Source organism: Euprymna scolopes, chromosome 11, assembly GCF_053919585.1.
Source record: "Euprymna scolopes isolate OS-2025 chromosome 11, ASM5391958v1, whole genome shotgun sequence".
Taxonomy (NCBI): domain Eukaryota; kingdom Metazoa; phylum Mollusca; class Cephalopoda; order Sepiida; family Sepiolidae; genus Euprymna; species Euprymna scolopes.
The window spans coordinates 116,838,882-116,910,970 of record NC_136492.1 but is presented as its reverse complement, the minus strand read 5'-3'; positions in this window follow the sequence as shown (position 1 = coordinate 116,910,970).

Here is a 72,089-nt window from a genome sequence, read left to right as displayed (position 1 = left end):
CGTAGTTACGATCCTAATATTTTCTGTTATCCTATTTTTTACACACCGATATATATATATGATAATGTATCTATCACCCATGTATATATATACATATATATATATATATATATATATGTATGTATATATATACATATATATATATATATATATATATTATTAGTGTTTATGTGTTCCCCCTATATATTCTTAACTACGTTTATGTTATCAGTATTGCCATTATTTCTACAAAAATTATTATTATTACTAGTATTATCATCGTTATTGTTAGACTTTATACAATTATTATTACTATCACTTGCATCGTTTTAAGAATAATAATCATTATTATTATTAATAATATTATGATTATCATCATCATTATCATCATTATTATGTTTATATGTTTTAATCGTTTAATTGTTTAATTAAATTTTAGAGTGTTTAAATTTAGTTTTTAACTATTAGCGTTATAATAATTCTTAATTTTGGTTTCTATTTGTTCTTATTATGTTCATTTTATTATTGTTATTTTTTATAATTCTATTTGTTTTTGTAATTATTATTATTATTATTATTATTATTATTATTATTATTATTATTAATTAATTAATTAATATTGCTAGCATTATTACTAATGCCAATAACCATTTAATTTTTAATTTTTGTTGACTAAACCCCCTAAGATAATGCATGTTATTTATATGCTGAGAGTTTGCACTGAAAATGATAATTTAATTGATTCAAGTGGATCAATTTACACATATTTATTGCAAAAAGATAAAATATATGAAACTATTTCCTAAATCATTTTAAGAGAGCGCTATCTCTTTTCCCATAGAAATAATAATTGATCATATACGAGTGTTTCACGGCGTGGCTAAACAAATACGCGGTATTTATTTTTTTTTTATAAAGTCAGTATGGATATTACTAATTACATTTATCTGAAAATCTTCAATATTTAAAGCACTCTAATTTAATTTGGTGGATTACAGAATAATAACATGTAAACGGCATGATATATGATTCGTGCCATGTCATGCAGCCTGCAAAAATAATGAAAGATGTCTGCTTGAGAAAAGGAGGAATATAATAATATACACACATGACTCTTTGAAAGATTCCAGCAATTACAGAGTTTAGATAATACTGGTAAACGATGGAGATCACTAGTAGATGAGAGAATACAGACAGGCTACGGATACAGTATAGATTTTTTTAAAGCTTCCCCCGTTCCATGTCTGTAACCGGCCTGTCAAGTCGGCTCTCAGTATTCTGTTATTTTCGTTTAAGGGTTAAGCCCAGCAAGGGAACTAATTATGTTTTAATCGTGCTTGCGTTCATAGTATTTAAATTTAGTTGGGTTGGTCAAGGAACATAATGACGGGTCTTTTATTAAATTCGAAAGACTCGTCTCATGGTTAAAATAGGATTATTGGTAACTAGGATCCAGTCCAATCTATTTTTTTTTTAGCGAGCCGGATGCGCCTCAAGAGCATATTTTACCGATCTATTATCTATAGCAAGGTATTTCAACTCGTTTCCTACATTTAATTACCTTTTATCTTAGAGTGTTCTCCAGAATTTAAGCTGTACAATCAAGTAGGAAAACAACTATCGTATCCGAACAAATCAGATGTGTAATGTCTCTCCAGTATTCAGAGTCCATTTTTAGATGTCCTCGACAACTAACACAAACCTAAAACAAAATTAACCCAGAAAACATGTACACGACACAATAAAACCAAATAAATCCGCCGCAAGAAGAGAAAGATAATATCCGCCAAATCATCGCCACATTCACCAAAACTTAATCGTTTCAATCTATTCGTTATTGGCCGCATCCGTTTTGCGTGCTCAAGTTTTCTATTCCGACCAGTGTCTAAGGATCGAATCCGCCTTCCTAATAATTAATGGTCACAAATTCTTGTGTTTGCATTTTTTTCGGAAGATCTCGTCAGTGTTTTTATGCTTTTGTAATATTACGTGCAAATGCTCGCTTATTTTTATTTTTTATTTTTGTAGATTTCAATTTATCTCCAATGGAGCTATCTGATGCTATTCAGTGATACAATGGCAACGACGTGACTTCGGTCAAGCTAGGTCTGCTGAGACCGGCTGAATAAGATCATGTACAATGAGTGGACGGGGTAAAGCATTTATGAAAAACCTTCCAAATTTGATAGAAGTAATAATTTTAGTATCAGTAAATAGTGCGAAACGTGAGGGTTCAACTTTGCAGCGTAAAACAGCAAACATTCAAAATTTAATAATAAAAATGAGTTATTAAGCTGATGAGTATAAGTGAAATGTATAAATAAAGAAAACAGATCGAAATAGATGAAAATAGAGAAGTAATAAATTCAAAATGCATCGGTCGAACTGTAAATACTAAATATATTTGTCTTTCGCCATTTACTCAGGGTCACTACGAGAGAAAATAATACATTAAAGCTTCAAAATTTCTTAGATTAATAATTGATGCCCTGCTTTCAAATAAACTACAATAAATTACGGTGCGTTTACCTGCGTTACATTTCTATTTAATTTTTATTAATGACATGATTACACAATAAGAAAAATCATGTATTCTGAAACTGTAATATCTAACCCATATTCCCTATTACTTTTCTGTTTATTCCCTCCAGCTAGAATATGTACCAGTTATATTTCTTCTTACAAACCGTGTAAGGCCGATATAACTCTCTTTCTCTATCTGTATTTCCCTCGCACTGTTGTATTATTAAATGCTTAAATTCTTTCATAAAATATATATTGTATTTATTTACTGAACAGCTTTGTTTTATTAATTTGCGATGAGAAATTTCGGCAGTGAGAATTTTTATAGCATTTTTAAAAATCTTTAGTAGTTTTCGTTTATGAAAAAATCATCATTAGATCGCATGAATTCGATAATTCTGTTGTTGGCATTAATTTCCACCATATGTTCTAGTTACACTCATTTAAAGAAGAATATAAGATACTTACGAGATGGATCATCTGAACGTTGCAAACGTCCTAAGCGAAGGTGAGTATTACTGCAAGAATTTGAAACATCCAAGTAACCACTGAACCGACATCACATCTCTGCAGATAGAATTAAACGATGAAAGAAACGTGCTATTATAGTACGGGTTAATGATTAACGTAAACCTTCAATATTTTTCTCAATTCGTTTTAATAATTTTGCCATTAAACCGGCATTCTCTAGGTTTTCTCGACTCATATAAACCGAAATAAGGACTTGCTTCTGGCATCGACCAGAAAGCTTTTCAAACGATATATATATATATATATATATATATATATATATATATATATATATATATATATATATATATGAGAAAACAGTTTATAAAACATGTTGAAACACTTTAAAAATAGTTAAAAACATATTTAATCTGAAAAGGAAGCACTTGATAAGTGGATAGTCCTTAGTCCACGGAGTGTTGAAGAATACTTTTCTTCTATCGCAGAGTAGAAATTAGCAAAATGCGGGATCGGATTTTGCATACAAAAGTATTTGATGAAACAACAAGTAAGTCACAGATCTTACTTGATACAGAAAAGTGAAACAGAGGGAATAATGTGAAGAAAGGTGATGAAAGAATGGATAGTCTGGTGAAAGATAAATAATCCAATGACGGTAAAATCCAAAAATACAATTTCAAGAAAGTTAATTGAATTTCCATTCGCACAAGTGAAATCCAAAGAAATCTCGTAACTGGAAGATAGTCCAACATAATCCAAAGGCCGAAATCCATGGAATAATTCACAAATATGTACAAATGAAAATGGGAAAATTTTCAATAATATTAATAAAAGAAAAATAAGATATGTTTTTAGCACTGTTGCCGAGACATAAATATAAATAAGAAAGATCAGAGAAGAAGACGGGAAAAAATAAATGGTGACGGAATTAAATATAAAATAGAAAAACAAATGTCAAAATTACCAAGACAGGAAATGTTAAAAGGCGCGAAAAATTTTATAGGGCAAAATAATATAGGTCAACTGAAATGTACAGGTTATTACTTAAGAAAATGTCAGCAAGACGGGTTAAAAAACACTAAATTGAAAATAAATAAATTAATTAATAAATAAATAGAAAATAAATTATAAATAAACAATAACTAAAAATTAAAATACAAAATATAAAATAAAAATAAAAAAAATTATATAAGGGGAGAGGAGGGCAGGTATCTTCAAATTAAGGAAAAAGCAAGAAAGTAAGTAAGTAAATTCATATAATAAAATATAAGTAAACATACATACAAGATATGAAGGTGTGTGTCGATTTCTATATTAGATAGGTAGGAATTTTTAAAGACTACTACAGAAATTGCAGATAAAAAACCGGCCAAGCAAAGAAGAAATAAAGAAATAAAATAAAGGATAATTAAATTATAACGTGTTAATGGAAATATGTAGAAAAAAACGATAAAATTAAAGAAAAAATCATATATCTATCTAAAAGGTAATAACTATGTAATTTAAAAAGTGCCATAATTAAATTTGGACTTATGTTTACAGAAAAAGTTCAGTTCATTTTTAGAATTTATTATATTGTTACTTTGAGGGCAAGTAATTATAGTTATAGCTTCGGTTCTGCAGAGGCGACATGACTTAGAGCCTGGAGTATGAGACTTAACTTTTTATCGTGGCCCATTTGATTGAGAAGGGGGTATTATTAAAGTTAAGAATTTTAATTAAAGTGGTTAGAGAAGTTCCTTGAACATTATTAGAATTATGGATGTTAAAAGAACAAATGTGGTTTGGTATTGTTCTCTTAATTAATGTTGAAGTAGCGCCTATATATGTATGTAATTTATTAAAAGCTCGAGGTATGGTATTAATAAAAATTTGCTGATTTGTATTAGTTGAATGGTTTGAATTTTGTTCATATAGTTCAAAAAATGGTGGCGCAATGATTGTATGAGGACTATTTTGGAGGGGTTAATGAGTGTTGTTAGTGTTAGGATGGCTGTTAGGAGATATATTATTATTCTCATTAATATTATTATTATTATTATTATTATTAATATTATTATTATCATTATCATTATTGCTAGTTGTATGATTGTAGATGGAGGGGCTCCTCGGGTAGCGCATTGGATTAGTAACAATATCAGATGGAGGATGGGAAGAAGGATAACTTGAAGACGAAATATAAGTGTATGTTAGTGGAGGATTGCGTGAACGCTCAATAATTGTGCAAGAATATATAACATCTTTATGTACGCAATCATTATAGAGTGGGCAGGATTGTTTGTTATTACAATTACAGTTAGTTTTGGGTTTAATTAGGAAAGGGATTTTTTGGGCTGATTTAATGTTTTTGCTATTAGATGTTAAAATGCTTTGTGCTAAATAAGGAATTGTAGAATACTAAATCCTGATTGAATTTTTATTGAAAATAGAACTATAGCTGGGTGTGTATTTGAAAGAGTGGTGTACAATGTTGAAGAATTCTTAGGTATATTAGTTTTGACATTTAGGCTAAATGGAGGATTAAACCATATATTTTTCTTTCTCCTAATGCGACTGGGTGGGTTAGAGGTAGCTTGTGTAGTTCGAAAATAATTAGGGTTAGAGGTATTGCGATTAGTATTTTTGTTTGGATTATATATGTAGACTGGTTGATTGTTATTGATAGCGGCAGATCACGTTATTTGAACTGGTTTCTTACGAGTCATATTGTGTGTGATTACATATTTAAGGCGGCCTGCAGTAGGAGCATAATTGTTGTATTTAATCTTTTCATTGTGTCCTGAGTTTCATAAGGCATTATTGAAGAAAGTAACATTTTGATGAAAAAGTTCTTATCAGAAGAAAGAGCAGAAATTCTTCTAGATACGGGTGGTACTGTAGATTTTATAATTGAGTTAGGGTGGTTAGAAGATTTATGGACGTATAAAAGCGCAAGATCAGGTTTATGATAAGGGTTATGAGTTTCGGTGTTATATATATATATATATATATATATATATATATATATATAAATGTAATCATTTTTTGTGTTATATATATATATATATATATATATATATATATGTATATATATATATAAAAATTTAATCATTTTTGAACTACACAAGCTGTTACTTTTATTTATTATATTTTGGTCTGAATCTAATAGGGAAGTAACGAGAATATCGTTATTTGAACAGTACACCATTACACCGGTCTGAAATTTGAATCGTGTTATGTATAAAGAAACCGAACAAATGAGATAGCTACATACATTATTAAGGGGCAAGTCATGCCGAAGATATTTTTTTGATTTGGCACAAAACGCATAACTCCAAAAGAATATACAGCCATGAAATCTCTGCAAATTTATACTAGTTAAAGAGACAGACAAGGGCTGTCTGAAAATATAAATGCATGGATAAGATTAAAGGAGGAAAGTATCAGTTGATAATTAAATATTAAAGGGAAGTAATCGAAACTTCTATGCGAATTAATCAAGAGAAAATTATAGAAGGGAACCGCTCCGAAAAGGCATTTCGCTAAGACATTATAACTACGTCAGCACACATAGTAAAACAAAACGACAATTAGAAACTAGAGAGTTTGATCATTTTAAAATATACATAAGTTAGGACACAAATATATTAAGAGAGAAAGAAACAAGTAAAGGGAAAATACAAAACGCGATAAAAATAATAAAAGAAATCTCGGAGTTGGATTTTAAACAAAGGGGCCACACAAAAAAGAAAAAGTAAGACGAATGATACTTCAACTCTCTGTTCCATCACGGAACAAGATAAAAAAAACATGTCAGAAAAAAATCAACCAAATTCCCCAAGGCCTTGAACGTATAATTTGCGATAGTGTTTCTCTGTTTAGGAAAACATTTTGTGTAAAAAATTTTAGGCTGATCAATAAGAAATGTTCTGTTTGTGGGTGTTAATGATACGGAATCGGAATGAGACTGGATTTAATATATAGAATGAAAAGATATCATATCATTGGAATGCTAAATTTATTTTTCATTTGCTCTCTTTCTCTGTGTTTTATTCTTTGTCGCACAAATACAGCCTACTTAATCCCGCACACCATCTCGCATTTTTTTAATTTATCTGTAAATAATATGCGATTGAGAAAAATACAGTAGGCAAAACGCTTGACAGCATTTGTATATTTATTGTATCGTTTTAAATTCATCGATAGATCGGTTATCTTATTTGAATGAAAAACTCAGCATCAAAGGATTAACTAATTTCTGAGCATATATTGCCAATGAAGTATAATTAATACTAACTTTAACAACTGCCCTCAATGGAAACATACCTTGTGCAATCCTATCATGACGAACGCAACACGATATTTCCATTCGCACGAGCATTATAGGGAGAACAACATGAAAAAGAAGCTTCTACTCCGAGACTCGATTCAAAAGTAATACCTCCTACTTTAATTTAAAGTGTAAACAAGTTACGAAAACGCGAGTGGTACTATTAATCCGATCCATCTATTCTTGCGATATAAACGACTGCCTTTCCACCGTTGCGCTTACGTTACCGGGGTAGGGGAGATGATGCCCACGCGATACCTTCCTTTGAAGTCCGTATATGTGGAAATCTGTAAGTGACACATCGCGATTATACAATGGGTTCGACAGCACTGACAAGCCGAACATAGTCACATATTTCATTTGCAACCTTGTGATGTCGTGATGCAAACGGATTTTTTTCACTTTTCACTGACCTCACACTGCCAACCTAGGCATTTTGCTTTGTTAAATTTTAACATAAGGATCAGAGTTCACAATCAACCATGGTTGCAATAAATCCAAGAGTATGATGACCTTTATATCACAAAAGCCTGCGCACATCACTGGCCTTTTCTTTGTTGGGAAGGATGGTTGGTGGCATTCTTTTGACTGCAGTTTGAACTCCAACTCCTAATGGTGACACACCGTCTAGTTGTCAATGATTACGAGGCTGTAGAATCCGTAACTTTTGTCTTCATATTGATTCAACTTTCTTAGAGAAATCCTGTTGCTAATACTTCTGGTGCAGTCTGAACGTTTGTATAAGTTAACTTCGACACAATTTGCTGTATAGTAGAGGAAGTAACCTCGGTTCCAGTGCATTGATCCCAGATTCCACACTGTAGGCATTTCATTCACTGTTATCCTCCCATCAGTGTTTTTTTTTTTTTTAACATGGGCACCCGGAGCGCGCAGTGAAACTCTCATCTATGTTACCACTCGGAAATCGAGGAACCCATTTTCTATCGTGCCCGATATCAATGGCATCTGTTTAGTGAATTATCACAAGGCGGTCGTGAATGTTGATCAGTTCAATATTTTTCGTATGTAGAAACTCAATGAAGCATCTTTGCTGCTCACATAAGTCTGCCGCAGCGCTTTTTAGTCTCACTCCTTCAATATCGTCTACAGAAAAATGAAATAATGCATAGGTTCAATCATCATAACAATGCAAATTTCTATCTTTTGACAGTGTTCTGCTATATTATAAAACAGGGAAACATAATGCACCAAGTTATTGTCTTATAAGAAACTACTACAAAACAGAGTGTAATAGCTGTGAGAATAAATCTATTAAAAATACGAGAGGATTATTTGTGCACAACGACAGAACATATACAGAAATATCGAACCGAGGAGGAGTCTAAATATAAGATGATGGTTTTGTACCAAGTAAACATATAATACACTATTACTTATCAAACTAAGGAGGTAATAGCTGTAGGATTATTTGATGACGAACGAACATTCCCCTTTCAAATGCGATCCTAATTACTTGACGGTTCTTCTGACGAACGATAATATGAGACACAATCGTACCATGAAAAATGTTATGTCTTAAACGTGTGTTATAATAATTATAGAAACCCCACTAAATCCCGAAGGAGACGGCAATGCTTGAGCGATAAGGATAAGGAAAACAGAACCTATAAATCAACCCTTCTTTGCTTATAGCCATTTCTGAAGACAATAATGTTATGAACTATCGAATGCTACATAGTTCCTACTAATATTATAAAGTAATGCCCGGGCTGAAAGTTGCATGTGTACCCTATCTATATTCTCACTAAACAGATAGTTCAGTATTTCTGATTAAATCAGTTCCGAAGACCACACTGTCATTTATAAAATAAAAGCGAAATCCCTATTAAAAAAAATAACATGTTTGAAGACATATAAGCAAGAGCCCTAGTAAGAATATAATTCTGTGATAATCCACTGCGTCGAAGGAATATAATACTTGGGATAATTGTATGGTTATTAAAATGTTCGGAAATTCCAGTCGAAACATGGTAGGTTTATGACTGAATGATCAACAGTAGACCAACATAACATATATTGAACTAGAACTTATAGATTTATTTTTCTATTTCTCACCCTTTCTCCCAACTCTGTCTATCTATATCTATCTATCTATTTATCTATCTATCTATCGAGCTAGCTAGCTAGCTAGCTAGCTATCAATCTGTACACACACACACACACACACACACACACATATATATATATTTATGTGTGTGTGTGTGTTACATGGGCATTTTTATAAAGTTTAGACAAATATTCGGTTTTGTAGTTTACGTCCACCACTTATTATATGCGTTTCTCGTTTTTTCTATTATCTCACAAATTTACCAAATGCTGCCATATATTTCGCAAAACTTATAACAACATGTTTTACATTTATTCACAGATTTTCTTTAATTTCTTTTCTTTAAACTTTATATTCCTGCACTTTTAACCTCGAAATAGCCTGGTCTAAACAGCTTCTTTTTCAATGTTTTTAAAATTTGTAGTATAATAAATTTGGATTAAACTGAATTCTAATTTTATCATATACATACATATATATATATATATATATATATATATATATATATATATATATATATATATATATATATATAGACGTATCCTGTCTATTAATAATATATTCTGTTTTTTTTAAACTTACAAATAACGGTTTCTCATTATATATATATATATATATATATATATATATATATATATATATATATATATATAATAGCAGCTGTGTGTGTGCATGTGTATTTGTGAATTCAACTCTCTTACGGCTCAATCAAAAATATATAGCAATATATAGATATATATAATTTTCAGAATGTGAGATATTATATATAATTATCTCCACATCCTAAACAACGCCGCAGACCACAAGAGCCACGCCAGCATACGAACAGGAAGTCTAAGGTTTGAAATCCCGGGTGCGAATATGTCTGACCGATGAGCCCAAATGAGAGCGAAACTCGAGCCTTAGACTTCCGGTTCGTTGCCTGGCGTGGCTCTTTTGGGCTGCGGCGTTCTTTGTGCTATTGAAATAATCACACACACACACACACACACACACACACACACATATATATATATATATATATATATATATATATATATATATATATATATATATTCCCATATATAATATTTTGTTTACAGAAATTGCTGTCTTAACCAAACTACCCTAGCTTTGTAACAACAGATGCCACATACACATCAATTATGTCTAGACATTAAACCATTATCTTATGTACCATCAAACGGAGTTTTTTTTTACACATTTAGTTGTTAAAATATGACCTACATTTTATCCTAAGAGCGACGCCTTAAAAATCGCACTATCTTTAGAAGATGTTGTTCGTCTTTGTTCCCTAAGTATAAGCCCTTATTTCATCCCTATTCAAGACGTGAGTAAATATACACATACTACAGATATTCTGTTTGCACCCTTCGTAACTGGAGCATTAACTCACAGATATAGCATAACCTTTCCTTTTACCAGATTCAAAAATAATAAATTTTCATATTCTCCGATTACGTCCGTTATTGACTGAGAGATTAAAATTCGATTTGTCACAAACCTGCATCTAAATACCTAAACGAACGATTTAAATGTGGCGTTATTCTCTACAAGAAGCAATCGTTTCATAAAACATAAAGCAAATACAAACATAATAACTGCTCATAAACAGAAAATTAAATACTAATAAGCTTACACTTACCTATGCACCCATTAACAACATGCAACCATCCCTCCAAACAAAAACAAACTTTGAAAAGAAAAGAAATATGTACGGTTATCATTGTTTATTTTTCGATTTTAGAGCCGCTGAGCGAAACTTACGCATAATTTGTTTTTTTTAGATTTCTTTTATTTTGTGTTATATCGGAGCGTTTTTTAAGTCATTTTTATACTTTTTTTTAATATTTAGTTTTTTTAAAACCTTTTCAATTATCTACATATTTTACTTGGATTAACAACATTTCAATCATGTTAGTAACCTTGTCCACATAATTCGACTATGCCTATTAAAGAAAACATGTATACTTGGCACATACAAGAAGTTTTCGAAATGACAATAAATATACACTACCCTTGTTTATGTTTTCATGACCTCCACCTTTACCCTTTACTTATAAATTGCCGACTGTTATGAGTTTCTGCCTATGCTAATTTAAAACATATATAATTTATATTTGGCAGATACAGGTAGATTTTCAGATATTAAGACCTGATTATGCACTTGAAATCAGCAGCCGCCAAATTTGTACATACATGCGAGGAACAAATTTCTTTCTATCCGATCGACACAGCCCCCGCCCATTTTTGATTTATTTATAATATTTAAGTGTGGGTATCATGAGAAGGTTAAATTTTAGGCAAATATTTTGAAAACAACCATTAGAAAATTAGGCCCCTATTCAATAGCTGTTGACATCATGAAGAGCTTGGTGTATCTATTTCAAAATCCGTTGTTAACATGAGGAGGTTGGGAGTGGCTGTTCCAAAAGCCGTTTTAAACATGAGGAGTTTAGCAGTGTTACGAAAGCCATATTTAATATGAGGATTTGGAGGTTCGCAACAACAACAAATGCAGCAACACCAAAACCAACCATACTTTATTTTTTTTTTTATCATGGGCGGAATGCTTCTCTCGGGTAACGCAGTTTAACGAGGCCTACAACACAAACACGGATACACACACACAAACATATATATATATATATATATATATATATATATATATATATATATATATATATATATATATATATATATATATATACATATGGTGGTTGTCAATTCTTGACAGAATAACACCATCTTTCCCTTGCTTTATTGATGATTACTCGTTCATTTTCATGTATTTTTGAAATTTCTTTCTTTTTTTTAATTATATACACATATATACACTTATACACCCCCGCCCCCACCCCCACATATATATATATATATATATATATATATATATATATATATATATATATATATATACATGTGGAGATGTGATCAAGATGCATCAATTCCTATTTTCTATGGGAACGAAGGTGACTCTTCAGACCAGCCCTTCTCTTACACAGTCTCTTGCAAAGGTCACACTTAAGCTGAGAGTGAGGGATGCCACATGGTGCTGCTCTACTGTGGACGCTCATATGACGCTTCAGACCTCCACTCGATTTACAGACCACATAGCTAACAGAACATCAGTGCCCTGCAATATTATCCCCATCAAAGAAAGATTGTCTCCATGTGAACCTTTGTGGCTAGCTAGGCCAGCTCCGGATGAAGTCATTTTACCGCATAAATCACAGATGTGGTTCTGCATGAAATCCTCCGACAGACCAAATATATGTGACAGATTTTTCTTCCGGATATCACGCTTAATTTTTGCATGCTCATATTTTTCTTCTCAAAACTATCACAGGAATGATAGAGCGCCACTTTTTACGATCATTGGAAGTACTTTCCCAACTAAACACGTCAATACCAAGAGCTTTAAGATTATATTTGATGTTATCCTTAAAGCGTTTCCTCGGTTTATTTTGTGGGCGCTTTCTTTGTGCAATTTCACCATAGAATAGGCGCGTTGGCAATCAATCGTCGTCCATCCCTGTCAGATTTTAAGCCCACCTCCTCTGGTGTCTTATAATCCACTTCTCGATACGAGGTACGTCAGATCGCATGAGAACATCCATATCAGGTATAAAAGTGCTCCACCTGATGCCCAGAATGTGTCTCACGAATTTCTGGTGCACTCTCTCCATGAATTTTATGTGTCTACCATAAGTTGTCCCGGCCTCAGAAGCGTAAAGAAGGGATGGTAAAATACAAGATTGATGGACACTGCTCTTTGTATGAGTAGTTACACCCCTGTCAGAACATACTCGCTTCTCTAAGCCACCAAAAGCCTTAGTGGTACGCTGTATCCTATAGTTGACCTCAGCATCCAGGGTTCCATCTCTGGTGAGAGTACTACCCAAATACACAAATGTGTCAACAACGCCAAGTCTCTGGTTGTTGACAAAATATTTGGTTTACATACAAACTACCGGATGAAGGTGTGAACATGACCTTTGTCTTAAACACACACACACATATATATATATATATATATATATATATATATATATATATATATATATATATATATTTCAAAACAATTTATTCCTGATCCAGAAGGACCGAAAAGTACTTTACTTCTCGATAAATAAGTGATTACAGCTACCAGTTTATGCCAACATTGTATGTATTTAGAAGCTCGTACGTAAGTTAAGTTTTAGTATTAATGGGGAAAACAACCTTTTTTTTAAAAATTTAATTAAATATATCAAAGAAAAAAATGCTGCCTCAATGCACACACACACACACACACACACATATATATATATATATATATATATATATATATATATATATATATATATATATGCATCAATTACATTTTTACCTGTTTACTATAAGATATAAAGCAAAGTATGCGAGCGTCCGTAAAATATAGGATTTTAATATGCGTTTTTCTTGAGCATAATATTATTGTCTTCAATTTTCCATGTTATTACATTGCAATGTCTTCTCTTAAATGTGTAAAAGCCGTACTTAACATTTATTAATTGCGTATGCCCTTGACTTCTGAACTGACCTTCATCGTCATTGCATAAAATACAAATTATATTTTTCACACTTGATTTATTTTCAAATAAAATATGAAAAAAATCAATTAATTTTTAAATATATATTTCAATATCTAAATCGCTCATATTGAAAATCAGTCCACGTCTTCCATTTTTTGTTATATTTTTGTGTAATTTTTATCCTGATTTCATATTCGTCTTTCGTCCATTTCTTTGTTATATTTTTATTTGTTTTTAATTTGTTCAAACTGAAATTGAATGTTTCATTAATAATATTTTCTCTTTAGAAAGTTCACTCTCACTTCTTTCAGCTCACGTTCGCGTTTAATGTTTTAGCCGGAATGCTTTCAAAATGTCGAGTAGATGCGCGTTACTCCGAGTCCACCACAAAATCAACATTGGCGTGAAGTTAGTGAGGTCGAGCGAGCAGGTTCCTGCGGCTAAACGGAATGAGGCAATTTCTTGGAGCGTTGTTTCGCTTAGCAATGCGTTAATTTCCACTACCCACATCACATACCAAACACCTCTGTGTCAAGTATTATCCCTTGATAGTTTATACACGTCTGTTTAAACAGTGTATTTCTCCTCACTTTTCTGTCTCGACTTTTAAATTTTATTATGTGCTTCAGTGCATACCTTCGGTCTTATACCTCGAGTAGTATGCATTATCTCTCAAGGGATTGTAATACAATTTGAATGTTTTATTAAAATAACAAAAAGTATTGTTTGTGTATCCTAATTCAAAAAATCCGCCTTTTTCTCACTTTTTGCTTTATATATTCATATATCTTTTCGTGTACTTGTCTGATAATGTAATGTACACGAACATCTTTCTTATTAAATATCTATGTATTTATCTATGGCTCTATATATATTTATCTTTTATATAATAAAGAGAGATCCTTCAATGTTTGTTTCCCACACGTTTAATATAATTGGCTTATAACTAAATCTATAAACTACCGTATTTTCAATGTTCACAACTTCCGCTCGGACGAACACTGATTACCAAATGTACTTGCCCCAGTACGGCGTTTAATAGTTCTAATTCCCTTCACTCACGCGGAATTGTTGGATGGCTTTGGGGTAGAGGATCAGCCAATGAAGCATAATGTGGCTTCGTGCTGGGTTCCAATCTCATGACTGGCAATAGTTGTTACTCTGCACTGACGAATGCATTAGCATGGACCACTGGTGTAAAATGAATAAGTAAATTTTAATTATAAATGAAAAAATTAAATGAAAAAACATTGTTTAATTATGAATATATATATATATATATATATATATATATATATATATATATATATATATATATATATATATATATAAATGCAAATGTTGGTTCGTTCGGAATGAATTGTCTAAAAACCACTGGACGGATGGCTTCCACGTTTTGGTATAATATGTTTACTGTATCCATGTGTGTTTTTATATATTTCTTTTTAATTATAACATTATACTTAATTTTTCTATGATAAAAAGGTGGATTATTTTTTACCGAGAGGCATTTTTTTATTTAGGGACAATTATTTATTACCGCTTCCTGTCACGTGACCAGTGTTACAATTTAGCGGTTTTCCTGCTATATCTGGAGATTTTGGTTACAATCTAGCGGGAAGTTCTAGAAAATCTGGAGGTATTTGGCATCCACACACCCGCATTAGCGCTTGAAAATATTCAATGTAAGTAAAAAAAAAGTAGCATTTATTGCCTTTGGTAACAATTATTTATTGCTTATTTGTTTTGTTTTTCACCTTTTTTTTCGACTAACCATTCTTAAATCTAACTATAAAATCGATTTTTCCAAGTACATTTTAGATGGGGGGGATTCCAACCTCTGAAGTTTGGGTTTGTATTACTGTACACATAGATTCGAAAAGGTTGTAAAAAAACAAATATATAACAAATAAATCTTATCAAAGGCAAGATAAGTTACTTTTCTGCCAAACTGGATATTTAAATTAACCACACGTGGTCTCAAAATGAATGACGACGCTCAAAGTGTATACCCATTTTGACTCCTCCCTTTACTTAAAAATTCACCAAAAATCAGGAAATTAACGAATTTTAATGAAAATTGCAGTATTTTTCAAATAATGATCGCATAATATAATGAACTAATTATTTTTACTTAACTCTTAGTGAAAATATTTTATTTTGTTTAAACAAAAAATACCTTTACTAAAGTTATGGTTTTCAGTAGTAAATAAAAAACGCAAGAATTTATTCTTGCTTTTTTTAAAGCATCGTAATTTGTAACAATAAAAAATACTTTTTACAGTAACATTACGAAAAAAGGCCCTAAAGTCCGTATTAATGTATTCAATATAACTCGAAGAAAAATGAATTATCGGATACTATTCAGGAAATTAAAGATTCAATTAGATTCCTATTTCAGTCACCTAAATTATTTAGGGTGAAATAAGTTTAGGAATTTATAGCCAAACCTAAATATATATATTTTGGTAAATATCCAGATACGCTACTACAGAACACCGACCACTCTAATTTGTTTTTTGTTTTTTTTTGGTGGGGGGAACAAATATATAACAAATAAATGTTATCAAAGGCAAGATAAGTTACTTTTCTGCCAAACTAGATATATTTTTCGTGTTTTTATTCAATGAAACATATTTATTCAGCTCGAAAAACATACAGTGTTTACCGATGTATTCGAAAATTCAAGATGGCGTCTCACACCCTCTTTAACACCGTAAGTTTGGAAAAAGGTGTTATAAATAAAAAAAAAGCTATACAAAATACGGGTTTGTATTACTGTACACATAGATTCGAAAAAGTTGTCAGCAAACAAATATATAACAAATAAATGTTATCAAAGGCAAGATAAGTTACTTTTCTGCCTAACTGGATATATTTTTCGTGTTTTTATTCAATGTAACATATTTATTCAGCTCGAAAAACATACAGTGTTTACCGATGTATTCGAAAATTCAAGATGGCTTCTCACACCCTCTTTAACACCGTAAGTTTGGAAAAAAATGTTTAAATAAAAACTATACAAAATACTATTAAAAACCCACCGAATATATGTCAACCTATTTCACAGTAACATGTATTGAGCGAGTTTTTAACAGTATTTTATCCGGGTTTTATTTATAACACCTTTTCCCAAACTAACCGTGTTGAAGAGAGAATCAGACACGCGCCCCAACATCACATCCGCCCCCCCCCCAATGTACAAAGTAAAATCTTCGGAAAATGTTAAATGGTGTTCTAATTGGTAAATGTCGGTGCGTTACTTACGGAAAATTTGAAAATTCGATGTTCCAGGTAAAAAAAAACCCAGATAAATTAACCCCCTACTCTAACTTGGTGTGCTTTCCTTTTCTTATTTTATTTCTTTTTCAGCTAATTTTAAATTTTCCACTCAAAAAACACTATAATGTATTTTTGAAAATTAGAAAATTCTATGTCCTGGAAAAAAAAATCCCCATCCCCCCCAACGTAGTTTGCTTGGTGAAGCCGTCGTTTATGCTACAGCGTGCATGCGCGTAGCATAAACGGAAGCTGCAAAATGGTGGAAAGAAGTTCGTGGGTTCAGGGGTAAATACCATGCAAACGGTAAATTTGCCCCAAGTTGGACTATCAGATTCGTTGTCAGCGACCTCAATTACCTATACAAAAACAAATTAGAGTGGTCGGTGTTCTGTAGTAGCGTATCTGGATATTCACCTTTTTTTCTTGCGTAAAGAAAATAGCATTAATACAGTAAATTAGGTAAACTGACTTTTTCGTATAAAAATGGAATTATTTCCCTTTCGTTATTAACTTTAAAAAAAAAAAAAAAATTTAATAAATATTTTGTGTTTTATATACATAAGGTACAGTTGTTGAATGTTACTGTTTTGATTATATTCGTTTGGGAGGCACAATTAAAAAAAAAAGAAAGATTAAAATGAAGCGAAATTTAAGTTTCCGTTCCATTTTTACAACAACCGTAAAACAGTGCATACTCATCAAGTTTTATCATAATTTATGAGCATATCGAAACACCAAATCAACATTTTATTTATTTTTTTGCATAATTAATGATGGAAGTATTTTTCTGTTTATTTTCTTAACATCTGTTAAAAAAAATAATTTGTACATTCTCTTGAAAAAAAAAATCAAACTTTTCTCTACTTTCACATGTGTTCCATGTTAACAAACTGAGCCACAGCAACGCGTGGCCGGGTACAGCTAGTATATATATATATACATATATATATATATATATATATATATATATATATATATATATATATATATATATATAAATATTTCGATTTTAAGCTGCGAAAATTTTTAATATTATACAACACTTCACAATGATTTTTACACGTTTCACATTTTACTTTTTTACTTTCGAAAAGCAGTTCCATTGCAAAACGCGATGAGCGCCACACTGCGTTCTGGGAAAATCCCTTCAACGCATGAAGTTTTAACTACATCGAAAATACGAGAAAATCATGAAAGGCTTCTTAATGGAAAGCAATTTATGTATAATTAAACGTGTTCAACACTCGATATAATACGAATTTTATTGAGTTAAATTAGATTAAGAAGTTTACTTACATATGAATCATAATATTGTATAAGAATTCTTGAGAAAAATACTGTAAATATTTTATTATTATGATAGTTATGATGCTGATGATTATAATCATCAGCATCATAACATCTTTATAGAAATTCATATGTTTTGAATAACTACACATATATTTACATGTAATTTAACGGTGAAAAAACAATTTGTCAACTGAAACATTTCCGTTTATTCCTTTCGTTTTTTTAATTGCACTTTTAATTTTCATTGAAAATGATTTAGAAAAAAACATTGAAATATACATCTAAATATTATGATCGAGTTTATCATTTTCTATAAAGCACTACCAACTGAGCAAACGCGCCCCACACAAGAAAGTATTCTTGTACGATGTGCGTTTGCTCAGTTGGTAGATTGCTTGCCTCGCATGCAAGCGGCTCGTGTTTCGAATCCTGAGTTTGCATGCCCCCAAATGAGTCTTGGACTTCCGGTTTCTTGGCTTTCGTGGCTCTTGCTGGCTTCAATGTTGTGTAGCAATGGAAATAATTATATATTCTCTCACACATTCTGAAAATTCCTACTAGTGATACATCGACTTGGAGTAAGGCTGATTGCGGTGATCACATCCCTTGTACGAGACGAAGGTAGGTGCAGTTCACTGTTAGAGTTCCTTGCGGTCTGTTCGATCTATAATAATTAATAATGCTTTCTTGTGTGCGACGCGTTTCATCAGAGAGCTTGACTCAAATGCAAGAGGCTCGGGTTTCGAATAGTGAGTTCGGACGTGTCTAATTGATGAGCGCCAATATGGGCGAAACTCGAGTCTTGCACTTCGGGTTTGTTGGCTTCCGTGGCTCTTGCTGGCTGCAATATTCACTGGCAGTGGAAATAAATAAATAAATAAATAAATATGTATATCTTTCTGTGTTGAACTTATATGCTTGATCTAATAATATAATTAACTTGCAATCTCTATATGTCTATTAATTTATATTAATATGTGGACATAATATTTGTTATCTACAAACTGTTTTCATCTGCAATGCAATAAAAGCAACCCCATGCTAAATGTTGCAAAAGATTCAACTCTAATTGTTGTATATAATAATTATATTAGATTAGATGATATATTAAAACGTGTCATGTGTTATCCAGTGAATGTAAGAAGTTGTTTTTCTTTAACGGGCAGATAATAAACATGTAAATCATATTTAATTTGTTTAGCCGGGAGGATATGATATTGACGTGTAAACTGTGTAATGTTATATCAGACTTATCACACGGCATATTTTACAGTTCATATATAAGAAGAATAATATATTCTTCATACCTTTTTTTCTTGAAAAAGTTCTTCTATGTTTCTGCTGCTTCGTGACAAACCATGAAACGATCTGCACAATACAATTGAGACATAAAACAATTCTTTATATTTTTATAATATAACTTTATTACAGTTGTCTCAAATGGTTTTCACAGAATATGCAGTTCGTCCACATGTTCAATTCTTACAGCTCGCTCCCTAGCTGTATGTCCACCACTGTCTAGATCGTCTGTCGGCTTTGCTGGTCAGATCTCAAATCTCCGAATCTCTCCAAAACAAACTACATCACGTGAACTCTTACGTCACCGCATTACGTGTCTCAGACCAACCTAATATCCCCATCTTGTTATTTGTGTATCCAAATCAAAAATAATGTTTACATCTATTTTCTATTTTCGCGTCCTTTTGGGATTCCACTTTAATCATTGCTTCCTCAATTTAATTGTTTATTTTTCTAATCATAATAACCGATCCAGCGACCATCCGTTGATCAAATCAATATTACCTTAGCAATCTCGAATAGTATCATATAATAATATCAAAAGAAAACCTTCTTAACAAACCTCAGGAAGCAATTTGAAATTGTTTGCATAAATCAAAATATGTATTGTCGCGATTAAAACCAGATTTATGAAATTACATTGAAATGGAATTAATGTACTCATCAAGTAACGTTAATTTTGATTTATTGTGACTAGAAAATAAATAAATAATGTTGAGAATAAAAATGAAAGTAATAAATTTACAGTAATAATAAAGGTTTGGTAAGCAATTAAATATAAATTAAACATAACAATGATATTAAGGATAATGTAATCGGTAAATAAAATGTGAAGATATGAAGGTTTAGTTTGTAGTATTTAGTATGAATTAAAATTATCACGTTAGGATATAATATTAATATTATTAAATTCTATAATAGTAATATATATGTGGTTTATTTAGATGTAAGAAGTCATCTACGGACTCAAATAAAACATAATTATATATATATATATATACATATATATATGTGTGTGTGTATTTATGTGTGTATATGCATTTCGTATGTGTATATATATATGTATGTATATATGCATATATGTATGCGTGTATATATGTATGTGTATGTATATGTATGTGTGTGGATCTATTAGTGTGCATATATTTGTGTATGTATATATATATATATATGTATATATATATATATACATATGCATGTGACTACCTTAATAGCATAATTTTAAGTATTTCCCATATGAAGATAAATATATTATATAAATAGCCAATGAAAATAAACAAAATAAATCAACATTTAAAAACTTGGTATATAGTCATAATGCATGTAGATAACGAAATCATATAGAATGGCAAATGTCTCTAAATTAATATTTAATATGAACAATGAAGGTAAGTATGTTAATATACAATTTACTTTCATGTGGCGTGATAAAAAAAATTGAAAAACATAAATTAAAAAAATAAACAAAATAAATAAATAAAATAAAAAAATAAAAATATAAAAGTAATGTAAAATAAATTAACAAATAAATAAAATGAAAAAAAAAGAAGTGGAGGAATAATTTAATATTAAATTATTATAGGGAATAGAAATGGATGCTGATATTATTACTTAGATTAATTGCAATTTTATATGATTGTAAAGTTGAGTTTTTTAAGTAAGTTAGGAAAATAAATATGTAAATAAATAAATAAAACAAATGAATAAATTAAAGATAAATGCAGACATAAATAAATAAATGATAATAATAATAATAATAATAATAATAATAATAAAATTTATTTATAGTCGTCAACCTCCAATATATTGATCTAAAAACCAAACATATATGATGCAACAAGTTGATTAACAATTGATTAATAAGTGGTTTCAAATGTATAAGAAAGCTGTGAAAAATTAATAAATATAAGGAAAGTTTTTTTCATAAGATTTTTTCAAAGTAACTTTGCCGCATATATAAAGTTAATTTACTGATGGACAATTACGATATAAAATAATTGTCAGATTATTCTAAACTTAACAAAACGTAAATATAGTTCTTAAATTGTATGATATTAAAAACTATAATTGTAAGTATAGACGTGTTTGATTGTAATAGCTAATAAATTTGAATTATGTATGGTATTCAATTCCGATATATGGTTTAGGTAGATAACTAAATAAAATAACTTAATGATTTAGGTAGATAACTAAATAAAATGATCAATCGTTTTTTGTAGCTTAGTTCAGTTTCGTATACACATGCACACATATATAATATTTTATAATTTGCTGATATAATTTTCCTAAGTATGTATACATAACTAAGAATTAATAAATTTACTAATCATTAAATAGAACATTGTAATAGAAGATTCATAAATTAATTTAACTTGTTAGTATGAATAGTTTGGTTTAATGACTTTGATAAAAATTCAATATGGCGTAATGGAAAAAAATATAAAGGTAACTGAAGCTTCTCTTCCAATTTTCGGATTTTCACGATGTCAACTCACATTTCAATTCCTTTTGACGGAGTGATTGTTGCTATTTCCTCTGATGAGTTAAGGGCATAATAGATTGACTAATTGATATAATAATTGATTGATTTTCCGCTTCGAAGCAGATACTTTCAACAAGTGCATAAATCGACTGATTTAAAGAAATAAATAATAAGACGGTAAACATCATGGATTTTGGAATATATTTTTTTGACATTCAGTCTATATATATACATATATATATATATATATATATATATATATATATATATATATATATATACATATATATGCATATATATTTGCATTTATACATATATATATGCACATACATATATAGATAGCTACTAACACACACACGCATATATATATAAGTAAATAAGTATGTATATATATATATATATATATATATATATATATATGTATATATATATACATATGTGTCTGTGTGTGTCTCTGGGTTTATTTTTAGGCGTGCGTGTTATTCTGTCTGCTATTTCTCGAAATTTATTTTTCCAATTTTATATTTTCGTATTTATTGTATTTCTGACCGGACGACTCGTTTTCCAACGTGTTTGTTTACAATTATTCAGGCTCGGGGCATCTAGACAAGCACTGTTTTTGCAAGACGCATATTTAATATTTTATAAATGGGATCCACAGAGTTAATGACTCTTTCAATAGGCACATGTATCTGTTTACATACGACTCCGCCCTGCCAATGCTAACAAGCGCCTGCAACATTTTAGCCCGGCGAGATTTTTTTCTTTTAAATTACACTCAGGTCTCGATTGTACGGATCGCTAATTTTGACAGTGTTTTCTGCTCATTACATTTGTATTGAGTGCCATCAAGCTTCATCATGCGGTCGCTTTTCTCCTCTGGGCCAATTATGATCTCTATCCGTCTGGCTACCGCTTATTATCTTTCTCTGTTATATCAAGTGCTGCACTTTCTTTCCAGTTTTCACTTTTTTCTTTCTTTCTCTGTCTCATTCTCTCTCTGTCTAAGTGACTCCCTCAGAAACTCCCAGTGCTTATGATACAGTAATCACGTACAAGATGCACAAATGTCCGTAGGGGTTCCGGACACAGATGAGGTATGTCTGCTTGGTTATATTTGCCTGGTCTACAAACATGCCAAATTATTTCGCCAAATCGCCGAGCATAGCACATCCGTATTTGACAAGTTTGGTCATGAAACATTTACTATGGGCGTATAGCCTATAGATTCATTCGGCCAAAACTGATTACTTGGAAGGCTTTATTTTGAGTGTATGGTAGGAGTTTAAAAAATAGACCCTACTATTTATTCTACCCAAATGGATCAGACGATTATTAAATGTAATTTTATTATGAGTAAACGTACGCATTATCTGTCTTGCAGGTATAAACGGTGTGAAACTCTAAGAAACAAAAACACATATCATGAACGGCTATCTAAAGTAATCAAGTATCTCTATTAAATGCGCATTAACAATTGTGTTGACTATGTAAAAAATAATTTATGGGAGACGAAATGTCGTCGTGGTAAGAGTAAAACACCAGCCTTAGTAGTATTTAAACTTTTTCAGTAAACAAATCGCAAGTTTGCCAATCCGACTGCCCTCGATATTTTATTTGTTTAAAAATGCTATATATTCACTAATAAATACGATTTAAATTAGACTCAGTACAGACAGAAAGATTTCAGACACATACCGAGAAATATAAATAAAGAGATAAATACAACATCTCGTCTTGTTTGTTATTATTTGTACGAAATTAGTTTATTACCGTTTTAACAGATAAAACGGTAATAAAAAACAAAACACACACACATACATACACACACACACACACACACATATATATATATATATATATATATATATATATATATATATATATATATATATATATATATTAAAGATATACCGATGCATGTTAATATTCGGAATGTTTATCAGTAATCGTAAAAAATAAGATTTTCGAAGGTATTGAAATCGGAAACATGAGTGCATATTTTCATACGTGTTTAATTTCTTTATTTCGTTCATAGTTGTTATGGCTCGCAAGTAGCCAGAAAGAAAGACAAATCAACGGGAAACAGTTTAAACCTGTATTACATGAAAAACGGAAAGGTTACAAAGGAAACGTGTAGGTAATTCACCGAGCATGCGAGTGTCGCTCAGGAATTACATCCCTCTTGGGACCGTTATGCTTAAAGTTTATATGGACGATGGCTTAGTCTATTTGGAAGGTGGTTCTCCACAACAATAGTGGTTGTAACTTCATTTCATATAGGTTTTTAGAGTAATTAAACAAACCACAAATCTACAAAAAAAAACCCTGTACACAGATTTTTAAACAATCGGTAACTGTATTGGCGTTGGGAATTCAAAAAGCTTAATGCTCTCTATTCAATGATGATCAACACATTTTTCAAACATATTTTATAATAGCTCATCATTTCAATAAAATCGATTGATTGCCTACTCTAATTGGTGGGCCCATCAATGATGAACTTTACGATATATATATATATATATATATATATATATATATATATATATATTTACATTTTCACCCCAAACAAAGCACGTTGCCACTTTGGTGTAGGGGGCTACTATCAGGGACATAGGCATCAGTGGTACTGTGTAGGAAGTTGAGCAGCAAGATGTTGGCTCACGTTGCACTTGAACTTCCGCTTGTCAGTACAGTTGGAGAAGCAGGGACCCGGCAGGGAAAACCAAAGTCTAGCTGTCCTGGAGAAGAAACTACTGGAATAGAAGGCTCTCTTACATTTAGAGATCTCTACTGTGATGGGGTGGGATTTAGCTGCTTGTCGGGTTTGTCGCGGTATTTACGTCGAGGGGGCACAAGTGCTTGCAGTTCGTCAGAACATTCACCGTTAAAGTACTTGTAGAAAAGGCAGAGGGATGCAACCTTTCGTCGTTTAGACAGGGGCAAAAAGTATTGATGACAGTTAAAGACCTATCAGATTGGCGACTCCCTTTTTAACCTTGTCTAGAAGCGAGAGACTAATGGCAGATTACCAGCCCAAATATGACAACAATACACCATACATAGGCGAATGGTGGCCTTACAGAGGTATAGGATACTTTCGCGCGTTAGTATCTTTCTAGTAAGATACCTACCTTCTTCGCAGAGGTCCTGGCGATAGTCTCAATGTAATTGTTCCAACTCATGTTTCCTGAGAACGTAAGGCAGAGTAGTTCAAAGGATGTATTTTCAGATAAAGACTCATTGACAATTGCTACTGGTGGTAGAAAAGGTTTCTTGTAATTATTGAAGGAAACGAGTTTAGTCTTGGCAGCATTGAATGTGACGAACCATTTATATCCCCATTCCACTACAGATCATTTTCTAGTGTTTCTGCCATTTCTTTAGATATGTGTTCATCTGTTTTCCTCGTGCCCCTTATAGAGTGAGGTGTCGTCAGCATATATACCCATCTAACAGGCAATTTTATCAGGGAGGTAATTTACGAATATTAGGAATAACATACGTCCTAGGATAGACCCCTGATGCACACCCGCATTTATATCATATTGTTTAGATGTACGACCGTCGAGGATAACCTGCCTTTTTCTCTTATCTAAGAAGGAGTTCATTATGTCATGAATTCTTCCAATGATAGCACATGATCTGATTTTCCTGAGAAGACCTTCGTGTCATGCCCTGTCACAAGCCTCAGATATATCTAGAACTACCGCTCTACCCTCCCGCGCTTTGTCTAGGGACTGGTATATACGTTCTGAGATTACAGTTAGGATGTCTCCTGTTGAACGGGCCTGCCTAAATCCATATTGTTGATCTGTCAGAAGTTTAGCATTTGTAAGGTGATGGACTAGAGCTTGGTTAATTACGGTCTCAAATATTTTGGCGAAAAGTGGGAGGAGGCTAATGAGGCGATAATTTACTGGGTCAGTTCTTTCGCCAGACTTCTTGAATACTGGTACTACAGAAGCAGTTTTCCAGCAGGCAGGAAAGGAAGATTCATTAAGGCATTTGTTATAAAGTTTGGACAGAACTGGAGCTACTTCAGCCGAGCACTTTTTTAGTTGCACATCCGGGATGAGATCAGGTCCACTTGCTTTTGCAGAGTCAAGATTTCTTATGATAGCATGCACCTGAGAAGGTATGATGTTCAGATCGTCTAGTGTGGCGTCTGTCCGCAAAGGAAAATCATGGACGGGGTGGTTTGCCGTGTCCAGTGTGGAGTTGGAAGCTAGTCGACTGGCAAGTATGTTAGCCTTCTCAGTTGCAGAGCAAACAGCCCCTTGATTGTTGGATAGTAGGGGGATTTTTGATTGCCCATTATTGACCACACGTTGTATATTTTCACTGCAGAGACCAAAAATGAATGTTGGAATTAAAAATGAAAAATAAAGCAAACAACAATTATCGGAAATAAGTAAAACCAAAACATTTATTTCGAACGCGCTCTATTCATATAAAAAAAATGTTGATTTTATATGTACGATATTACATGTTGTGTGGTGATAATAGATTGAATGTATGTTTAAAATTAAAAAACTAAAATATCGTTGTAGAATATGTGTCTCACACAGCAACATTCATTTTAAATGCACCTCTCTAATAATAAAGACACTACTGTTGATTAGATATGTTAGGCTTCTACGGTTTTGGGGTAATAACACTTCTGAAATACCATTGTAATATTAGGCTGTCTAACATGTTAGCTTTAGATAAATCGCCGGTTCCTTCTTTCCTAAGATTATTTCGATGATCGATGATCGATTATTGATAGTTATAGAAATAATTCGAACAACTATATCTCAGAGAACTGCCACGTACATAAAATTCCTTCGTGTGAAATTTCATAACAATCGACACAGCCCATTCCGAGCCCATGGTGAACGAACTCACAGACACAAGACACCCATTTATATAGACACACATACAACGTCGTTTTAGATAATAGTAGAGTGGGAGATAGAGATAGCATGCTTGGGTGTGAGTCCATTCCATATAGACTCCTAAATTAATGAGATATATTTTTCACAAAAATGTAATTTTGGAATATCTTCATTAACCAGAGTCTTCGCAGCGTATGCCCGATTCTAATTTTTCATTTAATAATTTATCTCGGTTCTTGAAACAAATAATCTCATGTTACTCCGCTAAAGATAGGGAACAGATTGAAGTTAATATACTACATATTTTCCATTCGATTAAAGGTGTTTTGTTTGTCTCGATTAACTTTCAGCAATGTACTAAGAATGTGGTGCCCTAACCATATGCTTCATTGTTCACTGACAGGGAATGGCCATAGAATCTGTTATTAACAATTTTTGAGGTGATGTTTATGTAGAATTTGTCTATATCAGGATTGTCTACGGTGCATATTATAGCTTAATAAACAAACGACGATCTGAGGGCAATTATAGTTTTATACTCATTCATTAGACAGTTTACACTAAACAGTAACAACATATTTTAATTAGAGAACCCTAGTGAAAGAATACTTCACGTATTCAAATAAATATATACAAAAAAAAAATCTCTTAATCGAAGCATATACACCTATCAAAAATATATACTCTTTTATTGAAGAAAGGATAACTAACCCAATTTAAAGAAGAAAAACTATCGAAAGATAATTTATATAAGTATATATGTATACATATATATACATACATATATATATATAGAGAGAGAGAGAGATACATAAATAGATAGATATAAAAAAAAACCTTTGTCACAATAATTACCTTAACCAGCGCAGTAAGAAGAGAAATACTACTACTCACCAGTATGCCATATTTATTTAAATCAGATAAATATGTCTATATATCTGTTCAACTAATTGGTAATTTAATAATATGGGCATTTATCTTATAAATAAAAAAAAACAACAAATAATTAAAGGAAGGATTTGTAAACTCGTAAAAATCAACGAATAAATAACGATAAATTGAATAAAATCAATAAAATAAAAGAAAAATAAATACATAATTAAATAAATAAATATAAACACTTGTGAATAGAATAATAAAGTCGTCACCAATAAGAGAACAAAAATTCTATTATAAAAACCTTAGGAATGGAAGTAGAAACGAGAAAATTATAATATAACTTCAGATCAAAGCAACACCTTTGACCAATAAACAACCGCCAAGTTAAGAGAATACTAACACATCCCTACCACGGTAGATAAACCATGCGAAACCTTACTCACTCTTGAATTTTTATCACTGCCCCCGTTTTTTAGAAAAGTTAATTCCAACAACTCTACAGCTCACATAATCTAAGTATACACCAACTATATTCTAGAAAGAAAACCATGCACTAATATCTTATAAAAACTAATATCATTTGAATTTTTGTTCCAATATCGATTTTTCGTCTGATAAAGTGGGATCTTTTAATTGGCATTGCACTGAACCATGCGTGCAAATATGTACCAATTTCGATTTGTATAATAAATAAACAATAGATGGCAAGTTAAAAGTGTACATGAAAATAAAACGAGTGAATTTTAGGAGATTATGAAAAGTGTTAAAAAGAGCAAGATAATTCTTATTGATATAGAAAATTTAATAGTGTCTCAACGCTGGACAGGCCTATGTGTCTGACAAGTTGTAGGTTACCACCACAAGTCCTCGTCCGCCGACTTAATAAAGTTTGTCTTCCACTGGAGAAGTTGGTGTTCTTAAATGAAAGATGAGAGAAAAACATAAACAATGTGAAAATGTAGTGAGAAAGGGGAGAGGTTATGTGACATTTAAAACTCCTGTGATTGAAAGGAAAGGCAAGAGAAAAAGTGAAAACAAGAAAAAGAGGGAGAAAAGATGGGAAGAAATAGATCCAATGAAATCGGGGTTGTCTGTGTAAGTAGGGGTTGTTTTGGCATCGTATGGCAGAGAGCAAGAGTGAAGGTAAATGAACTATTTATAAAGGTGGAGGAAAAGGTGTCAATACAAGAACTTTTTTCTGAAAAAGATCGAGCAGAAATAACTTCTTAATTAGAGAGGGGGATATATGAAAGCATACTTCAAGAGTATATTTATGATGCATAACCTTAACCCAAGAATAGACATACAGATCCATATACATACATCCATACATATATATATATATATATATATATATATATATATATATATATATAAAGGCGCTTACTTATACGCACACACGCGCAGGTTATATATATATATATATATATATATATATATATATATATATATATATATATATATATATATATGTGTGTGTGTGTATATATATATATATATATATATATATATATATATATATATATATATATATATTAATATATATATGGTGTTTGTTTTTGTTTTAGCGATATGTTTTGAATGGACTCAAATATTTACTAAAATGCATTTTTGCCTAAATGCGAGTTGGAAAAAAATGTTCCTTTAACCAATTTTGTACACCTACATGGGGAGCGGTATATATATATATATATATATATATATATATATATATATATATATATATATATATATATATATATAAATATATATATATATATATATATATATATATATTATTTTTAAAATAGGAAAAGAATGGCGTGAACGTGACGTCTCTGCTGTTAGGACTAACGCCAAACCGGAAGTGATGTAGGTAAAAATTAAGGCTGAACAATCGAAAAGAGCGGATACTTTTCGACAAGATCGAGAAAAAAGCGCCCCATCCCTGTAGAAAAGTGTCCAGTTAAAGTGAAGAAATTTATGTTTTTAGCCAATTTTTCAATATTTGTCGTCTGAAAGGTCGCGCTTAAAAACGATTCTGATCTTTTAAAAATCCATCGCCTCTGTCGAAAGTTTTACGCAAACCTGCAAACATACAAACATATATGTATATACTTAGCTTAAATTTTCGACCCAAATCGATGTGATCAGTTTTCGGCCAGAAATTTCGCTGTTAAGGGGTTAAAGTTCAACGATTTGACCTTTGAGAACTCTACCAAACTGTTCCGACTATTTTGGGTCTAAACACTAGACATTTTAGATATAGGTTTTTTGGACATGGATCTAACTGAAAACTTGATTTGAGTCCAAAACAATAAATGTTAAGGGGTCATAATAGGGGTCAAAGTAAAAAAAAAAAACGTTGACCTCTGCGGTCTCTATCAAATTACTCAGACAATTTTTGGTCTGAACATGTGAAATTTTACATAAAGGATATTCTGAGATAGGGCAAACTCTTTCATCGGTTTCGGTCGAAAATCTTTAGTCACCAATATATAAATTTGTGTATGTATGTTTGCATGTCCGGCCAGCATTTTTGACAGAGACGTTGGATTTTCTCAAGATCCATATCGTTTTACAGTTCTATATTTCATTCGACAAATATCGAAAAAATTGGCTAAAAACATTAATACCTTCACCCTAAATTCGGCACTTTTCTACAAGGGGAGTCGCTTTTTGTGCCGATATTTTGAAAGTCATTTTCTCCTTTCGATTGTCTAGCCTTAATTTTAAAAATATGTCACTTCCGGTTTGACGGTGGTCGTAACAGCATAGACCTCAGATTCTCATCCCCCCGTTCTTTTCCTCCTTTTCCGTACGGGTTCGAACCTGCCTTCCTACTACGAATTTTTTCTTTTGGCTCAACATACCCATCCAAACACCCGGACTGAAATGCTAGTATATATATATATATATATATATATATATATATATATATATATATATATATATATATACATATATATATATATATACATATATATATATTACTGGGTCGTGTTGGCAATCCAGTAACTGAAACATATGTAACTAAACAGATAAAAACGGTAATAAAAAATGAAACGCATATTTGCTCTACAATAGTATTGCACACTTTGTTTAGGTTTTTTATTAATTACCATTTTTGCTATATATATATACACATATATATATATGTATATATATACATATATATACACATATATATGTATATACCTACACACACGGATATGCTTGTAGAGAGAAAGGGAGAAATATGCACATATATAGGTAGCTAGATAAGGAAATAGATAAATAGATAGATAGATAGATAGATAGATGGATAGATAGATATAAATAGGATGGACAGAAAATATTGAATAGAATAATTTGCATGATTAAGTTAATTCCATGTATGAAAAATAACAAAACAAAACAAGAACAACAATCTATGGAGGTCGAATCGTAAATTAAGCGAATGTGTTATTGAAGTACGCGCGATTTCCATTGCAAGAACAACGAATGACATAAACAGAAAGCCGCGTATGTAAGTAGAACATTGAATAAGCGATAAATCGACAAACTCGTAAAAAGAACACGCAAAAAAAGTAAAATAACCAAAACAACACGATATACCAATAGGGATTAACTAGACATGGAAGATAGGAAAGCGTAAAGGCGGGGAAAATAAAAATATTATTTTCTGGTGTTTAATATTTAAATTAAAACGAAAGAGGAAACGGACGAAGAATCATTTTCGCCTTTTGTGATAAATTTATTCGATCGACAAAATGATTTTGTTTCATTCTTTTCTTATTTATTTATTTATTTTATTTTCATCCGAGAAATTAAATTTTAAATATAAAGCAAAATAAAAACAATGGACAAATATAAAATTATACTTATTAATTCCCATCAGCTATTTTAATCCGAACGTAACATGTCAGTTGAAGATGTAGGAATAAAATGGAAAATATAATGAATAAAAACAAGAATTAAAATAAAATGATAATGAATTAAAAATCTTAGATAAAACTTGAACATGGCGGTGAATTGTGAATTAATGGCCGGGCGTGTTGGGGGAATTTTCTCCTCGTCCAACGCTCAGAAAGCTCGCCCTCTTTTCCGTGCCATCACCAGCACCACCTCCGCGACCACCACTCTACATAGAACAAGCGAATATAACGAAATATGAAATACGTTCAAATCAAGAAATGATCGAGGCGTAATGAAATCAATAGGGTTTATTTATTTGCTTAATTGGGATGTTTTATATTTGTGTGTTTATTTTCTGTCTTTCAACAGCTCAGACCAGTCGGCAACAGAGGAGAAGCTGAGAAAAGACCAATATAGAGCACGAAGTGAAAAAATAAATAAACACAAAAATTATTAAAATGAAAGCAAGTGAATCGGAGGATGGATGCAGATAATGATATCTTTTTTTTTTTTTGTTTTTTTTTCAAATGACGATGAGGAGAATGCTAATGATGCCTACGATGATTATGATGATGCAGATTCAAATAAAGTATAAGAACAACAGCAGGAACTTGTTCAAGAATCAGAAAGGAAAAAAGGGTAAAATATTTACAAAAAGACGAATAAATGAAAAAGGTGAGAATAGGAATACGTGGCTGTATGTGAAGAAGCAACTAATATGCAGTAGAACACTCAGAATAAAAAGGGAAAACAAATAGAAGTTTGATAATTGAAATATATTTCTATGAAAGAAAAAGTGGACGGATATTATGAAAGCGTACTTCTCCTGAGCTGTAGATACGAAGTAAATGATGAAGTAGACAAAATGCTAATAGACGTAGAAGTAGAAAAAAACAACAGGAATAAGAGAGGATGGAAAATAGAAATGAAGGAATGAGAATAAACATCTGCAAAACAAGAGGAAGAAGAAAATATGAAAGAACAGAAAACTTAAGAAGAAAACAGTTATCAGCAAGTCGATAGTAATACTTAATTAAGAGGGTGGAAAAAACAGTAATAATAATAATAATAGTAATAATAATAATAATAATAATAATAATAACAATAAGAAGAATAATAATAATAAGAAGAAGGTCTGTAACAAAGAGAAGTCCACGACGACGATAACGAAGAAGCAGAAAAAATAAGAAAAGGATAAAAAAAGAAGAGAGAAAATACGAAAAATACAAAATTAAAATGAAGAATCTGGTTATGAGGGGAACGGCGAAAAGTAAATAAAAACTGAAAAAAAAAAAACGAAAAAAAAACATGTGAAAAATGAGAACGTAAGTAAAGAAAAGATCAAAATAATATGTCCGAGAAAAAAGACTTAAGCAATGAATAAGAAAGCGGGAATGAAAAGAAATTTATATTAATGAAAGTGTAGGAATACAGTATCATCATTACTATTACAGGAAACCATCTATCTTTGCGGTAATAATTATTGAGACTGCATTTTCGTTTGGAGAAAACACCAAAATAATTGTGTATCAATATGTAGGCAATTCGCAGAAAAAAGAGCAAAAGTGTAAGTGACGTTGTAGTATTCAATATATTCTGATATTGAGGAAATGTACAGTGCATCAACTTTTACTTATTTACAAAATACAACAAAAAGAGTTGATAGAAAAATCAAACAATTTCATTTTTTTCGCATTACAAAAAACTACAATTTTCTATATTGACAAAAGGTCAGATAGAAGTTTTAGCATAGCAAAAATGCATGACACAATCATCTGCGCAAGCAGTAGCAGCAGTAGGAGAAGCGTTATCATAATCAACCCCATCCATAATAACTTGTATATTTTTTTTAGTTTGTACAACCCATCATATTTTTCTGTACTTGTTCAACAGGTTTTCTGAGATGCCGTGCTTCAAGGTGCCTCTTATATTAATATAGCGGAGATAGGATTTTTGGTTTTGTTCGTGTGCCGGGAATATAGATTTAATGCTCAACTATGAAGAACAGTTACTGACAACAACTACTCGGTCGAGCGTTATCTTTGTATTGGTGACCAGCAACTTATCATTCCGTATCATCGCTGTAAAGTTAGACGTGACTGTTCCATATTACAGATACGTTTGTGCAATTCTTCGTTCATGGAAGAAATTGCCACAAATGGTGGAGTTGAGACATTTAAAATTTTAAAGAACATCGGGAATGTGGTCACTAAGTATATGTTCGAGGTAGTACTTTCGCCGTGGCCGAGTATGTTAGAGTTTTTGGGTGACTTCAATGCTCCCCCAACCGTTCCATCAGTGCTGTATTATCACTCAATAATATTTTGATATGTATGCATATCTAGGCGATTGGTCTTTGTTAGAAGACAAGGGAAATTAAGGGAGAGTCAGACATTATATATATATATATATATATATATATATATATATATATATATATATATATATAAATGTAAATTTGGTTCGTTCCAAACGAATAAAACAATATTTCTACGTTACTAATTTATTTGAAATTTTCAGTCAACCCATCTTTAGAGTCGAGGTATGTTTTTATGTTATTAAACTAAATTTACCTCGCGAATTATTAAAATATAAAATAAAATGAATATATTTTTTAACCGTGGTGCGAATCTATTCTGTTGATAAAATTGAACTTCCGGTTCGATTCATTTCACAGCCACGAATTGACGAAAGATATCATTTTCTGTTTAGTAAGTAAAAAACACCCCAAAAAACATAATTCATTTGTTTATCTCCCAATTCTTTTTAATTTACACATTTTTCTTTATTATATAAGGCAAAAAAAAAGTTTGTCGCTTGCTTTTTGAGTTTTTTTCTTTGTTTTCCGATATAAGATTGGTTGGAATAAAAAAAAACACGATTTAAAAAATAGCGTGGATCACTCTCTGCATTGCCACCGAAAAATATTACTAAACATTTATTAATAATTCATCACTTATACAAACATTTGATTTGAAATTTCTTTTTACATGACGACTTTTATCGACTTTTTTTTTTAAATATCCCCAAAATGGTGTTTATTAGCCCGCCCCTCCAAAAGTGATGTTTATTCCGGAAGCTGTTCTATAGAATTGGAGGTGGGGGGTGATTCCAAGGTGGACCTAATAAAAAAAAAACAAGTTTTTTTATGCGCACATAAGCAACTATTTTTTATTAACTTTTTTTCTTTAATTTTTTTATTTAAAAAATAGTAAATTTCAATGAATACAATAATAAATCATTCATCATTAATATGTGTTTTTGGTTTTGTGTTGAATGAAACTTTTTTTTTCATTACAACAATACTGAACCAATTTAAATCTTCCGGTATGCGTTTAAGGGTTACGAAATTATCAATAAATCGTTTAGTTACCAAGCCAACGTCAGTAAATAAAAAAATGTTACGTGCGCATGCATTAGCCTTGACATCGAGGGGGCTAAGGGAGCGACCACTGAATAATTATGCTGGTCGCCATGGAACTCAACGCCCATGGAGTACCTAAAGTGCCACTTATGCACTTATGTTATCGTACTATTTTTAAAAGTAGTATTTTCATGTCAAATTCAAATTTTACAATATGTTTTTCTTTTATTAATTTGTTAAGTGAAAGTACAGATAACCCGGTCGGTTTCTAATGTGATGAAAATATAGCCCCCCCCCCCCAAAAAAAAGGGGTACTCTGGATAATAACAAAGCATTAAAATTGCGTCAGTCTCGAAAGATTTCTTCTCTACTGAACGAGGAAACAAACGGTGAAGTGTAGTTCACCTTCAGTTTCTCTCCCTTTCTCTCTTCCTCTCTTAATATCTCTCTCTATCAATCTCTCCCTTTCCCTCTCTCAATCTATCTTTCTCTCTATATCCTCCTCTCCATCTCTCTTTGAGCCCATTTCTCTCTCTAACTCCCTCTATCTCTCTTCTTTCCTCTGTCTCATCCCTCTCTGTTTCTTAATCTCCCCCTCTCTCTGTTAATCTATCAATCCCTTTATCTCTCTATCTCATTCTCTTTCTCTATTTTCCTCTCACTTTCTCTTGTCTTTCTATATATCTTCCTCTCTATCTGTCCATCTCTAATCCCTCATCCTATTTAGTCTCCTAAATTAATTACAGTGAATAAGGCATTGTCAAAACATGGATAAATCCTATTTTACTCACCTAATTTACTGACTGTGAGAATAGAAGTTTTTTGGAAATTACTGCTACCTTGAACAGCACCAGAAGTAACTGGTAAAACCTTTCTAATTAAATTGATTTTGGCAGCCATTTGGTAACAAAATGACATAGCCTTAGCCCTTGCTGCATGAGGAATACCTGCGACCTTGCTGCCAAGTAGAAGAATTATTTATTCTACTTTAAAACATTCAATTTTTCAAAAATCTCATGTTCGACATCTCCAAAACATCCAATATGGGGAAAAATATAGCATAAATGCAAACTTATTGTTTAGGATGAACGCACAATGGTACGCAAAAAAATCACTTGAGGCTCTTGGTCGATCCTTGCAAGATTGTCATGGCAATGTCAGACCATTTGGGAATGCAGTAATATTGCTTGCAGAAGATTTCAGACAAATGTTACCTGTTATTCTTCAATCAACACCAGTAGATGAAATAAATGCTTGCCTCAAATACTCTACTTTTTTGTTCCATGTGAAGACATTAAATTTAACTCAAAATATGCATGTCAAGTTGCCGACTGTTCGATCCGCACAAAAAACTTTTGCATCACTTGTGGGAAATTGGGTATGAAAAAGTGCCAGCTGATCACAGTTAAGGGCAAAATTCTTTGACTTTTAACTTCTGTAATTTCTGTAATTTTATTTCACCAAAATAATAGTTAGTTTAAAATGTTTTGCAGATATTCAAATTATAAGAATTCCATTTGACCGAGTGAATGAGCTATTCATACAGGTCAATACAAAGATGCCCATGAACTTAACGCTATTAATCAAGTTAAAATTCCAAGTGAGGTAGTCAAATACAAATCCATCGATACTGTTATGAAAGCATATAAAGTGGTTAATTATCCAACAGCTATATTTGCCAGGGATGCCACCGCATGTACTGCAACTGAAATTTGGTGTACTAATTATCATGTTGTGAAATATAAACCAATCCAAGCTTTGCAGTGGCATATAGTTTGCAGTAAAAAAAATAACAAACAATATCATAGAAACAACAATCTTAACAGGACCTTTCACAGATGAATATATCTTCATTCCATACATTCCCATGATTCCACCGGATACATCATTACACTTTAGGAAATTGAACTTTCCAATTTTATTGTTATTTGCAATAACCATCAACAAAGCACAGGGAACAATATTTGCAATTGTGGGCCTTACGGTTAAACACTGACTGTGTTTTCACATGGACAATTTATATTACGTATTCAAGTCACCAAACCGGAAAATCTCTATATCAGCTAAGAAAATTGAACAACAAAAACTGTGTACCCATGCAAAATGGAAATTTAAACCTATAAGAAACATGCTTTTTCTCATTTTGGAACTTTTTTCCATTGCGCCAATTTGAGCAACGCGTGGCAGGGTACAGCTAGTTTTATTATAAATTCGCATTGCATCCTCTTAATTGTAGAAAATTTCAACAACTATCCAGACATTATATCGAAACAAGTGTCGGGACATTAAAACACGACTGTCTAAAATAGAACGTCAGGAAATCTAGTCGTGTTTAACCGACTTTATCCAAAGGAGTAAGTTCCATGGGGGTATGTAATTCATAAGCAGGCCCCAGTCGCATGTTGTTTCTCGGTATTCTTTGGTATTCTCAAATTGGTCATCTTCCTATTACTGACCAAACTCAACGTTGCTTAACCAGAACCGGTGTGACAACGTGATTATGCCAGATCACGACTGTCTAACTACGCGCTTGGTCGAGAATATGGTCAGACGAAGCTAATCGTATTGTACGATGCCGTATATCCTCATATGATGAGGTGATAATGCCCATGATCGTTGACAGTGACGCATAATTTCTTTTCTGGCTGACCGAACCACTTTGGTAAAATCGAGAAAGTCGACGTACAACGGCTGTCTACCTTCCTGTAATTTCTCCCTACTCTCTCATATGGGAAATATCGTGTTTAATCTAAGTCACTGTTTCCTTGGATATAATGACTTTTACGTCGTTCTCAAGGCTATATATGTGCTTTCTATATGTTATTATATACTATATTCATTGTATAAAAACTACTATGTTACCTTTACAGCAACAGCGTTTTCTTACAGAATCGCTCTTACAAGTTCTTAGTGAAAAGAATAAGTTCAGACACAATCAGCAAGCTCCCTTAATTAGCAAGTCTTACAGATTTCTAAAAATACATTATTAAAAATTAGATGAATCCCTTTATGTGTTTTTTCTTTTTTATGGGAATATTGAATTATTGTAATAAAACTCTTTTTCTGATGATTAAGTCAGCAATATTATGTTTTAATCGGATTATTTACGAGAAATTATGGTTTCGCCAACTTAGTTTGGGTTTTTAGTTATATCTGTTATAATATTTATTCAAACATTTAAGATAATAGTACATATATCCGTGTCTTCTAGCAATGAAACCTTACCTGTACTATTAGTTGGTTGAATTCTACACTAATGCAGTAGCATAATATATTGTTACACTGATTCATGCTAAATGTTAACAGCAAACATTTTTACGAGTTGCGTACACAGTGAAATTTTGGGCATAATGTAGTGTCAATAGTCGCCAGCAAATCTCAGTTTTTGTTCACATGTTCGCAGGAACAACAATATAGAATGTTTTTTTTCTGCACGACATTTAAAGGTTTCCCGAAAAAGGAGTCGCTAATCCTTTTCTTTTTCATTTTTTGTAGTATAATTTATATTCCAATATTCCAGTTGACATTGCTTATCTTCACTATTGTTTTTTTATAGTTTATATATAACATTGGATTCGATCCAGTAGATATCTCACTGCTGATGCAATTCTCTATCTATATACGAGCTATGTACGTCCAAGGATGGAATACCGTTGCCACATCTGGGCAGGAGCTGCTAGAAAGGACTTGTCCTGCCTTGAGTTCCAAATAGACTTCGTAGCCTCGTATGAGATGTACTTTTCTCTTCCCTGCAACCTCTATCTCACAGAAGAGATTTGCGAGTTCGTCTCTGATGTATCGTTATTTTCATGGAAAGTGTTCGACTGAGATTCAGTGTATGATCCCCTCGCTAACCTTTCACAAGAAACACTCGTCTACCTAAAAACAATATCAATAATTCCTCCCACTCTTTATCTGTGCCTAAACCTAAACGTAGATTCCATGAACAAAGCTTCTTTCTTAGAACTGCACGCCTGTGGAATTGTCTTCCGTTTTCCTGCTTTCCGGCTGACTACAAGTCTTCAAGTAAAACGTAAACAAGTTCTTGATGAGCCGTTCAATATACTTTAACAAATTTGCCGAATTTCCATTACTTATGATTACTATATTGCCCAATTTCTACAGTACACTCTTTAACCTTTATCCTCGAGTGGCTTCTTGGCCATGATAATGTGGTGATGCCTATGTACAAAATATATTCTGTTTAATCGCTCTTCTTTAAAAACCCTATTAAGGACCCATCCTCAATCAGGTAAACGATACTTCAACAATGTATTTTTTTTTAAAGGAGCAAAGCAAATCTTAATACATATATTGAATTGTGGAAAGGTGTGGTTGAGCGACACACACTGGAAAACAATAAAACAGATAAGAAACAATTACACTGAATGTTGATAAGGATGACAAACGATTAAAATAACGAAAACACTTGGACAGGGATGTGAAAAAATACACGTTAACTGATAAACTGAATGTCTAATAACTGCAGCACAAGACAACTCGATCAGAACCAACCACATCAAAGCAAAGAACGAAAAAACACAAGAAAACACCAAATGTAAACTCTGTGGACAAATAGACCAGACGATACGCCATATAATAAGTGAATGCAGCAAACTGTCCTAAAAGGAATGCAAGGAGTGGGAAGGTTAGTACACTGGGAATGATGCAAACAACTGCATCTCGAACGCAGAGACAAGTAGTACCGACATAACTCGGTAACACTATTTGAAAACCATAATAACAAAGTCTTATGGGACTTGAACATACACACTGATAAACCCATCAAAGCAAGAAGACAGGATATCGTAATAATTAACAAGAAAAAAAGTTCCGGAAAATCGTAGACTTCGCTGTTCCAGCTGACCACAGAGAAGAAGAAACGGAGCAAACACAGAGGTAGTGGAGAGCTTAAAAGGATGGGAAAGATGAAGAAAATTAAAATAATAACTATAATATTAGGAGCACTAGGAACAATTCTGAAAAACTTGGAAAATACGATGGGAGAAACTGCAATCCAAGGAACGACTGAAAACATACAACGAACAGCACTCATGAAAAGAGATTAAATATTCAGAAAAAAACTCTTAAATGTTGAAACTTACAGGATCAACAAGTGCAGGCCAGACAAACTGCTGCAATAGCAAAACATGAAACACTACACTGAACCAAGAACACTGAAACCGCATATCAATAAGTTTTCCAATCAATCCTCACCTTCATTCTCCTATTGCCACATCACTACCCCCCCCAAAAAAAGAGTGAGACCATATAACATAGTAGAGTCAAGTTGGAGGGGAAGACCGAGAAACTGACCAGGACTCCTTCCGATAAGGGTTAAGAGAACTGGGACAGTTGAGAGGCTTATTGCCACTCAAATTCTATGAAGACGAAGAGCGGCTTTCAACGAGAAACCAATGGCAAGCAGTTGTTCTGATGATGCAGATATATTTGCAAATGTTACCAAAAGAGTTGGAGAGTACTGGAAACTTTGTAAAACTTGTTGTCGCTCAGCTTCCAGGGAACACCCCACTCTATTTTGAAGGAGAGATCTTTGATGACCTGCGTGAAAGCTAACTGTGAATCAATAATAATAATAATAATAATAATAATAATAATAATAATAATAATAATACGCTATCACAAATAATAATGGGCTATAAGGATAAACCGATTGCACGTGAAAGGCAGTGCACTGGAATTCGGCAAAGTACTGCATCTCGATTATGCGAACAAATGGTAGGAATACAAAGCGGATACCGTATTGAAAAACTAAATCACGCAACACTCTTTGGAAGATGTACATAAAAATGTATAACTTAATCCAAGCAAGATCAAAGGGCATCGTTACAATGAAGAAGAAAGGAAAACCCTACCACAATTTAGAATTCCACAGAACTCAGGTTGTGTATAAAACTGACAGAAAAACAAAACAAATATGTGGACATTGCCAGAAAACTGGAAGGAACACGGAACATACAGAAAATCATTACAAAAACTAATAATTTTAGGATTCTACGACAAGTCCAAAGAACTTATGAGTGAAGGGAGATATTGGCATCAAAATAAGACTAGGGATATACACTATTGTCTGAAAACAGCTGAAATACTTAGGAAAACATTAGAATGCTGAAATTAATCCATATAAGCTAAAATCGCAAACCGGCCATATAGAAACATAATCAAAATGAAAAGATTGGTGAATACAACATGGAACCAAGAAAACTGAAACCGTAAAATTTTAAGTGACTTATTTCCTTCCTTCCTCACAAATGTAGTGTTAGAATCGACTAGCACCACACTAAAAAGTCAGGAAGAGTCGAATAAGATGGTAAACATCTAGCGTAAAAAGGCGAACCGGCGCTCCACTGGATAAGTGCGATGATAACTGGAACGTTAGGTCGGCTTCCCCACCAAGGGGTACTTTTTCACGCAAATTTCAACTTTTCAATCGCCAGCGAGAATTCCGTATACAATGGCTGTTGTAATGCCGCGAATTCATTTGCAAAAAATACTGAAAACTAAAAAAAAACTTCGAATCTGCAAGACATTTTGAAACCCAGACTCTAGGAAACATCAACGTGGTTTTCAGTAAATAATATCTGATGAAGAAAGGTGTGAGAATTTCTAGTGAGTAGAACCTTATTAGTACCCAAATTCTAATAAAGATCCATGGTTGCTACTACCAATAGAGCAATGGTAAATGGCTATTGAGATAACACAAATAAACTTGCAAATTTTATCGAAATTTATGGTGAATTCTAGCAATCTAGGGAAATATGTTGGTATTAAACCCCCAGGGAACACTACAGAATATTCTCAAATATAACTTTTAGTGATGACGTATGTGTATGTGAAAACACCTAGTGAATAATAATAATAAAAATAATGATAATAATAATAATGATAATAATAAAAATAATAATAATAATAATAATATTAATAATAATAATAATAATAATAATAATAAAAATAATGATAATAATAATATTAATATTAATAATAATAATAATAATAATAATAATAATAATAATAATAGAAGGAGAAGAAGACGAAGAAGAAGACGACGAATGAGTAGAAAGAAAACGACGAATGAGAAGAAGAAGAAAAAGAAGTGATACTGGACGGATAGAACCTAATTAGATGGATGTAGCGTATAATGTATATTTTACTTGCATCATTGTAAAATCAATTAATCTGAAAATTAAGAAATATCTTCGTAATTATTTCTCCACGTTCAGAGATAGGGAAGATAAACATCCGCATTTTCACTAGTTTGACTGCGTATTGCTGGGTTATATATATATATATATATATATATATATATATATATATATATATATATATATATATATATATATATATATATATATATATCTGAGTGGCTAACTAAGATCCTCAATATATATATATAAACGAGAAACAATCAGAGAATTCGCGCATAAGCCTGACGAATCCTATAGTGGATGAAACGCCGAATATTTAGTGTAGCTTAATCGCGATATATATTTTATAAATTACCATATATATATATATATATATATATATATATATATATATATATATATATATATATATATATATATATATATATATCGTGTTTTGTGACGAAAAGGAGATTAAACTAGTGATCTTTGCTCACGTGTAGTTTATTAAGGACTCATTGTTAAAGTATTGATCACTAGAAATGCCTGTTCTGTGTTGTAATTGTGTAACGTTAAACACCACACTAATCCACGTACACCCAATACGGTGGAGTAGAGTACGTCGTAAAAATCATCGGAAACAACAACATTTATTACTCCATTCTCTCGCCATTTCTTTTTTTTTTCTTAGCTGAACGTAATTTCGCACTTAGATTGGTATTTCCTATATTCACCATACACGCTTCATTACAACAAGTAATAGTTAATAAAATTTTATAAGTTTATTTCAAGTAAATATGAAATGTAGTAATCACATATGTGAGTAATATGTTCATCTGAATATAGAACATATCATGAGAGGAACACATACCTTTACCCATAAGAATAACAACCAATGCACATGCATAGTTATTGAATATCCCGATGCATAAAGAATGCCCCTACGTGTAGCTGTTCAATTCAATGCAGACCGTGATGCAAATTTTATGATCCACAAAACAATATGAAAATGTAAACAGTTTGTAATAGAATTAGGATAAAAAAATAATTCGATGAAAAAAAACTATGCTTCCGGCACCGGGTTTAATTATCAATTGTTCAAACGAGCTAATTAGAATCATCCCTGGCAGATCAAATCTTAAATAACTTTTCTTGCAAGGATAAACAACACGTAACAAACTGTGTCATTTTTATTCGTGTGATGGTGCCTCATTTTATTTGTGTGCCAGGGTGTATCTGGAACATTGAAGAGTTAGGATATTGGGGTGACATATCTTATATTAGTAATATAGTAGTGATTCAGACGTCAAAGACAAGCGAACTAAAATAAATTATACTAATTTACTTTCGTGGATTGGACATATTAAAATATAATTGTTCAGGCATGAGAATAAAAAATGGAGTCTCTGTTCGAATGCGTCGAATGCAATACTATAATGTTTTAGACACAATACACAACTATATATAAGGCTATATATATATATATATATATATATATATATATATATATATATATATATATATATATATATATATATATATATATATCATCGGCGGTCACTCGTGTCCGAGTAAGACTGTCCTCCGTTGTGGCTTCTGTGGGTCCTCGGGTGAGCATAGAGCCCAATCCTAGACCCAATTTGTCTTGTGCAATTTGTGCAGATAAAGGTAGTGGTGGTGGGGTGGGGTTGAGTGTGTCTGGTTGATAATCTGTCCTTTCTGTGCTTGCGTTTATCCTCAGCAGCTTGATTTAGGTCACTACTATAAAGCGCAGCACATTCGTGGACAGCGCTCCTCCATGCCAACCTGCTCCCAGCCACGTCCTCCCATGTCTCAAGGTCCATGTGAAACCGCTTTAGATTTGCTTTGATGTTGTTCTTATACCTCATCTTTTGGCCACCCTGGGCACGCTTTCCATCAACAAGCTGAGAGTAGAAAATCTGTTTTGGGAGGCGGAGATCCGGCATTCGGACAACATGACCAGTCCATCTGAGCTGGCGTTGTAGCAACAGTAGCGGTGATAGTGGGAATGTCAGCCTAACTCAGGACGCTGGTGTTGGTGCGTCGGTCCTTCCAACTAATTCTGAGGATTTTTCGGCGGCATCTTTGGTGGTACGTCTCCAGGGTTTTTACGTGCCTCCTGTATGTGGTCCAGGTCTCCGATCCATAGAGAACAGTGGGCAGCAAGACAGCTTTATGTATATAAACCTGAGCATGATTTTGGTCTTTGCCAGAAGGTCACGATTCTCAAATACTCTCTTCCTTAGCCTTGAGAAAGCCCCACTGGCACAGCTGAGACGGTGTTGTATTTCATCATCTATGTTGGCTTTTGATGATAGGATGCTGCCTAGGTATGGGAAGTGGTCCACATTTTCCAGTCTAGCGTTGTCAATGGAGATGTTTGGGGGTGAGACTGGAGTACTGTTTGGTGGTGATTGATGGAGAATTTGTTTTTTTTTTATATTAATTGTTAGTCCTAGCTGTTTGTACGCCCTCGTGAAGGCAACCAGTGTACACTGTAGGTCCTCTTCTGAGAGGGCTATAAGGGCGTTATCGTCTGCATACTGTAGCTTCATAATGGATATGGTGTTCGTTCGACCTTTGGCCCTAAATCTGTTGATGTTAAAAAGTCGCCCATCAGTTCTGTACATAATCAGAACTCCATGGGGAAGATGTTTGTCCGTGAGATGGAGGATAGCAGTAATGAAGATAGAGAACAGGGTTGGGGCAATGACACATCCCTGTTTCACTCCCGTGTCAACCCTGAAGGGCTCTGTTTCATCACTACTACTGAGGACTGTAGCTGACATATTGTCATGTAGCAGTCTCTGTACCCGAATGTACCTCTCTGGGCATCCGAACCTTGCAAGAACCAGCCAAATGGCTTGACGGTTCACGGACACAAAGGCTTTAGTAAGGTCTATAAAAGCCATGTATAATGGTAAATTTTGCTCCCTGCACTTTTCTTGGAGTTGACGAGCAATGAAGATCATGTCCATCGCGCCTCTATTTGTTCGAAAGCCACTTTGGGACTCCCGAAGGATGGTTTCTGTAAGGGGTGTAAGCCTGTTGGCCAAAACCCGAGCTAGGACTTTCCCTGTGGTAGAGAGGAGAGAAATGCCCCGGTAGTTCCCACAGTTTGCCTTGTCTCCCTTCTTAAAGATGGAGACAACTAGGGCATCTCTAAGTTGTGCAGGGATTTTCTCTGTTGGGGGAGTTTTTCAAGGGCCTCCATGTCTGGAGTGGTGTCCCTGTTCAGAAGATCCTCGTAATGCTCTTTCCATCTATTTGTTATTTCTCCCTATATATATATATATATATATATATATATATATATATATATATATATATATATATGCATACACAAGTACGCATGCACACGTACCCATATGTGCACATGCCCACACATGCCATATATAAATACACACAAGCACGCACGTAAATACACATACAGACATATACCCACATACATACATACATATACATATATATAAGCATAGGTCAAAATACAAGAGCATATATGGCTACAGAAAAATATGCACATCAACGTAATTATGCATTAGATGGGCAGACATGTACATATATACATACCCACATAAAGATATCATAGAAACATATGCATATATATTATACACGTGTATATATATATATATTTGTATACGAATTATAAATATATATATATATATACATATATATATATATATATATATATAGTAGAAATGGTAATTAATAAAAACTGAATAAAGTGCCCAATACGGTTGTAGAGCAAGCATGAGTTTTATTTTTTTATTACCGTATCTTTCTGTTAAGTTACATTATTGGTTCAGCTACCCGGTCGTATTTTGGCCGTCTGTAGCTTCCTACCTCTCCTGTTCACTCACTCACTCTTTCATCCCATAACAACGAACATTTCTGTAAAAGTCTGAGGAAGCTACATACGGCCAAAAAAACGTCCGGGTAGCTGAAACGATAATGTATCTTGATAGAAAGATACGGTAATAAAAAATAAAACGTATATATATATATATATATATATATATATATATATATATATTACAAATCATCATGTGCTGTTCTTCGTGTCTGAAGACAACTTCCTGTGGACCATCATTCTCCACTTGTCACGGTCGCGACTGAGGGTCTTCCAGCTTCCAGCAGGGATCAACCTTCCCTTTAGATTTCGTTTGACGGTGTCACAAAACCTGAGCTTAGGTCTGCCTATGCCTCGTACTCCATCCTCCAGTTGTGAAAACAGTATATGTTTTGGTAGTTTACAGTTCTCGATTCTGTTTAACTGCCCGGCTCATCTCAGGTATTTCCGGATGAGCAGGTCATACATGCTTGGAAGGTTAGCTTATTTTAGGATCTCCCTGTTGCTGACAAAGTCGTGCCACTTCACATTTAAAATCTGCCGGAGGTGTCTCATCATATAGGTGTTGAGTTTGCGGGCTACCAGTTTGTGCACTGCCCAAGTTTCTGCACCGTATGAGAGTGGCGAGAGGACGATGGCGCGGTACACCAAGCATTTAGTTCTGAAAGTCAGGTATTTATTTTGCCAGACATTCTATTTGAGTTTTCCATAGGATATGGAGGTGTTTGCCATTCTTGTAGAAATCCCCCCGTCCATTTTCATGTTGTTCATGACCGTGGTCCCTAGGTATTTGAATTAACTGATATTGTAAAACTCCTGGTCTTTAATCTTAATTGACTGGCTTGTTGCTGGTGATCCAGAGGGATTGTTGGTACATAATTTCGTTTTTATTGATGTTAATCTTCAATCCGAACGCCTTGGCTGATCCTGCGAAGCGAGTTATTATGTCCTGAGCATCCTCGTGACTATGCGCTACAAAACGGTGTCATTAGCAAATATGAGCTCTCGTACGAGTATCTTTGTTGTTCTATTTGCGGAGTTCATGCATTGCCATTGGAAAGGTCTGCTCCCGGCCTAGATCGTATAAAAACACTCTTATCACAATTTCTAATGGCATGCCGAAGCACAACTGACAGGTAGAGTTAGAAGAGGCTTGGAGAGAGGACGCAGCCCTGTCTGACACCATTCTGCACGTCGAATGGATCGGAGAGATCGCCCTGCAGCTTAACTCTGGCTTTCATGCCTGAATGAAGGGATCTGACAAGGCTGTTAAAGTGTGCAGGAAAACCAAGCTCCAGCAAGACTTCCCAAAGAGTGCTTCGATCAACCGTGTCTAAAGCCTTCCTAAAACCACAAAGATCAATATTTTACACACACTTCTGCATATTTTTGAGTGGGAAGATCATATCCGCTGTGCCTCTGTTTGCGCGGAATCCACATTGTGCCTCATGTAGCAAGGTTTCAGCGTGCGCTGTAAGCATGTTCAGGAGAACACGAATAAACACTTTTCCAGGGACTGAGATCAGCGATATACCCCTGTTGTTTCGGCACAATCTGCGATCTGCCTTTTTGAAAATGGTCACTAGATGTGCGTCTTCCAATATTGAGGGGCAGTTGCAGTGGTCCAGACACTCTGTATGATTGTGCAGAGAGTGCTGAGAAGTCTTTGTCCTCCTCGCTTGAGGATCTCATGGTATATGCCGTTAGACCAGCTGATTTGCTATCCTGTAACATCAGCACTGCTTTGCAGATTTCATCTGAGTCAGGAATCTGTGTGAGGAATTGCTTCAGGTTGTTTATTGCTCGTTCGTCAATGTCTGGCGTCTCGTTTAGCAGTGTTTTGAAATGGTCAGTCAATCGTTTTAGAAGCTCGCATTTGTCAGTGAGGAGAGTGGAATTGTTGCTTGCAAGTAGTTGATCGGGATGGCTTACATTTGGGCCCTAAACTGTTTTCATACTCCCATAGAAAGCCTTCGTGCCATTGCTGCTAGCCAGAATCTGTTGTTCAACAGCCTTAGCCATCCACCAACTGTTCTTAAGTTCCTTACATATGCTGTGGAGCTTGCTGTTTGCCTTAGCATACTTTGCTTTGATGGATCTAGTGTTCCTGAACAACATTGAACTTCTTGAAGCGTTTCTCTGGTTGATGAGTTTCTTAATTTCTTCGCATTCTCATCGAACCAGTCCTCATGGTGTTTCCCAACCAGCCCGAGGCACTATTTGGGTATTTCATAAACAGTTTCTTTGAAGGACAGCCATCTGAGTTTACATCTCCGGTTGGTTGAGCAAGTCTCTCATTGAGAGCATTCACCAGCTCTTCTCTTACATTTTGAGGTTTCAAGCCGTTGACACCCAGCTTCTTAGGTGGGGTTGGTTGTTTATCTTTATTTTGCGTCTTAGTTTTAATCTCGCTTGTGTCTGTATAATAATATGATTAGTGTTGCAGTTTGCTCCACTCATTGATCTCGTGTTCAGGATATCTGGGAGGTCACGTTAACGAGTGATGACGAAGTCCATGAGATGACAATGTTTACTTCTAGGGTGCATCCAAGAGATCCTGTGAACAGGCTTGTGTTTAAAGAAGGTGTTGGTGATGCAAAGCTGATGCTCAATGCAAAGTGAAAGGAAGAGCTCCCCATTTGAGTTGACTTTCTCGCATCCATACTTCCCTAGTTCTCTGGGTCAGGTTATATAATCCTGTCCTACCCTGTCGTTAAAGTCTCCCATGAGTATGATCTTATCCGGTTTTGGTACGAATGCAAGTGTACTGTCTAACTGATAGTAGAATATATCAATAGTTTCATGAGAGCCTGTTGTAGCCGGAGCATATATAGCTATCAGGGTACACTAACGGTCTTCTGATAATAGTAGCCTGATTATCATCAGCCTCTCATTTATCGTATGAAACACTTCTACCAGTTTCTTCATTAGCTCGTTTTTGATGGCTAGTCCATACCGGACTCGCCTCTCTCACATGAGGCCTTGTCACTCCAGTAAATTGTGTAGCCGGAATCTCTAATGGAACCGCTCTCTTTGAACCTGACTTCATTCAGGGCAGCAATATCGATGTCATATTTTTCTAATTCGCACGATATAATCGACCTTCTTCTTTCTGGCCTTGCCGAATCAAACCTGTCAAGCATCGCTTGTATGTTCCACGATGCAAACCTGAAGTTTTGTGTATTGTGGGCCTTATTAACCTGACCGATGCCGTGCCAGTATGCGTACTTTCTGTTTTCGTTTCATGGTTAGTAAGGAATTTGCTGACAAGACAGTTTAAGGATTAAGTGGGTTTTTTCAGTTGTCATTTCACCCCTCTCCTCCAATGGGGTACTCCAGACTGGCAAGGATTGTCCAAGACGAGGAGGCGGATCATTGGTCGCAGTGACTGGCCCGAATGAGTGTTATCAACTTTCTCAAACTGCCTTAACAGAGCGTCACAGTTTCTGTTTTTTTCCTGTCTGGATCGAGCTTCCCATAGATCCCTGCACTGTTCGCCTAAAGTTCAGTTTCGAGTGGCGTCCGCCTGGAAGCCAGCACAGAATCTTGACTGACATATACACTTCCCTACATCTGTCAAACCCTTGAGTGATCGGTTCCGCAATAGTGGTGGATGACAGACCAAGATATGCACTAGATCGCGTTATGGAACTTATCGCGCGCACACACACACACACATACACACACAAATGTATACACACACGCATATCTATATGCGTATACCCGCAAGCACCTATATTCATAAACACATAGAAAAGCACATCGTATCCATGCGCCAACCAACATATGCCTATGTACAAATATATACATAAACACATATACACATCTTAAAAGCCCCCATGATTCCGCATGTATGCACAGATGCACCTGTATATTTACAAACACCAATCAAACAACATATACATCCACAGATCCAGGGAAAGTTTCTATTATAAACATTTAGTTATAAACAATCACACCGCCCGTGCGACCGGTTCTTATAGGCACACACCTACCCACACCCACACACACACAAACACACACACACAAACACACACACAAAAACCCCCACGTAAATATACATGATGCTTATTGCCCGTTGACCCCCCTCCCCCCAAAAAAACGAAAATAAAGGAGGGTTCGTACGCCCTTTGAAAGGTTTGTTTTTAACCCTTCTGGGAGACTAGCCACCGTCCTCACCAGACAGGCTGATGGAGGAACCGGTTTCGTCGCCGGTAACACGACCATGCGACAGGTATTACTATATTACATGGTACCAGTAGCATATGATATGACCTGACATACAAATAATAAAAATAATATTAATAAGTATTTATACATGCGTAATATTAAAGTTTACACTTAAAACTGCGTGTGTGTATACATACCAACATACATGCATATATATGTATATATATGTGTGTGTATATATATATATATATATTTGCACACGCATACATATACATATACCCACCAATGCATACACACATACATATACAAACATATACATATAATCATACATATGCATACGTACATAAAAATGATAGTTGAAAAAATCAAGCAGGTATCTAACCTAATAGATATAACATACACATATCCATATCAACACACACAGACATACACACACACACACACACACACACACACATATATATATATATATATATATATATATATATATATATATATGTGTGTGTGTGTGTGTGTAGTGGAAATGGTAATTAATAAAACCTGAAGAAAATACTCAATATTGTTGTAGAGCAAATATGCGTTTTATTTTTATTACCGTATTTTTCTGTTGTTACATTATTGTTTCAGCTGCTCGGCCGTTTTTTGGTCGTCTGTAGCTTCCTCAGACTTTTACAGAAATGTTCGTTATGATTGGATTAAAGTGTGGATGATGTCAGGGTCGTGAGTGAGTGTTGATGTGTATCTTTGCAGATATATATAATGAGAACATATGTGTGTTCATATATGTATGCGTGTATGCATGTATATCTGTGTCCATCATTACGTGTGGGGACGTCCATTTGTGGGTATGTATATGCATGCGGACGTTTACGCCGGCTTTCCCGTGTGCACCAGCATCTAACCCCCCCCCAAAAAAAAACACTAATGAAAATTAAGATATTATATATATGAGTCTGGAGTGCGTTTATGCTCATATCTATGTATAATCATGTCTACATCGAACGAAAGTATTGCGCCTATATACTTACAAATTGAACTTAGATTTACATCTATGTAGACGAATATATCTATACCAATAACTGTCTGTATATCTCGGTGTGTATGTGTGTGTATACACGAACGTGTACATCCACGTGTGCGTCCGGGTGTACATGGGGTAACGATGTATATGTGCACATACCTATGTATACGTGTGTGGATGTGAGAGTATATGTTATCCCTGCCTGCTGTACACATACGTGTGTGAGAGCGTGTAGATATGTCGATGTATGTGTTCACGAGAATTAGTATCTGTATGTGCGCATGTGCTTACATGTATGCGTGGGGGTGCAATTATGTCTGAATCAATATACGCATGTAGGCCCGTGTATACGCCTCCTTGGGGGTATGGGTTTTCGCGGTGTGTATGTATCTGTGCATGAGAACATCCATGCTTACGCACACGTACAAATTTAGCACATTAAAGAAAAATTTGACGTCAGCGGGAGCGGCACGGGTGTCTATGCATGCATGCGCGCATATGTGCATGTATTTGCACGCCAGGGCGGAGATGTATGTGTACATCTGAAGGTTTTTTTAAGTATATATGTGTGTACGTGCGCATGTGTGTGCTCGCGCGGACGACCGCTAGCTAACCTTCTCCAAGCAACAAATAAAAACCAAATAAATAAACAGAATTATAGCCCCCCCGCCTCCGAACTTAAGCAAGCACCCAACAGGTCAAGACATACTTATCAAGAAATCATCTCACCAAAAACTTAAACATTAAGACTCGAATTTTAAAGTCACTCCCCTCCCCCTACCTTCATATATCCCCTCCCCCTCCATGTATCCCTATGCCTCCAGCCACACCAGAAATGAACTTCCCAGAGCCTCCCCCACAACCACGAAGGTCCTTAAACTCAAAAAATAAAACATTACCGAAATAGCAAGCACCCTGCTCCCACCTTTCCCCGTCGTTCCCTTCCGCTTTTTCCGCTCTTCTCGCACCCCTCCCCTGACATCATTCACCCTTTCATCCGATCATAACGAGCATTTCTATAAAAGTCTTAGGAAGCTACAGACGACCAAAAAAACGGCCGAGTAGCTTAAACAATAATGGAACATAACAGAAGCATACGGTAATAAAAAATAAAACGCATATATATATATATATATATATATATATATATATTAATTATTTTTAAAATATAATTATCCACTGACACGTGTTTCATCGTCTACAACTCATCAGAGTGGCTTAATCTAGCGAGACTGACGACGAACCACTTATCAATGGATAATTATATTTTTAAAAGTAATATATATGCAGCTCCCCAGTTAAGGGGGTACCAAATTGGTCCAAGGGAAAATTATCCCAAAATCGCATTTAGGTAAAAATTAAATTTCGTATGAACATTTGAATTCATTTCAAAAGTATCGCTTACAAAAACAAATAAAAACATCTATCTATATATATATATATATATATATATATATATATATATATATATATATACATATATATATATATACACACACCTATACATACACATACATACCTACATACATGCATACATATACATGCATATACATATAGGCACTTACACAACAATATACATATATATATATACATTTCGGCATATCCACACAACACAACCCCCCCCACCCACACACACATATATATATATATATATATATATATATATATATATATATATATACATATATACACACAGATATATGGATGCCTATCCATATATAAACATACACATACATACATACCTACATACTTACACACATACATACATACATACATAGGCGCATATGCATATACTCATATTATCAAACACAAATATTATTACTATTAAAAAACATATATACACAAAAGTGAGTAAACAGGTAGAGATATGACGCTAACGATGTAAACATAGATATAAGTAAATATAGAAAAATTTTGCAGATAGAAGGTTAGGTATAACGCAATTGATGATGATGATGCTGCTGCTGCTGATGATGATGATGGTGATGATGGTGATGATGGTGATGATGATGATGATAGTACTATAAAATCACAAAATATAATATGCGTGTTTGCTATACAACTAAAAATTCAATATACATATTGAAATCAATATAGAACAAGGACAAGTTAATACATACGTATGAGTATATATGTAGGTATAGGCGATTGTGTTACTCAATTATTTTTGTGGAAATAATTGGGGAATTGAAGCTGACTGAGGTCTGTGTTAAGACCTGTCTTATGTGCGTTAACCGGATGATCCATTGTATTTTTTTTTGTTTTCGTTTTTTTTTTTTTTTTTTTTTTGGTGGATGGGAAATTTAAGTCTATTAGGAGGCATGAAATATTGTCTATAGTATGTCCAGGTTAATTCAAGTGGTTTACTAATAGGCTTGCGTTTTTTCGTCTGATTATGGTTTTATGGTTGTTTAGACGGATTCGACGACGTATCGGAGTTTCTCCAATATATCCTCCATTTGTTGCAAATAGAGCAATGTATATATAATATGTGACATAATAACTGTTACATGTTAGATTCGGCGGTTTTATGTGAGTGTAAGTTTCAGGTGCATCAAATAGGTATAGTGGTATTTAGGTGTATACAAATATAACATCGCGGTTTATTACACATATAATTTCCATTTTGTTGTGTGTGTGTGTTTGCGGGTAAGTATGGCTGAGAGATTGAGAGGTTGTTTAATCGCATTAATTAGTGGAAGGTAAAATATAGGCTTAATATGAATATTTGCATGAACATTGCGATATAGTGTATGCCGTCTAGTGGGTACGAGCAGATGCGTTTTATTCGTATGCATGAAAAGTAATTAATGGATTGTTTTTAAGGTTTAATGGATGGTTGCTATAGAAATTGAGGAATTCTGATTGTCGGTGGGGGAAGTAGATATTTTTATATTATGGGATATGATGGTGGCATCTAAGAATGGGATCGAGTTGTATGAGTGTTCCAGGGAAAAATTTAATATAGTGTGTGAATTATTGATATATTCATTGGAATTCTTTATGTTAGTCCATGTGGCTATATGAAAAAATAGCAAGGTATCGTTATATTGTGGGAGGGTTTGAGGCGAAAGATTTGAAGTAGTTTGCATTCTAACATATGCATAAAATGTGTGCATAGCTAGGGGCCATATTAATGCCAATGGCGTTTCCTTTGATTTGAAGAAATTATTGATTGCTAAATTTAAAATTGTGAAGTGTGACGATGAATATATAAGCTTACAAATGTCTTGGATTTTTCGTTGTTGAAATTATTGTGATGGAGGAATGTTTTACATGCTTGTACTCCCTCATCATGAGAGATGTTAGTGCATAGAGCTGATACGTCTAAAGTGACTAAAATAATTTCTGATGAAATATTGTCGTTGTGTCCAACAGTGTTGAGAAAATGGGTGGTGTCCTTAAATATAGCTAGGTATGTGTGGTAATAAGGGGGTTCCAATTTTGTCTATATATCCAGAGACATCTTCTGTTAGGGTGACAACACCTGATATTCTGGGTCTACCAGGGGGATGAGATGTTAAGGGATTTTGCCAGTTCATAAATAATGTCGGAGTTTAGGGCTAAATTTGAGGTGTAGCGGTGGTCGTGTCTGGGTTTCTTATGGGTTTGTGAAGTTTGTGTCGTTTGGGATTAGCGTAAAAGTAAGCCGTTTTATGATTTGTGGGAATGAGTGGTGTAATGATCTTGGAGATACGAGGAGTAAGAATTTTTATAAGATTAGTGGGTTCCAGTTTATAGCGGAATGTTGGGCCTTCCAGGAGTGTTTTGTAGAAACTTGTGCCTTTGAGTTGGGTTCGCGCTTCCTCAATATATTTAACGGTGGCAATAATGGTTATGTCTTCTCCATTGTCTGCTGATTTTATTGTGATATCATATTAAATTTTAGGGTGGGAATGGCTCGTCGTTCTTGAAGATAAATGTTTTAGCTTTTATTGACATGTTCTTTATTATGAGGAAATGTATCTAGGTGTAGTCTAGCTCTTTAAACATATTAGTCTATGTCAAGGTTTTGTCAACTGGGTGGAGTCTACATGTAAGAGCTGTTAGGTCTTTGAAATTGTTTAGCATCTGGAAGCGGGTTTTCTTGTATTTTTCATATGGGGTATCACCACTTATCAAGGCCCGGAAGCCACTTGGAGTAAGTGTTATTTTGTGTGCAATAATCAATGGGATAATTTCGTAGTAATCGTTGGTATTGGAGATTTGATAAATAATCTTATTTAAGGGGGCGATAAATCAGGAATTTGTTTATGTTGGACTTGAAGACATCCAAGTTGTAGTCAGGATGGAAACAGGCATACGGAAGAGAATTCGGCAGGCGGGCACTTCTCAGAAAGAAGCTTTGTTTATGGAATCTACGTTTTGGTTACTGCACAGATAAAGAGTGGAGGAAATTACTGACAGTGGGTTTAGCTAGACGGGTGTTTATCGCGAAAGACTGACGAGGGGGAGCCAGAAATTAAAGCTCGGACGAGCAGTTCTCATGGAAATAACGATAAAACAAAGACATGCTCGCAACGTCTCTTCTGTTGGAGAGAGGTTACAGGGAAGAGAAAAGGGCATCCCCACTAAGCCACGAAGTCTATTTTGTGATAGACTACTACGAGGACCCGACCGCCTCCAATTTAGATATAACGCGGGGAGAACTATACCTTAAAGAATCATATATATATATATATATATATATATATATATATATATATATATATATATATATACTTGTTTTATTTCAATATTTACAAGAAAATTTCTCTACAATAAATAGAAATAGCCAATGACCCTTTATCTGAAATTATATCTTTTAACCTTCTCGGCCTAACGATCACAGGAAACATAAGTTGGAACAATTACATTGAGAGTATTGGCAGAACGGCTGCGAAGAAAATATAATATTTCTCTATGAGGCCACTTTTCGTCCATGTATGGAGTAGTGTTGCCACTAGTCTCTCGCTCCTAGACAAGGTTAAAAAGAGAGACGGCAATCTTATAGGTCCTTAACTGCAATCTAAACTTCAGCCTCTGTCCCATCGACGAAATGTTAAATCCCTCTGCCTGTTCTACAAGTACTTTAACGGTGAATGCTCCAACGACCTGCAAGAAGTTGTGTCCCCTCGACGTTAATACTCCCGACAACCCCCACAAGCAGCTAAATCCCACCGCTTCGCAGTAGATATCCCTAGATGTAAGAGAGCCTTCTACTCCAGTAGTTTCCCCAGAACAGCTAGACTTTTAAATTCCCTTCCGGGTCACTGCTTTCACAACTGTACTGAAATGCAGAAGTTCAAGTGTAACGTAAACCGACATCTTGCTGCCCAAGTCCCTACACAGTACCCCTGATCATTATGTCACTTATAGTAGCCCCCTACAACAAAGTACAATGTGCCTTTTTAGGAGTGAAAATGTAATAACATTTTTTTTAAAGTGTACACGTGTACAAAAAAGTAGTTCAAGGTGATCCGATGCAAACACCATTAACACCACTATCGATATCCCTTTTAGAGTGTACGATTTCGTTTCTGCGAGGTTTTCATTTTCGGGGATCATGCGGTATCATAGCATCCAATTTTCTAATTCACAGTCAGCGATATTCATCATCAGATCACCGTTTCGATTCGGAGCAAAACTTACTACAGTTTGAACTGATTGATTCCGGTTTCCACGCGTTTTTTTTTATCTCGCAGTTCTCATCCGTTTCCACATAAGACTTTACTGATTATCCTCGCTTGGTATTTTTTTCTCACGTTAACACCCTTTCAGAACATTCACTGCAGCCAAATCAAACTCAGTTTCAATGAACTGCTCTAATGTAGTCTATCAACGACTTTTCAGCGTAAGGAGAGGCAATCACTGTCCAAATCGATGTTTTCGCTGCCAATTTGACCAGCTCCTCTCCAACCAGCTGCCTGAGTCTGCAAACTTCTTTCACTTCGTTCAAATGAGTCATTCCCTCACCTGACTCAATTTCCACAGGTCAAAATATTTCGTTACTGACGTGTATGCGCTCAAATCGACATTCTGTGTAAACTTACAAAAAAATATATGTGTTGTGCCCGTGAATTTTTCTTTCTCGGGATGTTCCCTGGCCGATTTTTGGTGTGTCTAACAGTTCTCTCTTCTGCTTTTTGAGCATGGCAGGGTCAATCCTTTGGCGTCAAACAATATAAAAAGACGGGACTCAAAGTACGCCGAGTACTTCTGCCTTTAACCGACCCCAATATAACAGGTCATACGCCCACTTATGGGGTGCCGAACGGTTATAACCTGGCAACAAAACCATCAATATAACACGACAATGATCCCGCCGCATCCAGTTTAAATATAACAGGAGGAAGACGGTAGTGGTCACCGGTACATGACAGTAGTTCTACATGGTTATTATTAAAACACTCACAAAAGCCCAAAAGGGCGGTGTCGGCCGCTTCTACAATGACGGGGTTAATGTGAGATTGCTGTAATTATTGTCTCCATAGTGGTTGTAGAACAAGAAATAACTAAAAATATAAGAGATAGTAACTGTGTATGAGTCAACGCTCCAGGGAGGATATGCGCTAAGGCTGGATGCCAGTCGGTACTTTGGCGATCCTTTCGTCTTGCTGGTTATTCGATGAAAAATACTTCGGTTTAGTATAATCTATCTGCAGATAATTCACAAGTTGAAAAGTGACGAATAATCGACTCTGACGAAAGTTTTGGATCCGTACGAAAGATTTATTATTAAAATAATTCTGATTAGGAACAAACTGTTATTTGTGTATTGTTATAAACAGGAGAGAAATACAATAAGAAAATATTCTGTATTTTTATTTCACCGCCAGTACTCGTACTCTGTAGTAACTAAACGCGGCCTTCTTTTTTTTTTTTTCTCGTCTACTGTTAGCGCTCGGAAAGAAGAAGTGGAATGTCTTTTAGGCGGAAATGGTGGCGGACGCACTGCGACTGGAAAAATTAACAATAACTGAATCTGACCCGCTCTGTTGCTTCTAAAAAAGGAAGGAATTGGTAAGGTTTGGGCTGCTTTTGGTTTCTCTTCCAACCAATCTTTGTTCGTTACGCCATATTCTGATTCGTCTTGATTCGCTAATTCGCCACATCACCGTTGTATATTAATTAGGTGGTTTTGCAGACAGCCTAAACAGTTCAATGATTTGGATTCTTACACAGGCCAAATATGGGCATCGACCTCTAAGGTAACGTCAAGAGAAAATATGATTAGATAACACACAACAATCGTATTGCAACAAACAATATAATTAATGTTCTCGAAATAGTTTGTTTCTTTAAGTAATTTGTATCAGTGATCACACCGTTTTTACCAGAAAGGTCATTCGCAAGTATTTCAGGATCGCTCACAAATATAAAAGCTTGAATTCCACTCTAATTCGCCCCCTTTCTTTGCAATTTCAATCATCAAAGGGGGTTGAGTACCTGGTATATAATAAATTTATCTATATATATATATATATATATATATACATATTTATATATTAATATATATATATACATATATATACATATATATATTTATACATATATATATATATATATATATATATTAGTAGATGCATTAAACATCTGTCAGAAATTATTATACTTAACTGTACTGTCATCAGTGTAAATATCAACGATCAGAAATGCATACACATATATGCAATAAACTCGTCTGAGTGCATGCGTGTGTATACCAAATCAACTTCTGAATTCATTAAGCTATGCAGTTTTACAGGCGACTTAAAAAAACTCTATTCCATCTTAATTAAACCTTTTCAAATGTAAAACAAAAATAGATCCTCCCTTTATTTTTTTTAATTACAAAAAAATTCAATTTCTTCGGAATTTAACTTTTCTGGTATTCCTTAATTTGAAATTAGCACTTTATGCACTCTTTCTTTAATTTCTGATTTATTTTACATTCGTATTTCGCTTCTTTTTTCTTCTTGGGATTCTGTTCTCATTTCTTGCTAGCTGTAATATGCTTGATTTTTCGTCATCTTTTAAAAGAGGACAGTGTCTTATTGTTTTACACGTGTCTCCTCTATTGTTGCCTGCACAGTTCGATCTTTCGTCAACAGCATTTATTGTAGCTAGCATTTTTCTCCATTAAATTATCTATTTTATTCATATGTTTTAAGTTTTTTTATCTAATGATATTTTGTTAATGTTTTTATCACTTCTTTAGTTGATGCTAATTATATTTTTTCGCATTCTGAAAACGTGCCTTATATATTTGAAAATGTGTATCTATAAATTATAAGGTTAGTATTATTTTATAGACTCCCGCCTTATTTAACATCATGAGATTCTATCGTCTCAAAAATAAATGTAGGTTTCCTGCTGATGCTCTCTACGTATTTATACTTAGTGTTCCAGAAATTAAATATTGTCAGATGCTATTCTGTTATCGGCAACAGAGATAATCGAATGATTTAGGTGCCTGAATGAGATTTTCCCGAAAATATTTACTGTAAGAATCCGACTACCGCAAAATATGGTTTACGATAAATAAAACCGAAACCTTGTTAAATGTGTTCAAATACATATTAAGCTAAGAATATTCAAATTAAATAGAAACGCTTATTTCAAAAACGTGTTTTGTTATGAGGCTCGTATATTTAATTTTTATTCTGTAGTTTCCTTTTTTATTTATGAGAGTAAGAAAATATTAGAAGTTGCAAATATATTTAGAAATTCAAATGACCAAGTCATGAATATTGGCATTGCTCTCTATGGGTTTACTATTTTCTTACTTTGGCTGACGATTGTCGAACTCGAAAACATTTCTGTTGAACTCAGAAATCTGAACAGAATTCTGTACGGAGCCGGTTATTTATTTCATGAGCGTAGCATGCTCATGTTTCGTAAGCCATGACTGAATAAAAATCCTGTATAATTCGCAATGTTATGTTTCCAAGTAGTCATAACATTGAGTCGTGATTCTTGTTGAGAATTCTAGTACAAATTTCAAGAGCCTTAAACATACTTGGAAAGTCAATTGTAACAGGACCTTCCCCAGAATCCTGAAGTTTGAAGTCTCAGTCCTTAGTGTACGTGTTATATAGGCAGTGAAAAACGTGTCATATATTATATATTGGGTGAGATATTAAAACAGTTATAAACTTATAAATTGCATGCATGTTGTTTAGTAAGAGAATATGATATTGACGTATAAACTGAGTCATGTTTTATCAGAGAGTTATAACATGGGTATCTATTACAGTTAATATTATTATATTGTATTATTATAATAATATATGCTTCACACCGTTCCATCTACAAGAGTTCTTCTATCTTAACTGATGAGCTCCGTGATGAAACATCATAATTAATTGAGACCTATGTTCTTTCTTCTTGTGTGAAACCACAGGGCAACACTTTATAGTTTTAAAATAGAAATTTATTTCAGTTTTCTCCAATTGTCTTCGCTAGAGTGTGCATTGCGTCTATATGCTTATTCTTCAGAGCCTCGCTTCCTGACTTGAAGTGCGTCTATTAACTTCGTGACTAAATGTTGTGTAGCAAGGGTACATATTAAGAGAGATGACGGCAAGTTCACCTTGGGGCACATATATAACGAGACTCATGTAATACAGACATAACGATAGTGATGAGAAGGAGAGAATACATTTATATATATATATATATATATATATATATATATATATATATATATATATATATATATATATTACAGTTCTTTTAACACATATTAGAGGAGAGGGAGACAAAAACATGAGGATAACTTCTTTATTTATCGAATCGATTGGTCGAATGACGTCTGGAATTCACTTGTATAAACATGGTTAATCTTCTATCCCTTCGCATCTAAGGGAACTATTCTCTGACTATGTCAACTCTTGGTTGATCAACCCTCTCTGACTGACTGGCTAATTGACGGCCTGGCTGACTGACTAACTAACTGACGCTAAAATCCGACCACAAGAACTATATTGAGAATTGTGTTTTATCTATGACGTTAGAAGTGTGTTTTTCAAACGTGACTAATTTCAGGGTGCTGTTTGTACAACCACACTTCTGCAAACAAAATAATCCTCTCCTAACCTATTTTTAACCTAAGCTATTTTTAACAATATGTTTTTTTTTTTAGTTTTCATTAATCATTCTTTTAGTGACATATTTAATATTTAGATTTCTAAAGAGTGGACAATCAACTCTATTTTCCTATACAACCAATATAAAACAATTTAATAGAATTTAACTATACATTTACTTTCGTACATTTCATTTCTTAACTTTGCCTACAGACTTCGATTCTAGGATTATCCTAATCCCATTTTCACTTATCTAATATTCTTCTTATATACATGTAAAGGGGGCATCCCTTTCCTGTAACATAACTTCCCACTGTTCGACTCTAAATTCGCGACATCCTGACCTAAGTTCCGGTGAAGTAACCGATTAAAAGACATGCCTTCTTTACGTGAAATACTCATCTCGTACGCCTGTTCAAGTTATTTTGTTTATTTTTAACCTAGCTAATTTTTGTAAATATCTGCAGCTAAAACCCATTGCTACACTTTATTCTATAAACAATAAATAACTCCCAATATTAACTATTTTAAGAATATCATTGAATAAATAAAGTAGATAAAGTATAAGTAGATAGGCAGATTGATTGACAATAATTAATTCACTTTGAACAATGTTAATTATCGTACATGTGCAACCACATATAGTAAAGTACACTGAACAAGGCACGTATATCTGGGAATAGAGTCAAATCAGCGATTCACTAGAAATTCCCAGTAGTACATCACGCTTTCTATTAGACAATTCCTATCAATAGTAGTTAAATTTGACATTCTCAAAGCAGTGGGTGTTTTTTACATATTTACTTATGTTATAATGTGTGTTTCCGTAATAAAACTATAGTTTGCTCATTCGTTCTGGGACAACTGATCAGATTTATAATAGTGATAAATTTCATGAAATATAAAACACGATGTATTAAGAACTTTGAAAGCAATGTCAGACGACTGAGTGTCGCTGGACGAGCTGCCGATCTAGTAGCGGAAAATACAAAGATTTGGAAAAAGAACGTGGCAAACAACGACGCGAAGAAGTGCCGGCATGAGTGATTTGACGCCAAGGATATGTAGACATATTGTCGCAATGGAACTCACTTTATGGAAAAACTAAAAAAAAAAACATTTAAAAGAGATGCACTACATTGTCCGACAGTATCCTTAATAAATTCCTCTTATTTTTACTAGAAGAAAGGTATGTAAGTTTTGCTTTTCCCTTGGTGATTAGCTCAGACACATTAGATTATTTCAGATGCTGGATTCACATCATACAATATAAAGTGGCGTAAAATATATTTTTCTCACTCTTGTATTGGTAATAGAATAAAGATATGTAAGTTTGTGATTTATATTTTGATTTTACTTGTGAATAGCACGTATTACTCGTTTCTATCTTGGTGGGTCTTGTTTGTTTTTTTTTAATATTTATCAGGTTCATTTAATATATACATATATATATATATATATATATATATATATATATATAGTTGCATCGCTATATGCTTACCCAATGAAGATTCTTTGCCTATCAAAAGTGCCCGATGCCAGTCAGAGCAATATAATGGTATGCTTTCTGTGAATAAACATTAATCGTTGCATATGTTAATGCGTGTTTCAATTACGATTCTTAAAAAAAAACTCCTATGAATCGAAACGATATTTTGCAATAGACTCAATAATATATTTTGGATAAATGGAAGATTTCTGTATATATATATATATATATATATATATATATATATATATATATATATATATATATATGTGGGGGGGTGTAAGCCAGAATAACATAGAAGGGACATGGAGGCAAAGGCAAGCCACAAAAACAAACAGTTAGTAACCTGCTATCAATATATATATATATATATATATATATATATATATATATATATATATATATGTATGTGTGTGTGTGTATGCATATGTGTGTATGTATGTCTGAGTCTGTATATGTGCGTGGATTTTATATGTATATATACAATATAATACATATATGTATGTATATATATATATATATATATACATATACATGCATATTTATATACATTGATATTTGAATATGTATATTTTTATTGGGTTTATTGTTATTGTTTCGTCTTTTCCTCCTGTCCGTTCCTTGTTATGATTTTGTCTTCTAACAATCTTATTGTGTCCCGTTTAGTGTCTGTCAATCAATATAGAAGATTTTATTCATCCACTTCTCTTATTGATTTTGACTCCGATATTTCTACCGTAATTGTCCCAAGACTCTCCGTGAGTCACAAGTTTCATTGAATTAGAATGACCCCCGACACATTCCGTTCCCATTACACGTCGTTCTGATTCGTTTCTTTCATGGCTAGTTGTTAATCGAATTCTAGTCGCTCAGACGTTTCCCCTCCGTTTTTTCCTCGCCCTTAATTTTATTCTATTGAAATCATTTCGGGATTTTACCACTCATATCCCCAGTCATCGCCTTCTCACCTCAGGCCTCCTCAGTGAATTGTGTCCTCAGTTGTACAAACACCGTTTCATTCTAACCTCTTTCGAGACGTTATTTTCCGGGATATTTCCTCTTTTCAAATAATGCTGTATCTCTGTGTGTCTCATTTTTACTGAAAATAGCACATATACACGGACACATAGAAACACACGCATTCACGTACAAACACACACATATATATATATATAAAGATAGATAGATAGGGAGAGAGAGAGAGAGAGAGTATAATATGTATTTACATTTAAGTGGACGTAAATTGCCAGTTGAAAATAATTGTTTATGAAAATATATATTTTTTTTATTTCTCATTGGTATATGAATACTTCACTTTTCTGTATTTGCTATTGGACTTTACAGCATATTTTAAAAAATGGTTGAGATTTCATATATTTTCATTTCTCATAACTTCATTGCGAAAACATTAATTTAAATATATGTAATTTATCAGAAATAAAAAATAATTTTGGATTGAAAGCTATGGTAATTTAAGAAGAATTTGCGATGGGTATCTAATCTGCACAAGCTATGCAGATTACCTAGATTATTCAATAGGTAGCCAATCTGAACAAGTGCTGTAGATGAAAAAGCGTTTTCAGTGTATAGCAGACTTGTAAAACCTGAGGCTTTAAGATTTTGCTGGTAAAGATCAAATATGTTTTTCTCGCGTAACCCCCCCAAAAAAAATATGCGCGGTCATTCTATTTTTACGGGTCAATTTCTGCTTTTGATTGAGTGGTGGCAGATCGTTGCTCCATTGGAGAGGTCAGTTCCGGCCGTCATCGTCTATAAGTTGATTATTCTAATTTACTTCAGATATATCATCGTCACATGTAAAAATTATTACAACAACTACATATATTACATGATTAATAATATCATATAATTTCTCTTATAACAACTGCAATGCTCGCAATTTAATTATGTATCAAATCTTGCGAGGTTAGTTCATACTAGTGAGATATTTGGGAAGCAGAAAAGATGAGTATGCATTTATAAATACATGATCAATGTTTTCCGCACTAAATGAAAAACAACGTAGGAAACCAATCACTATTACACTTATCTACATTTCCAACGGAACCTTCAAATTTGGATCAGTAAATACATTGGATAAATTCAGTTTCATATCTCCACCTCTTTCTAAACACTGTTTTAATCATTGCATAACTGCTATTTTGTTATCTATATTACGAATTTAGTTCATCTTACAATGGCTACAAAATATCGCAAACGCACACGTCCGGAAGACCACACACAGGCTACACCCAGACATAAACTTCGGATTACACGTCATTCGACCTATCGACCTCAAAAACAATTCCGACAGAAAGTGAGCTATTTTGGTGGCTATTACCTGTCGGAATGATGAAAATGTGTGTAGCCCTAAGCGGTCTACTCTAGCTAGCCTTGGCTGTCGAATTGAACAATTATATCGTGTGTTCTCTGAGGTGTCCGAACCAAATAAAATCCTAAAGGCTAATCGAACTAAATTTTTCACTACCGCAGGTCATTCATTTAATCTTTCAATAAATTTTCAAATTGTCACGCAGTAAAAGAGACGTAAATATAGTATATAAACTCTAATAATATAATTCGAAATACGTCCATTATAGTCAGCGTTTAAGTAGACATTTACGGGTATAATAATATTCATGAATATTAGTCTGTTTTTCTGTGACCGAGTACATGGATACTGATACTTAAAGATCGCACAATTGTTAGTCATTCTTATCCTGTAGTTGTGCTGGCACCGTTGTGTATATGACTGCTATGTACACAAAATAATCAGCACCTCTTTGTATCATATACCTCTGGATACTTAACGGCTGTTTGCGTGTGCTATCTACACCAAATATGTTAAGGATGTAATTTCATTGCCATGACAAAGAGTTGATCTGCAACAGAAAAATAGAGCACTGCCCTTTTTAGTTACGGCATTCAAAGCAACCATTGCAACTACAATGTGTTTATCTAGAAGACATGAAAAACTGATATTAGAGCATCTAACTTAAAGTCTACGACTAGTATCATATTGACACGAAAAATAGTCATATTCGATATTCATAAGAAGTAGTCACTAGTTTTCCATACAAACAATTTAAGTTTTTATTGCGAATAAATCATATAGAAATATTTAAAAAGTTTTTAAATAGCATAATACATTATCTATATTGCTAGGCAACAAAGGATAACATCCAAACAACACAATTCTGAGAATAGGTATATACCATTCCATGCATAATTGTTCATTACTTTCCTGGGATTCCGACGACAAGGCCGGAAAATTGGATACACGATCTATTATATATAGATCAATAGGTAGCCGAGATCGAAGAAAGAGAAAGATGTAAGTGGCTATGCCCTAGATGAAATACAATATACTAGAGAATGTGCCAATCAAGTGCTGCAAATATGGACACAATGAATGGAAATGTCGAGACTGTGACAGAAAAATTTGCAGATGATACATGGATGAAATTGAAATACAATGAGACATACTCTTAAACGTATCTGTATCACGAATTTTTATTTCATAGCCATGGTGTCGCACCAGACACACTGGAGAATTTCAATTTAGGTTAAAAATTGTCATGGATGATTTTATTTTATTCCTCTTATATTAGTACCAAAACGGTTATGATAATCTGTTATCAAATCATGTATTATTAATAAGACTTAACACCCAATGCTTGTTTTTATTTTGATGCCTAATTTGGAAAAAAAAGGTAAGAAAGAAAAGAAATTTGTTAAACTGTCCATGCTAACTAAATATCGAGTCTATAAATCCGCAATATAATTTTCTTAATTTTTCTTTACATACACTTTCCTCGACATTTATAGTTAATCGCACAATGCCCAGCGTTGCCACTCGTGAGATACGCTCAAACCTGGCTTTTAAATTATGCAGATTTCGTATTATTTATTATAAAATAGCATTTCTATTGTTTATTATAGTGTACCTAACACATATTAGAGATTATACAAGTACAGACACACGCACACACACGCACGCGCACACACACATACACACACACACGCACACACACACACACACACACACACACACATATATATATATATATATATACATATATAATACCCGAAAAATACAAATTTGAAGTCGTTCTTTCTTATTGGGTTTGGTTTCTGCCAATATATATATATATATATATATATATATATATATATATATATATATATATATATATATATATATATAAAGTTATAAAATATATATGGAAGCTACACAGAATATTCCGCGTTTCATCCACGGTTGAATACATCAGGCTACCTACGTCATGAACACTGTTGAAGTAAATTATTAAGGTTGACGCATACTTTATACTTTCGTATATTAATTTATGTGATTAAATGAAGTAGTTATATATATATATATATATATATATATATATATATATATATATATATATATATATATATATATATATATATATATATATATATATATATGGGGTTTGCGATTGAGCTGGATTAATAATAGCGGAACATAAGCATATATGTCTCCAGCGTTACTATATGAGGTACGTCGATATGAATACCAGCACATGAAAAATAAGGTGTAAACTGTATAAATGCGTATTTTTGGATACGTAAAGTTCACATATTGCGTCAATTTACGCTTTCCAAGTTAATTTTTTGTACTTTCAATTTTGTAAACTATAAAGGCCACTTTTTCCGGTCAAAAATGAAATTCGTTTCCTTCTAGAGATCCGAATGCCAAGTTTCAACTATGTAAACTAAAAATTGAAAAAATAATTTAGTGGTGGCAATGATGAGTTAGATGAAGAGATATAAATGCAACATCAAAGGCAATGCAGTTATAGGGAAAGTAGAAAATATTCACCAGTAAACTGCGCCTGCTTGTGCAATAAAACTAAGCATCAATAAAGAAAATAAATAAAACAGAGTAAATTAATAATTTACCTTTTTAGAGACATATGCAAATTTGTACAAACATAATGTTGTGTTAAAGTTGATCACGTACTTACGTATAATCATGTAACATATCTTAACGTATTTACGGATATAAATGTGTTAAAGGTGATAATGTTCATTCAAATAAAAAAAGGTTTGGGAAATGTAACGTTCGTACAAAGATGTATGTGGAATATCAAAGCGAATGTACGATCATATGTGTATCCGTGAAGAAAAATAGCGTACGCACGAACATAATTGTGCTCGACAGATGATGAAGTACGTAACACACTAACTGTTCTGAAAAATTATAATATACGGTCATAAGTGTGTGTGAAAGGTGATAATCGATGTACAATCATAAAGGTGTTTGAATGTGATAACGTACATACAAACAGACTATGTGTAAATATTGATAACGAACGTATGTATGAATAGAAATTTATGTGATAGTTAACAACGTACGCCCACAAATAAATGACTGTGACAGGTAATAACGTACGTGCAAACATATATGTATTAGAAAAATGAGAAAGTATATAACCAACTAATTGTTCTGAAAAGAGATAACGCACGTACAACTATAAATCTGTTAAAAGATAAATGTGCAAACGGTGATAACATATGAACAACAAAATGTGATAACGGACGCACAGATATAAATATGTTAAATATATATACACACATACATGTTTGTGAATATCAAAAGGTTCGTAAGAGACATGGATGTGTTTTATTAAATTTTCACCTCAATCAAGGCACCGTCCACTTTCAAATAGGGGATTACTCTCGGAGATATAAGTTACAGGGGTATTATGAAAGGAGATGAGTAGCAAGTTGTCTTTTTACATTACAATTGAACTTCTGCATATCAGTACGGTTGAGAAAGCAGTATCCCTTAAGGGAGTTCAAAAGTCTAGCAGTTCTGGGGAATAAATTATTGGAGTAGAAGGCTTTCTTACATGTAGGGCGCTCTACTATGAAGGGGTGGGATTGAGCTGTTGGGTGGTTTGTTAGGGGTATTCACATCGAGGGGGTACAAGTGCTTACATTTCATCAGACTATTTAAATACTCGTAGAACAGGCAGGGGGACGTAACATTTCGTTGATGGGACAGAGGCTGGAGCCCAGACGTGTGTGAAAGGTAATAACGTATGTGCAAATAAATATGTGCGAAAATGTTTGTACGATCATACAAACGTACAACGTGACCAAAAAGTGAAAACGTACGTACGAACAAATATGTATAAAATGAGACAACGTACGCACAAACACCCAACTTAGGTGATAATATGCCTGATTGTTTAAAGGGGCGACATGCATTCAAAAATAAATGTGCGAGAAACAAGATAACGTACGTTAAGAAAAAAAAAATGTGTGTGAAAAGTGATAATGCACGCGCGAAAAAATGTGTAAAAAATTATTAAAACATCTGTAAAAAATTATAAAATTCTGTAAAAATTTATAAAAAATGTGTAAAAAAATGATAAGGTCCTAATAAAATAAATCTGTGAATAGTGATAACGCATTTAAAAAAATAAATTTATTAAAAAAAAGATAATGTACGGGCAAACGTATATATATATTATCATTTTTTTTTAATTTGTGTGTGCGAGTGTGTGTGCGAGTGTGTGTGTGAGTGTTTGTTTGTGTGTGTGAGAAAGAGAGTGTTTGTTGATATTACTCCTTTTTTTTTAAATTCCCTTGTTTTTGAAGAGGAAAAATATAACATTGTGGATGCTATCTCCCCTGTCTAGTATATTGAGTATTTGCATAATGGCTCTAAAAATCATATTAGGAGCATTTTGAAGTAAGAAGCCCTCTAGACATCTAGTAACATTAATTGTCTAAATCCTCCTTATGAAAAAAGAAGTTATTTAGGTGACCAATGAAAAAAAAAACAGTAAGTCTTCACAGGTAAACTAAAACCACTAATTATAACTTAGGATACAACCAAAGTACTACAAGCTAAATGTATTGCTATCTTATGAACATAGAAATATATTCAAACAAAATAAGCATTTCATCATGAAAGTTTTGGTTAAACATAAGTTTATGACGTTTACATTCGAGACAGTGACATCGTGTTCAAATAAATTCAGAGTGGTCATCGTTTTCGAGAAATCAATATTAACCGTTTATTGCAATATTTAAACTGCCGTTTGCAAGTATTATCGAAAGCTATGAAGACTATAGAGAGTCTTAGGGAAAATTTTAAGTCACAATGCATGAAATACCACCGGTTTTATGCTCTGAATAGTCTCTGATAAAACCTATGATAGCACTACTAAAAAAAAAAAATAATAATACGATGAAGAAGAAGCAGTTGAAGAGGAAAAACACGAATCATGTGTATAGCATTGTGTTACAATATTATACACTTAATATATTATCATATATTATGATATTTATATTATTTTAATATAAATATAACATTATCATTATTACTATTATTGAAACAAATGAGATGTCATCATAATTTTCAAATTTCGTGATCTAATGCTGCTGTCAGAATTCCCTTACAAAATAAATGGTTCGTCTCCAATCTGCAAAAGTCTGTCTAATAAACAAAGAGAAAAATAGTGAAATTTTGCAAAGTGGGTTCCACTCAATCCACGATTTAATGGAATTACAAGTATATTTACAGATTCTTACCAATCAGCATTTGCATTCTCGTCAGTTGCGTAAAACTAGGAGTCCAAACAAATATTCCGTTTGTTCCAGTGACATGCCCATCCAATGGAACAATCACAAAACCTTCGAAAATATTTGCTCGCACACCGTTTGAAATTTATGTCACAATTAATTTCCTTTACAAGTTAATTTACGCTGATCTATTTTCATAGCCTTCTGGAGCTGACATTTTATGTAGCCCCAAAAGTACACTACTCACCCAGTTTGATTTTCCCTTACTGTCTATATATTCTTTTATGTAAATATTCCGACTATGTTCTGTTTTTTTTCTATTTATTTCCTTTTCAATTCACCAGCCCTCTCTCTCTCATATATATATATATATATATATATATATATATATATATAATATATATATATATATATATTAATTTTCCACTCAATGCTGTTATCTTCTGTTTCTCCTTCTTTGCATCTATATTCATGTATATTACCATGTTCCTTGACTAGTTTCTTCATTCTCATGATAGTGCGTTATTTCTTTAGTGTTTTATGTTTGTAAATATTTGGAATAAAAAATCATGATTTTGATTCATCAGACTGCATTTCATATCTATTTTTGGGTTATTTTCTCAATATTTGATTCAATGAAACAACCGAATTGATTCAAATATCTCATGTCGAACTGAGGAATCTGCACGGAATTTCGAACGAAATCCTTTAGGTAATCCACAAGGTTAGTATAATCGCGCTGTGAAAATATCGGTGGCGTAGTAGATAAAGTACTATAAGTAATGCATTTCAATTCACGTATGACAATTTCCAGTGAAGCCGTAACCTTGAATAATCACGTAATACCAATTTCCCAACATAAACGCTGTTTTTTTTCCGACGACAACCGTACACTCATGTGAAGTTATTGTTAATTTAAGGTGGTAGTGCAGTTATGGTTAATTTAATGTGGTAGTGTAGTTATGGTTAATTTAAGGTGGTAGTGTAGTTATGGTTAATTTAAGGTGGTAGTGTAGTTATGGTTAATGGTGTTAATTAAAAGCTACAACGCTGTATTCAACTGAGAGGAAGCCCAGCGGAACGTGTTCCATACGCGGCCAGTTTTAGAAACCTGCATTTAGATGTAGGCACTAATAGTAACTTGGGGAAATCGTATATGATGACTAAAGCAAGTGGAGGGTTTTTTTTGTGAAAGTTTAACAAGGGTTAATGATAGCTTGGAGTTCAGTTTTCAACACTGTAGCGATTTAATTCCCAAAGTGGCGTTACTGAAGAACAAATTGCTAACTGCTTAGACAGTATTAGTAGAGATAAGTTTAGTATATTACTTTAGTTGGTTTTAAAAAAGATTCTGATACAATTTACTTAGATTCCCGAGTTCGACAGATAGATTATTGAGTTCGACAACTAACATCTGAAAAAAGCAGGAGGTAACTACACCGAATCTTTGCGAAAATAATGTACAAAATAAAATAGACGTCAAAATCATCTATGTTAATCAATTTTGGAGTTCT